Here is a 55,613-nt window from a genome sequence, read left to right as displayed (position 1 = left end):
TATATGTAAATAGATTTTTCATTATGATAAACTGGTGTGTTTAGACTAAGTAGATGATTTGAGAGAGGGGATTTGGTAAAAAAGTGTGAAGAAAATGAGATTGTTTGGATTTGAGTATATTATAATAGATTTGTGGAGAAAGTTTAATGAAATTTGTGAATGATGTGATAGTTGTGAAAAAAAAATTAATTTTTTTAAAAAGTATAAAATATAAATTTACAAATTTATCTAAATATTTAAAAATATTTGAATATAATAATCAAACAAAATTAATTAATTAATTAATATCTTTTTTATAATTAATATTATTATTATATAAAATTATTTTCTATGTAAAAAATTATATTTATTTTTATTAATAATATTATTAAATATTTGATTCAAATAAAATTATTTAATTATTTTAACAAAAGGAAAAGGTAATTACATAATTTGTTATATAAAGTTGAGTTTCTGGTGCTTTTCTTTGCAATTCTGAGCTAAAGAGCGAAGAAGATTTTTTTTCATGTTTTTTTTCCTCTCAACAAATGAAGTTACATCTATTTATAGTATAATATGTATTTTTTAATGTTTTTTTTGTATTCTTTAATTATTATTTTTTTGAGTGCTTATTGAATTGAATAAATAATTCGATTAAACAATTCAATCTAAATTGATTCTTTTACCACTTCGGTCAAATTTTATAATTGAATTAAATTCAATCTAATACAAACAGATAAAATCTCCTACTTATTATCCGTGTTAAATTTAATTTAGTTCAACCTGATTAATTTAATCTTGTTATAAAAAAATGCTCATTTGAAAATTTAGTTACTTATTATTTTTAATTTGTTTTAGTATTTATAATAATTATATAATATTTTAAAAAAAGTTTGAAAATTATAAATTTTAGTAAAAAATATTTCCAAAAATCATAACTTAATTAATTCAATCAAATAAATAGTGAATTGGATTGGAATAGATTAAAAATATAACTTTATCTTAATTAAGTGAAGTTATGATACATCTCATAATTTAATGAGTTAATTTTGATGCAATCTTAAAAAATTGAGCTCGGCCTACAAGTTTCCACGTAAAAGTTATGTTTCTACTTTTTTCAACGCTTAAAAAGTGTTTTATGAACGAAAATAGAAGGTACTTTAATAAAGATATATAACCGTGTTTGGCTTAACATATAATTCCTCTTAACCATCCTATTATGCTCGTAACTGCAATCTTTATGATGTTTAGTAAAAGGTCACTTTATTTATTATTTATCATTATTACTATTAGTTATTATTAATTATTAATATTATTGATAAATTTACTCAAAAAGAGAAAATGGAATTCAGGTCCATAAGGAAGTGAAAAAAAAACACATTATTATTAAGAATACTATCTTAACCATTTTTTCTGAAAGGAACAAACTATTAGGACTGATATAAAATTCAATAATTTATCAGAGATTCAAATATTTAAGCTAATCAGAATTGTGATTATTTTAAAATTCGTGAACTAAAATTGTGTAAGAAAATAACAACACTAAGTTTCACTGATAAAAATAGTTAAAAGTGTAAATTATTCAAATACATTTTCCATTTGTGTAAATACAGTTTCAAATTGTTTTTCTCTCCAAAGTTTTAGTCATTTAAATTTATATTTAAAAAAATCACCACCTTCAAATAATTGCGCAATTTTCATTTTCATTTCAACTAAAGTTTATAATTAGCTAGGGATACTAATTTTCAATTTAATAATAAAATTTGTAAATTATTAATAATTACAATAAATTTTAGTTATTAATAAACATGATATAAAAATATTTTTGAAATTAATAATAAAAAGTTCAATTAATAGTAATATATTAAGATTTAAATTATTTTAATATTAAGTATAATAAATCTACTATTGTTAAATTAGATATATTGCATTCAAATAGTTATTATCAATTTATATTATTTAAAAAGGTTGTTTAAAATTGGACTCCTAAAAACTGAGTTGCGAACTAAAAGAAACAAATGAAAAAATGAACTCAAACTTTAAATCTTTGAACATGGAACTTAGTTTCGTCTTTCTTCTTTTATTTTTTGGTCAACAATAGATAAAGATTTCACATTGCATCCTTTGACTATATACCATCGTTATATTCAAAATATTCATTTATCAGACAAGTCATTAATCTTAAAATTATTTTTATTTTGTAGAAAATTAAAGCATAAGTAAAATATAAATGTTAGCTTTTATAAAACGTTAAAAATTGTAAGAATATAGCGAGGAAAATGCTCTTATAAGATGTGTTTTAAAAAAATCATTTTCTTAATATGAAAGAGTAAGACCATAAAAAGAAGGTATTTTTTCTTTTAAGAAAGGTAAAAAAGTGAAAGTGAAAAAAAATGATAGGTTTTGAATAGGATTGTTTCCTCTATTATTATTTGTGGCATGCACTATACCATTTTTTTAAATGTCATAATTATCCAGTTTTATTTAAAAGGAGAGAGTAAAAATATACATGTGTTGGTTGGTGGTGGAGACAAAATTTAGGTGCAAGAAGGTGTGGTGAAGGTGTGATGTTTAGAAGCTTGGATTAGCTAATTCATGTAAAAAAAAGTGATTAAATAAGTTTTGGGATTAAATGGTGAGAGATAGACTTTTGAAAATCATTTTGGAATTTTTTTTCTAAAATAAACAATTCAAAAGGCATTTTAGTCCATTATGAAATTGAAAATCCATAATTAAATTGCGAAATGGAAAATACATTTCAAAAGGTAATTTTGAAATAGAAATAATGACTTTTGAAAAAAAAATCTAGAAAACAACTTTCACATTCTAAAATTCCAAGTTATTATTTTCATTCCATAATTGTCTTTTTAGAATAAAATTCCTCACAATTGTCTTTTTAGAATAAAATTCCTCACATACACCCTAAATTCCATTATGGAAACTAAATTATAGAATTGAAAATAAATCATAAACTCATAGTTTTATTTTTTTAATAAAACAACCATCAAAGAATGAAGAAGTAGGCAACAATTACAAATAAACATAATGATTACTAATCACAATCAAACCTCCCAAGAAACATTCAAAATTTTAAAAAAATATATAAAAAAGGTAAATTCCTATTTTTTTTAATAAGAATTTGATGTTAGATATCATTATACAACTTGACAACAATTACAAATGAACTTAATAATTACTAACCACAATTACACCTCCCAAGAAACATTCAAAACTGTAAAAAAAATATATAGAAAGAGACAAATCCATATTTTTTTTATAAAAATTTTACGTTAAATATCATTATACAACTTTATATTTTAATTAGGTTGATATTTTAAATAACAACAATTATATGATATAGAAAAAATTTATTAAAATAAAAAATAAAAAAATGGAAAGATTATAAAAAAAAATAACATATTCTTGTTAGAGACGAGATGATATATTTTTTTATGTTCTTTTTGTATGGATGCAAATTTAGGTGTTGAAATATGAAGTGGAATATTATGAACAATTAATACTATATATTATGACATTATACTTATAAAATTTAAATATATTTATATAGTTCTGATTGACTTTTTATCTAAAAGAATCTGGATTAACATGGTTTGCATATCTTAATAACCAAATTATTTTGATTTCTTAATTTACTACTTCAAACACTAAATAATAAATTTATTTTAAAATAATAAAATATTGAATTGATTTCAGTATGATAGGAGTTAGCTGGAAGTGGTTGACAGTTCCAGAACATTTGAAAGTTGGACATATTCTTCAACTCATGAGACAACCTTTGTTTATGGAGAGAGGGACCCACTTTTTCATTTTCATTTAACCCTAATCTAATATTTGATGCCTTCCACATGCATCTAAATTTCTAAATAATAATAACAATATTAAAAAATACAATTTTACGAGTAGGAGTTGAATGAATTATTAGTATTGACCGATGACCAAATAAATTTAATATATTAATGTAAAATAAAGAGATATATAAGAAATTAGATAATATCTTATAAATTCAATAACACAATAAATTAAATAATATTATTTATGCGAGATAAACTCAACTTAACATTTTTGTTCAAACAAAATAAGCCGGCACTATAAAGAAATGGCATAATTAATAATTTTATTAAAAAAAAAAATACCACACACCATATAATAATGATGTTTTGAGAAACTGTTATCTTTTGGAGCCCATCTAAACTATATATTATATTTGTTTTAAATTATTATTATATAGTTTATTTAACCCAAGTCAAAAACCAAAAGAAATTATTGTTTCATCAAGATGTAAAACATCACGTGCCCTTACGTATGGAAAACAAATGCGGAAAGAGAGCGCGGTTTCCAAATAAACTACGTTGTTTTTCTTTTTGGTGAATCGAAACCGTGTTTGTTTGATTCGCCCTAAACATCATCGGTCTCAGATCCCACGAACCTCATCATCATACCACTCTTTGCAGTTTGTGCAACCAAAGCTTTTTTTTTTTTTTTTCTGTTTCTGCTTGATGAATTCAACGAAGTTGTCGTGATCAAGGAGAACATAGCTTTTTGAATCAGAGAGATTGGAGAGAAAGAGAGATATTGGAGACAGTACTTTCTGCATTTAAACCAATCACTCCTCCGGTAACTAAAACATCCTCTCTCTTTATCTCTCTCTGCCTTTTTCTTTTTTAATTTTCATCATTGTTATTTTCTTACTTTAGATTATATGTTTTTTTTAAGAACCCCATTATCCACAGTGTAAAGTGCCCAAGTATGCATCTGATGTAGATTATAAAAATCCAACCTTTCATGCCCACATCTGACTATGATAGATATGCATATAGGAGGGGAGATGAAATTATGTTTTCTGATTTAATCATGAGTATAAGATGGGTTAAACTATGTTGGGGAGGGGAAATTTTCCCAGTTATCGATTGATCTCCTTGTTTTTTGTTTTTTCCTTTCCTTCTCTAATCTCTTTCTCCTGGCTGGGTTCTCTGTTTTTAGTCTGAGTTTAGATTTTGACTTGGTTGGAGGTTTTTTTTTTCGATTTATTTTGATCTTTTGTCGGGGTTGACTGAATGAGATTCCTCACCCTTTGAGATGTGGACTTGTGTGAAGAGGTGATTTTTTTTATCCCTTGTAAATGTAAACTTAAAATTGACTCTGAAAACCAGACTTTTCGACTGAATCAATAGAAGCACTGAACAGGAGTTGCTTCTATTTTAATCCAAAAAAAAAAAAGCCCTGAACGAGAACTGCACTTAGTCCACAACTCTTGGATTTGCTAGTTTTTCTGGTAAATTCAAGGTCATGGAGTAGAAGGTGGCCTTGCTGGATCCTGTTGTAAAAGAAAAGCTTTTAAAATATTAAAGTTGTAGTAAAAATAATAAACAATTTAAATTTTGAAGCACATCATATAGAAGAGAGAAGGAAACTGAAAAGCATTTATTATATATATATATATATAAATTTAAGAAAATACTATTAAAAAAGGCTGCTATTCGATGTTTGAAAACTGATGGTGGCATTATTGTTAACAGGAATGATTGGTTAGCTCATAAAGAGGGAATTCTTGGGTGATAATCTACCTAATTTATTTGCTCCAGCTAAGGAATCATTCAAGGCCAAGCTGATTAAATACTAGGGAGATTGTATTTTGGAGAAGTAAAAGTTAATCACCAGCATGGGATCTTTCAAGGGTCATGCTTTGCCAGGGACACTGTTTCTTCTAGTTGGGTTGTGGCACATATGGGCCTCTGTGGTGAGATATGTTCGTAATCCTAAGACATTTCAAGTCAGGGTTTGGAATCCTGTGCCAGGGTTTGATGGGAGGCTCAAGCACCTGGAGCTGTATGTTATTACAATTGGTGCTTTCATTGACATGTGCATCGAGCTCTTGTATTCAACCCACCTCAAGTTTTTTGTTGATGGGGTCCTTAATCCTTCTCATATGAATGACTTTGAGCACTCAGGGATGCTTCTCATGTTTTTCATCTTTGGTGTCGTTGCCTTACTTTCTCAAAACACCAGGTTAGTTCCCCTATCGCTCTCTCTTCAATACCTGTTGGAATGTTATTTTTATTGAAGAATTAATCAATAGTGTAGACAATCCAAAGCAACATTTTTTTCTGCCGTTTCTAATGTGTAGAAAAAGTATAAAGATTATGAGTTTTTTTTCAACACAAAAGTAGAGTAGTACAAAATGAAGATTTAGTAGTTTACTTGCTATTCAAACAGTCAAACTTGGTGAGATAGATGTCAATCACAGCAATGGGAAGCAACAAATGGTGCATTAGTGCTTTCTCATAATTAACTTGCCTTTTTCTTTAATTATTCTTCTCATTAAGGAGTGTAGACAATTGTGTAATGCATTCCTTTTGTGTACATAATACATTATTTACTCCTTTCTTCGTTTCTACTTTTTATAGACAGCAGTATAGGACGATCTTATCTGAGTTTGTTACTGGTTTAGTGAGTCATAATCTGTTGGAAGGTGTGTGAAAATTCAAAGAAATTCTGTTGCGAAGGAACTAATATTTATGGGTTTACCTTAATTTATTTTAGGTGAAATTAAATATTTGGTTTCTACATTTCACAATATTTAAGTTTAATCCTAACTGAACAAATTTCTACTTGTCCATATTCTAATCTTATATGTTACACCATCATCAAATAAACAGAATCATTAGTTTGGCTAAGGAACATTTAGATAAGATGTAAAAAAGCTAACAACCAATTTAATTACCATGAGGAATTTGATGAACAAGAAGGCAAACTTCTTCTCATGTTGTGAATGATGTGACACATCTTCATACACACTCCGCCATTTGGTTTTCAATTACTTCAACTGCCATAGATATTTTCTTTTCCCAATCATAATGATTCATCGTAGCCATCTATCTTTAACTACATATTCATATTTTCCTACCTTCTCTTCAATCTGTCATTGATTATAATTTTATGTCATGATCTGTAGTTTACTACTAAATTGAAACAGCTAACCAATTCCCCTTTCAAGCATCTTATTTTATATCTTTTTAATCATCTTTCTTTGTGACTTTTTCTTCAGATTTCTTCCCTTGCCAGAAGGTGCTCTTTGTTTGATTGCTGCCTCTGCATTCTCTGCAGAGTATCTTCTATTCTACTTCCACTCGACAACACACAAGGGCCTTGAGGGCTATTATCACACTCTCCTTGTCTTCCTGGTGGGACTCTGCATTTTATCTTCAATTGCTGGAGCCTTTTTGCCAACAAGCTTTCCAGTGGATTTATGCAATGGCATTGCTATAGCACTACAAGGTTTATGGTTCTATCAGACTGCATTTGTTCTGTATGGTCCTATGATGCCAAGTGGTTGTAAGCTTGGGGATAATAGTGTCACATGTCATTCCGCTGATAGTGAGGTTCGGGGTGAATTGCTTGCTAATCTTCAGCTTTTTGTCGCGGTTCTTGTGGTCCTTGTGGGAACTGTGGTATCATATGGCTTTGCTGCTTCAAGATACGGGAGTTATGAAGTTAAGAGTTTGCATGCAATTCAGGTTGAGATGTGATGAGGAATGAGCAGTGTTGCTACTTTTTCTAGTGATAGTGGAAATGTATTTGGAGCGTAGTTTGTAATAGAGCACGGCTGTACACTCAACTGAATGAATGTATGATTATAGAAAATTGAAAAGTACCCTCAAGAAAGAAAAAAATGATAGATTTTTCTAGGAATATGATGACAAAGTAATTTTTTGCTCTCAGACATATGATTACAAAATGATTTTGGCTTACTTGGATCATATTTTCATTCGTCCTCTTTCTTTATGATGATGATGATGATGCATTGGACTTGACAGGATCATTTTTTTCAGACAAAATGATGAACTAAAGCTACTTGAGATGCTGGTGGCTAGGTTTCTTTTTATCATGCTTTGATTATCTTATATGTATTATAATCTATTTTGATAAATTTACATGTAACTGATTTAATACCAATAGATAGATAATTGTATAAAATAAGAATACTGTAAACATTTTTCTTCTAAATATGGTTGATTTTCCAATAGTCTCACTTTATGGGTTTGTGAAGCAAAGGCTGGTTGGTTTTTTTGTTATTAACTTTTGTCATGAAGAGAAAAGATAATTTCATATTGACTAACATATCATGGGAATGAGACAACAGAAAAGCTTATAAAACCAGCTCCTATGACGCTTGTGCCGACTTTATATATGCAATTTAGAGTTTGCTTTTTCTATGAAGAATAATTCATCAACTTAATCTAAAAAAAGCATATCTCATCACTATCAATCTTTAAAACTGAAATATATAAAAAAAATCCCTAAATATATTCATATATTATCCGTTAAATCTACGTCCAAGAGACCACAAAGTAAAGATTGATTTTTAAAACAAGAAAAAATTTAGGATTCATTTAAATTTTTCTTGGTTTCAGAAACTAATACAATGAGATACAATTTCAGAGACTGAATTAATAATATCGTCTTCAATATTTAAACAAATTATATTCAATTCATATCTAATCTTGTTTAAAAATTACAGCAGTCTCTCCCTTTTCAATTTCCACATGTTTATACTCATAAGAAACTTCAAACCAGAGAGCAATTTACCCAATAAAAATGAAGGAGGAATCCCATAGAAATATGCATAGTTCATGTGTTACTAAATTATTAATCAACATTGTTTTGGCAACAACCTTCCAACTTCATACTTCTGTTTAAGTATACGGTCTTCATTTGGCATATATGAACCATTACAATTAACTTCTTTTTTAAATCTATGATGCCTCACTGCATATAAAAGATGCTTTGGTAAGCTTTGAAGAAGGATAACTTAGATCCTGTTCCCAAGCCCATATAACACACAAATTTAAGGAGGCACTGTGAAGTCAAATACTAAAATGCAGTTTCTATTTAGAGTAATACATTAGTTATGCTTTCTAGGATAAGATTTTTCACAGAAGGTAGGTCCCAATTCACTTGTCTAGTATGGGACGATAATGGTCTCTATAAGCTCTTGAAGGGGTGCCAGCTCCTTTTTGTCAATCAGCCCAAACTCCTGCATAACAAAAACTAGTTAGCTTCAAACAAAATCTACATTGTTTTTCAACAAAATAAACAAGTAAAGGAAAATATGAGGCTTACACAAGTGAAGAGTATAAAATGCTTGAAGCAAGTGTTTAAGTGGGCCTCTTCTTTGAGGCTCACAATTTTCTGAAAGTGAGAATGATATATGTGAGCATATACACGGAACAAACGCTTGAATATTGTCTTCACAACTTCTTTAAAGTTGGCAGGAAATGGTGAACCTGAAAGATTTCATAGTTTAAGAAACCAAAATGAAAAGGATGATAATAGAATCTAAGAAATTTACGGAAAAAATATTAAAAATCTTCACCAAGCTTCTGAGGGAATATGGATTCATCGTCAAGCTGTGCCTCAATCCAGTCCATCAGATATTCTACATATTTTGGAGCAGAAACCTCAATAGGTTTCTTAATTTGTACACCATCTGCCCATCTATATTCATACCTAAAGTATTCCAAACAGAGCACAACATTAGAGCTATGAATGCATAAATATCTAGTACAGATGGATCTAGACTTCTCATTATCATTATAGGTATGTGTACATAAAACACACATGCAAGTGGAGTTCCCACCAAAAGGGCAGAGTACAAAACTCACTCATTGCTAAATATTGTCTAGATTCTACAAAATGAACTGACTCGTGCATCCAAATTACAATGATTTTGCAAAAACATAGAACTGAAAGGCAAAACAACAAAAGAGCCAAAAATGTATAAATATATAGCGCAGATGGATCTAGAATTTTCATAAACATTAATGGAAGGTTTATAACACCTGCAATTGGAGTATTTTTTAGGTACTTTCAGAAAGGAAGTGCAAAACTTACTCACTGCTAAGTAACTAAATATAGGCTAGATTCTAGAAAATGAACAATTGGCAAGAATAGCCAATCATTTTGCAGAAACAGAGAACCTTAGAATAAATTAACATAAATAACGAAGAAATGGCAACTTTAACAGTACTATGCAAAAACAATATTTTTCTTTACCAACACAGTGTGTTAATACATAGTGGATAGATTTTAAACAACCACAAATTTTAAAAAATATATATAGAAAGAAATAGAGACATAATTAATTATTACAAAGTTTTAAGCACCTAGGTTCCCATTTATCAACAGTTACCAAAAGCATGCGGCAAGGAATAAATAGCAACCATCATAACAGCAAAAAAGCTGTATTCAAGTTCTTAAAAGGGGATACTCACAAGGAGTTAACAATTTATGCCAAAGTGTAATAATAAGCTTTAACAACACAAACCATTGTTTCAAGCTTCATAGCTATTTAGTTACCAGTTAACTCAAGACTCTAGATACACAACCCACATGTTTCAAGGAGCTGAGAGATTTTCTCGTCCAACAGCAAAGATAATTGAAAGAAAGTCATCTGACTGAATTGCTAAAAGAATAAAAATGCTTCCCCCCTCAAAAGGAAAGGTAAACAAAGAGATTATTCAGTTAAATATGCCATACTTGGGTCCTGCAGACATTGTCCGACAATTCTCAGGAGTACAGAACTCTGTAAGGGTACCATAAAGCAGATTCACCTGGTTGAAGAAATCAACAGCTGTAATGTAGGCATAAAAAAAATGTCAGATTACTGCATTTCAGAACTCTACGAATACATAGAGGAGGAAACTCAAGAATAAAAGGCAAAAGAAAACATCATGTAGAATATAAACTGCTCTTAACAGGGCATTAGAGAGAGAAAAATAGTTACTGTTGACAGCTAGCCACTCATTCAAATCCTCCCCAGGAGGTAGCTTTACTGCTTCCCTCAAATTTCCACTACCCAATGTGGCATCAATATGTTTTCTAAGCTGAGCTCCCTGCAATAATAACAATAATAATAATTAGCAGAAGAATTCCATTCATCTTCCACTAGATCTAGGTAAATCTAGAAAAAACCAAGACAGACCATCCGATTACTCTCTTCTCTCCCTCACTGCCTCACGTTTATCACAAAATACCAGTTGAAAACTGAACCCAGATTATATTTATATATGTAAGGACAATGTATAAACTCAACCATTCACGATGCAAGATTAACAAAATTTTGCCATTAATCCTTCCTTCCCCTTCTCCTCAAAACCAGAAACAAAAGAAGACAACTTTTGAGCAGCTGCCAAAAAACAAAACTCAAACATGCCGAAAATGCGTAAATTTTGTCACACGCATGACCGTTACATATTCATTATCAATTTTGGAGTGTGTGCAATACACAAAGTAATATTGTAAAATATAATTTTATAGCTTCAAAATGACTCCATTAAATGTAACTTTACTTTTAAGATAACATAATTAAAGATTACATTTGTCGAATGTACCATGTAAATCCATTTCCCGCATCTTCTCTTCACTGACAAAAAATAGCCTCATTTGGGAGGATCAAACTATTTTACTTCGAAATGTGTTCCTTCTTCTCAAATTCTTATCCTTTTAACATCACATTTCTAAATTCTAAGATAAATAAAATACAATTATATTGCAGGGATTTTCCCAGTTGTTTTTGAACAGGGTCCTTTAACAAAAGGACATTTAGTGCTTCAAGCAATCTAATTTTTTGGTTAATCATTAGGTCGCCTTTCGTGAGTTGTGTGTAAGGTTAAAGCAATTCACCATCAATTCCTTCCCATTCCATGCACGTGTGAAATAACGAATGAAATAAAAACTGAATTGGTCATAACATCAAGACTCTAGGATGAAGAAAAAAATCTTAAAATCATCAAGAACAAATAATATCTAAAAAAGGATCCCAGAAAAATAAAAGGAACCCACCTTACTTCCAGATGGAGTACTTTTTTTTGGGCGGAATGTTCTCTGGTTTCTGTTGCAGAACAATATCAGGTAAGATACTAACGAAGGATGGAAGAGAATCAAACCAAACTGAATTACTACAAATATTTCATCAACATTTTTTGTATTTGTGACATGCATAATAGTATCATCCGAAGTTGACTATTAGCATGATAATTATTTTATTCCTCTAAGGATGATCAGTCATTATTTTAAGAACGAGCATTTCACACATTTGTAACTCTTTAGTGAGAGGGGGGAAATTATAAAAACATCTGCGTCAACTATTTGTCCAATAATCAGAACATATTTACATTTAAAAAGTGCAGGCCAAATATGAGTAGTGATCATCTGTGTCACCAGAATAAACCAATTTAGTTTGATATAGAGAAAGAAAACAAGGAAAAGTAAGACCAACATAAAAGGGTCTAAATAGTTTTGAAATGCTAAAGAAGTATGGATTACTGATCACATAATGGGACATAGAGGTGATGAAGAAATTCTGTAGACAATAAATTGAAGTGGCAACTGAAACATTTTCGTCTTCATATTAAACTACGGATGAATTTAAAAATTCAAGTATTTGTTTTCATAGAAGTACCAACAGTTATGACAGTGACTAAATGATAAAGAGTCAACAATATTTATTAATATTTAATACTTCCGAAATTAAATTTGTTTCACACTAACTAGGAGAACAGAAAAAAGTGGCATATCACTGATGCAAAAGAAAAAAAGATCCCCTATAACATTTTCAGAAGAGATCATAGAGTAGTTTGTCTGAGGAATAACTGCTCTTCACTTGGTCAAAAGGATCTGATCCAATATCAGATTAATGAGCAAATTTTGAAAGTGTCACATGATCTCAGACATCGACAAGTTTGCTCATTAATAATTACGATATGTTGAAAATCTCCAGAGTTAAAGAGCTGCAATTAGTGCATAGAAATGTTGTTCCAAACAAAAATGGAAGTAGATAAAAAGGATCAGTATAGTACGAATTTGTCTAAAAAGCTTATTGGTAGCCAGAAGCAAATGAATAGGGAGGGAAGAACAGTTCTGTAAAATGACTGTGCCATAGTTGTGAAATGGCACTGCCAATTTTTTGCCAACTGCCACAGACAACTTTTGAAGGGAGGTCCGTTATGGTGGAGCCACAATGGTGCGTTTTTTTCCTTCTACCATTTTCCATTGACAACATTGGTGGCATGTAAGCTCCTTAGACTCAGAATCTCAGATAGATTAATTAGAAATCATGCTTAGCAGAGAGGCCAATGAAAAAAAATTAAACCAGACAAACAAGGTTCTTTCACCAAATCTCATACACTTGCTCAAATGTGAAATTAAGAGAAGTGTAGTGAGATACGTTAAGAAATATCAATCTTAATAAACTATGAGAAAAATCCTATGGAATAAAGAGGGGGATTTGCATTACTTTGTTCATCCACTGAAATAATTTTGAATATGCTTGGATGGTGAATGGTGAATGGTGAACTTTCTCTCTAATAATTATTGAAATTTAAAAGAAGGACTTGTTTGATTTCCTTTTCATTATTTGTTTGTTTAGTAACTGTTTTCTAAAACAAATTTGCTCTACCTATCAATCAATCTTTCATCTAAACTCTATTAAGTTTACCATGAGCATGTAAAACCAGCTTAATAACCTATTCTCTTCAAAGAACAAGAAAATCCCCAAATAACCTATTCCCAAACATGGAAGACACAAAATCCACTCTAATTCTACGTCAACAAAATTACTGAGGGTGTTTAAAGAGTATGATGATTAACAATAGATCACTGATAAACATAGTAGTAGTCCCCACTAAATTTTCCCAAATACACATACTTGAATTTAAAAAACATGATCCAGATTAAAAGTTGTTCAATTGAAAAATAAACTACCCATTTAAATATTGAACAAAGATCAGTGATGGGATCACAGAACATAACAAACTGTGAAAGAAGAATCCATTAAATGCAAAAAACAAAATCAAAGTTAAACTCAGAAATTGAAAGTTGAGAAGTATGAATCGTAGTAAAAATTGAAACTTTCGCACTTACCTCCCTATACCGAAGAGGCTCATGGCTGGGTTGAGAGAGAGACAGAGAGGAAAACTTTTCGTCTGTCTATGGCGTCTTTTCCACTCACAAGGTTCCAACTTTAGAATTCGAATATTTTATTTTTCAATTCTTATTTTTATGTTAATTACAGAATCACCCTTCTTTCTACTTTTAATCACTCCTCAGTTCCTTCTGCTTGACGTGTGCCCGGTGTAATAATTTAGTAATTATATATTTCCATAATTAAAATAAGATTACCATTTATTTATGATTTAAATGTTTCTGATGTAAATCTATTTAATGTAAATATATTTTTATAAAAAATTGAAATTAATGAATACTTAATAGCTTAAAAATTGGATTGATGATTAAGCAAATTAAGGATGATTTATAGTTTAATAATTGAATCATATTTAAATCACAATCGAACTACTTATATTACTAAACTAAATAAATAATTAAAAATTAATATTTTAATTTATAAAAGTTATATAATAAAATATTGATAAACAATTTAATATAAGTGGAAGTTAAAGTTAAACATATCATGGTATTTAAATTTAAATTTTAATAAAATATAGTCATCTTAGATAATAACAATGAATTTACTAAAATGAAAAATAAAAAATAAATATACGGGAAATTATAAAAAAAGTATAAAAAAATTGAAAAACTAATATAAATGATTAATTGATATTTTTTATCAAATTATAATATTTGATACAATAATTTATACATATTTGTGATATTTATTTAATACATTGTTTTAGTTATTTTTAAAATACTTTAAGTTTTAAAAAAATATATAGTTGAATTACTATTTTGGTCCACCTTGTAATTAACGGTACTTTATTTCATTGAAAATGAAAATTATGTATTAAATGTACATTTTAATTTAAATAAAATCAATTTATTTATAAAAATGTATTGAACCTATAAATTATTAGATGATATTATCACGAAGATCATTAATAAATATTTATATAATTATAATATTATTAACTAATCAGGTTTAAATACGATGATTAGAGTCTTTGGCAGATTAAGTTACTTTTCTTTCACTAAATTTTACAATTATTTCCTTAATTTCTTTAGTTCATAATTCCACTAGTCCTATAATAATTGTTTTTCTTAGGTTAATTGACCAATTATTAGAAAGATTTATTTTCAGTATCTATAAATGAGAGGGTTTAAACCATATAAAGAATAACAAAATTATTTTAAAAATAATAAGTTATATATATATTATAAAAATTAATTTATTATTTACACTGTAAGAAAATTATTGATTAAAAATCAATTTCAGAAACTAAAAATAATTAGTTGTTATAGTGACAAAAATAGAGACTATTTTGTAAATTAAAAAAACTTTAAATTTTTTATATTATTGTTAAATGGTTTCCAAATTAATATCTAATTAACTACCAAGTTTTTTTTTACCAAATTTAAAATAATTAAAACATTGATAGTTAATTGGATACAAAATTAGAAATCATTTAACAATAATATAAACTAATTTATAAAGCAAAATATTTTCTAATTTCTAAAATAATCTCTAATTTAGTAACAACTAATTATTTTTTTTTTCTAAAATTAATTTTTATTTAATAATTTTACTTATTTATTCATAAAATTTACCTCTTATAAACTTCCAACTCTAACATTTTTAAAAGTGTTAAGAGTGTTTTATCCTTATTTTACTATTGAAAAGAGTTACTTAGAAGACACCAAATAATAGATTAAATGTATGATACAAACTTTCATCAAAGTATGTTTTATTTTTTTATCAGTTTTTTCTGAAAAAGATAAATCTCTATTAATATAAAATTATAATAATATGTTTTACTTTATAATCAATTTTTTTAAGAATAAGTTAGAACTTCTTTAACTCTTCTTTGTTTTTTTTTTCTTTTACAATTATATTAAGAAACACACTTTTTTAAAAGTAAGTTTTTAAAAGTAAGGAAAATTATTTCAAACCATTTAGTTTGATTTTAGGAGGAAATATTAAAAAAAGGTAAACTAAACTCTAAGGTGGATACCTAAATATATGTAAAGAAAATTAAAATATAATTGATTGAATTAATGTAAACTATACTTTTTCGTTATGTTTAATTAATGTATTAGTTAAAGCGTAGTGTACAAACTATCATTTATTGTTCTCAATATCTTAAAATTTAATGTTAAAATAATAAAATAAACTTTACAAATAATGTAAAGACTAACCCAGAAGAAGGTAGGAAATAAATAATTAAGAAAATTATTATTATTTATAAATAATAAATTTTACTTATAATGAATAAATTTCTAGTTTGTGTGTATGTTTTTCTCTAATACGTTGATTATTGATGTTAAATTTCTTGTTAAATTTCGTCTATAACTCTAGAACAATAAAAAACAACACCTAAGAATTTCAAATTATTTTATTAGAATCGAAAAAGAGTAGTTTTCATTTTTAATCTTCAAATTTTTTTCATGATCCCTTAAATATTTAAATATTTTTTTTATCTTTATTGTACAATTTTGTTAATAAAAAAAAATACGTGACTTTTCTTAGAATTGTAGCGTAAATACTATTTGTAGTGTGAAACTGCTTTTTTAGAAAACATTATACTTTCACTTCTATATTTTTGTACCATAAAGATAAAAATGAAAGTTTAAAATATTACAAAGATTATAAATATTTACAACGATGATAGAAATAAAGATTCAATATAGGTATTGGAATTGAAAAAAAAAACATTATTCAATTTTAAGCAATATTTGATACCTCAAATTTTATACACGTTTTATAGTTGGGCTGTCTCAACTCTAATTTCAAAGAAAATAAAAGTTCCATTTAAGTGTATTTGAGTAAAATACTAAGTTTAAACTAGTTTTTTATACATTAAATTTAAACAAGTCTAATAAAAAAATGCTGTGGTCTTCTTTATATATTTAGGTGTCAAATTTTTATCAATTAATCAGTAAATAAATGAAATTATTCTGATTTAAATGCAGCAAAATCCTGTGCTGCAGTTATTTAATTAGAGCAATTAATAAACTGATATTTCCCATGTTTAAAATAAAAATAGAATCTCTAATTTATCTAGGCTTTTGTTCCATAATTTCTTAAATATAGTATGACTTCATAGTTAAAGAAAATAGAAGTAGTTTTTTCACTACATAGTTACAAACATAGATAAAAACTAATTCTGGCTTGTGTTAGGAATAATAGTTGACTGAATGATTAGAAAAATACTTTGATAAATGATTGTTATTATATTTCAAAGAATTGAAAAACACTTATTTTGTAAGACACTTCGAACCATGAGAGGTAATTTAGGAACAATGAAATTTTTAGGTAAAATAATAAGCTGCACATTTTTGTCAAGTAGCAAACTCTTACAGCTAATAATACACTGTTTAAATACAAGTGGATTTGTGCAAGCATTAAATGACTTTGGCAAGATGTATTCAAATTACAAGGTATGAATAATAAAGATGTTTGAAGTTATGTAAAAAATATAGGTAAAAATTTAAATTGTATTTAACTAAAATAATAATTGAAATTATATATCTAAGTTGAAATTACATGAACTAAAATAAATTCTTATATGTTATAGTAGGAAGATTTGAAATAATATATTTAAAGAAAATAAAAGAGGAGGAGATAGGAACAAAATAAAAAAGCAATTAAGATTAAAAAAACAATAAATAAAGGTGGAAGGTTCCTTGTTGAGTAGTAGTTAATATGGAGCAATAGCATTTTCAATCCCTACATTTCATTTTTACCTATCCAAACCAAATCATGTCTCAACTCTCACAGGTAACCGCCCCTCCCCTTCTCTAATGCTCTTCTCCCCACCACCCAGATTCGCCCTTTTCCCCTCTTTTTTTCACAACCATGAGTGTTCCTCCGCCGTCTACGGCGGCGATGTGGACGCCCTTCACGGCGGCCCAATGGCACGAGCTGGAGCACCAGGCCCTCATCTTCAAGTACCTCAAGGCGGGGCTCTCCGTTCCCCCTGACCTCCTTCTCCCCATTCGCAAGAGCCTCCAATTCATGGCACACCCATCTCGTGAGTAATCGCAGACAGTGACCTATTTTGCGTTTTGTGTCTCTTCTTTATGTGAAGTTTGAGTTTTTATGTTTTTTCTGCAGTTGGGGGGTACTACGGGAAGAAGATAGACCCTGAACCGGGTCGGTGCCGGAGAACCGATGGGAAGAAGTGGAGGTGTTCGAGGGATGCTCACCCTGACTCCAAGTACTGCGACCGCCATATGATACGACGTCGTTACCGTTCAAGAAAGCCTGTGGAATCTCAACCTCACTCTTCTTCTGCTTCTTCAAACCCTGTTGCTGCTTCTGCTTCATCTGCAACTGGTTCTGCTGCTTCCTCTGGAACTGCTTCTGCTGCTGCATCTGCTACAACACTCAACACCCTTCCCTTGCATACCAATGGAGCTCGGGAGGGTTTCACATTCACCCTTGGGAACAGCGCCACCTCTGCCACCCCCACCCTCCCGCACCTTCACATGGACCCCCTCACTCTTTCAGGTGACAATACCAAGAAAACTTACAGGTATGTATGCCCATTCGTCTCTCTCTGATTGAGCCCTTTGTGCGAGTTTTTGAATTGGTTACCTTTCTTTCTTCCTTTACCTTATTTAATTGTGTGTGAATGGCATCCAAAGGAGAGCGCCGTGTAATCCATGTACTCGACCGCATCAGGAGAAACAAGACTGTTGCTGATGTTGTAGTGTGAATAGGGTAGGGTATTGTGTGTGCGATGCTTGCTACATTTGTCTTTAGGGGCGTTTGACTTTCGGGATTGGCGTTTTACTTCATGGTAACAAGCAGTGTATTATTATGTTTTAGTTTTATACAGCAAACATGGTAGCGGTGATGTTAATGTGGTGGACCATTATGATCTGTGGGGTGAGATTCTGAGAGTGAGGTGTAAGTTATCTTTCTAGAGTTTTAGTTAGACTTGCATTCTATTGATCTTGATTTGTCTCTACTTTGAAAAGAACAGCGATGAGCTATCTTCATAAATTCATTTTGGCATTTTTCCCCAAATTTTTTGGCATGTTCAGTGAACACTTTGAAGCAAATTTCAACTTTGCCCCTTAGTTCTGATAAGCTATCAACTTTGTGATTTTTCCCCCCAAAGTTTCCGGCTGTGATCAGTGAATTTTCAACACTGATCCTTTGAAACCGCATGCAAGTTCTGATTAGCTATCTTCATTAATTCAACTGCGTTTTTTCTCCTAAATTTGGTTGTTTTGGGTAATTTTCCCCTTACCCCTCAGAAACAGCATATAAGTCTGCAGTGAATTTTGGGTTTGCATTTAATCAAGTGTTCCTGTTTATTTTTTAAAATTTGTGAAGTTCTTGATTTTCATGTGACCTTGATTGTCTTTTTTCTAGTTTTGTCTAGATGCTGAGATGGGGTTCGAGGTTTAGACATTCAAGTGTTTTGTTGAAATGTTTTCATACTTGAAACATATTGTAAGAAATGTAGGCCATTGTTTGTTTATCTTGCCTTGTCAGAATGAATGAAGTAGTATCAGGTTGTAATTTGATAAAATTGGAAATCAAGGATTTACCAATGATTGCATGTTAGCAAACTGAATTTGTAACTGTGCATTGATGTTTATGTTTGAAGCAGTTAATGCTATCGATAAATAAAAGGTAACTTTGTTTTGGTGGACCATGCATCCAAACAGAGATGGATAGTTGTCCCGTGACTTGGGATAGGGATTTTTTAAGGGAATATTGAATATTGCTATTTTCTCTAATTGTTTGGTGATGTGATTTTTCAACATCGGTGAGCGCTACTCGAATCTTCCATTTCCTTCTATGTCTTCTCCATCTTCTTCTGCTCCATGCATTCTTGTTTTCCTTCCCTACTACTTTGAGATACATTTCTAATAAAGCCTTGTGATAATTTACTATTTTGTGTGTGAATAGAAACTGATACTGATATTTGATACTGTTAATGACTAAGTCGTGCATGCTTTGAAGGTGACTTTTTTTATTTGTAAAGTAAAAAAGAAGAAAGTGTTATGAAAATTAGAGGGAAGATAACCATCAACCTCATCAAAGTACTTTTAGTCAATCATAAGGAACTGGTGTAACTTGGGGTCATTTGGATATTAACTTATTTTTATGACGATGGAATAAGGGAGCATCTAAATTGCATTATGAAGAGTGTGTAAGAACAGTTTTCTTATGGACAGTACCTAAATTATTCATCTCTATACTTCCATGTGCTGATGGTTGTTTTTGCATTTCACGGCTTCAGTGACCCCTGCCTGAGTTTCAGATCCATTTGTATAGATTTTGATAATTTTTTCTTCAATATTTCTAAATCTTTTGGTAATTTCCTGTTATGCGAACTTGAAATAAATGGAGCATCATGATGTTTACTAAACACTCCACAGGTTTGGACTGAACTCAGAAGCTGATGAGCACGTCTTACAGAAAGATCTGGGAAGTGTGAGGTATCAAGGTTATGACTTCACCTCAGACAGCATGTGGTCTCATATGTCTCCAATTCCATCAAATACTGTTTCGGAATCAAGAAGTGGTTCTACCATGCTGGGCAACTGCTTCCAACAGCAAACAATGCGAGATGCCGATCTGTTGAACCTGGAAACTGCAAGGACCAAAGACCTTATGTTTAGTAGCCAGTTAAGTTCAGCAGGGAGTTTGAAACAGGAATATCAGTCTCCTCAGTCTCTCTTCAGTGACTGGGACTGGAAGAAGGATTTAAGTTCCTCTGCGATTGAGTATAGACCCAACAAGGATTTCAACTGCAATCCAGATGTCAATGTTGATTAAAATGGTTCTTTACAAGGCTTGGAAGGAGTGTTTTTGTGTCTTGATGTGTCAGCATCCACCGAAGGAAACATTTGAATCAGGAACTGGTCCCCACCCTTTGTTTTTCCCTCAATCAATGAAAAATACAAGTCCTCAGGCAGTGATAAATTTTCATTCATAGCATTCAGACACCCGAGGAATCATGTTTTAATTTCTGTGCTGTTCTCTAATATATCTTAAATACTTAATACTTGAAGGAGTTATGCGTTCTTTACATGTAAACTTGTAATATTTGTGTTTTGGTTTCTCATTGACTCGTGTTTCCTAGCCCTATGTATGACTGTAGTCCAGCGATTGACAGATTATGCTATTTTCAGGCAAAAGAAAGCTTCCAATGATGTTTAATTATTGTATGAATGATTTTTAATGACCAACATTCTTCAGCATGAGATTTGGGAGGTGTGATGAATCATTTACATGGTTTAAAAGCAAGGTGGTATGGTATAAATGGGGACATTGGAATGAGTGTAGAGCTTTGGAAGTGATGAGCAACAGTGAAGAAGAGAGGGGCAAATAGTGCTTTGCATCGGAATTTAGATGCTAAAATAGCAGTGAAGTGGTGCTTTCATAGCTAAAGCCAACAGGGGTTTTAAATGAGATGTGCAGTGGTTGTTGGCATATTAATGTTTCATTTTGGAGTAGCAAATCGAGGTAGAGTTGGCCTTTCATAATGGCTTTTAACCCCATTCTCCTCAAAATTATTTTTTTGTACTTTTTTTTAATTCCATTTAATTGTGTTTCTCCTCTGGAAGCCAAACCAAACCACCTTGGTTGCCATTTCATTGTCAGCCATAAGAAAAAATATCCCTTTTTAGTTCAACAGCAAAATCCACATAAGTGCAGTGTTCTTCTATATATTAACCTCATTTCAAGAACTTCTATGTGCATTAATAGATTTTGCTAATCCACCTTTGGATCAGGTGTTTTCCACACTAAGTTTATTAGTGAAAAAGATACAGCCTCTATCAACATAAAGTTTTCAAATCAAGTTTATCAGTGTAAGAAATTTTGGTTCCACCTTAATCAGAGATTAAATTTGAAATAATATACAAGTGGATAACATTTAAGTGACATTAGAGCTTATCTTGTACTCAATCCAACTTGTAAGACTTACGAGACTCACAATTCATATCTGATTTAGATTTATGGTTTTTAAAATACTCTTTTGGAAATAGTTTTCAAAATTGAATAGATTTTGGATGATAAATTGTTTTTCCCCCCTCAAAATAGACCTATTTTTTTTTAAAAAGAATTACACAACTAAACCTTCTTAGACTTTATTTACACAATAGACCTCTTTTTAAAACAATTATCCACACTAATAATCAAAGATAAATTAGCCTTTTAGTATAAAACACCATCATATCTCTTCTCATTCTATAAGTTTTTTCTCTCTATTGTGTGTCTCACTCCCAAATGATTTTTTGATTTATTGGTTTGAATTTAAAAATTAACTTTTAAAAAAAATAAAATAGTAAATTTTAAATTAAAATTGTGAAACTAAAAATTGATTTTATTGTTTTGAAACTTCTCAACTTTAAACCGATAATTATTCCAAATAAGGTCTAATTTATCTTGTTAGCCTTTGTAACTTGATAATAAACTAATTCTTTTTAACCTACTCTGACAAGATCTGAAGCCCAAACCATGACAATCGATCTCAAATAAAAATAATGTATTTTTTTAAAAGTGACTTATTTCAAAATTAGAGTAGTTTAGGAAAAAAATAACTGAAAGAAATAGGTTGGAAATGCAGGATATAAATATAATTTCTAAAAAAAATTTCATTAAGCAATGAAGATTTAAATTTATATCATAAAACTTGATTGACTTGGATGTGTTTTTAATTCTGAAAAGGTTGACATTTTTTTGTTATAGTTTTTAATTAACTACTGTTTCTTTAGTCTTTAAAAATTGATGTAAATCCTGTGTTACAGTCTTTGTCAAAGTGTGTTTGCAACAAATGAAAATTTCACATTTGAAGTGTTTTTTTTCTTTTCAGAAAAAGTTTTTCTACCAGAATAAAAGAACAAAATTCTGAGAATCAAAGAACTATACAGAATTGCAAAGTCTCTTTCTCCAGGCAAAACCAAAAGACAAGATTAATAACCACATTGCATATGTTTAACAAAGTGTAAGCTGTGCCTATAACTGATATAATAGTTTCATTGGCATCAAAACTAAGATCACAATCATATTTTTCTTCAGAGGAGCCATTGTGCCAACACAATTCTCTCACAAACATGTTCGCAAGAAACGCACGTGCGCCAGGTCACTGTTCTTTTCCCCATTTTTCTTCAATCATGCACTTATCACATCCACAGGTGAAACCATAATCCTCCTTCCAATCCTGAAATAGCTGATGCAAATCTCTTTCCCATCAGAAACATCCTCAATCAACCTAACAGCCATGTCAGTGCTGTGTTCATCATCACCAGTGTCCACATAATCAAACCTGCAGACGTTGGAAAGACAGTCATGTTGAAGAACGTGACTTTGGGAAGACAGACATGCTTTCAAGGACTGTGCTGCAAGAAGACCTCATTATTTTTCAAGTATCTGTTCCATCCTCAAGAGGGAAATTGAAGAAGCCATGAAAATGATTCAAAGAAAGTAATGAAAAAAACACAGAAACCTACATTGATGATGATGATGATAAAGTTGCAGTTATCAGCAAACTTAACCTGAACTGAAAGAATAATTATACATTCACAGAACAATTAAATTTGAAATATAAATTAAAATATATTCATACATGTTGGATGAATTTGGGATGATTTGGATTTAATTTTCTAAAACATGAAAACTCTTAAGAGGTACTTTAAAAAAAGGATGAATATTAATTATCTTAAAAACTATTTAATTAATTATATAAAATGTACTTCTATATTAATTTTTGACAATTATTTTCATTCACACATATTAAAAATATTATTATTTTTCTTTTTTTTGGTTATTTTTCTTTAAACACTCGTGCACAAAACCCCAAGTACAATAATTGCATGTTGGTGAAGCTCTGCACTCATACATGCAAGACGATATATGTTCACGTGGTGAATCACACACTTCGAGATGATCATAAGGAGACTTTGTAAGATATGGTTATGTTCAAGTTTTTTTTTTTTAATTTTGGTACTTCCATCATAGTTTAATCCTTAAGATTAAGAATTGATAAAAACATCTAATTCATTACTCACTGAAAAAGAAAAATCCAATTATGGAAAAATTAAAAAAATGTTGACTAATGTTCCAAAATTCTTATTAATTAACATATGATAAAGTTTATTAGGAAGCCTTTAAATTGAATTTCTCTCTCTCACCAAATCGGCAATCAATTACATGGTTCTATTTAGGTCAACTCATCCTCCACTTTTATAATTTCAACATGTACTGTAAATTTTAAATTTCCAAATTTATTCTTTGGTTCGGAGGTTCATTTTAATTGTGTGATACGTATATGTTTTTAATTATATAATCTCAAAAAACATCCATATTTTTTTATTCTGAAATATATAATTAAAAAAACATAAATTATATTTTAGATTGTACTAAAGCAAATACAAATTTGCGTGTAATTTGAAAAAAAATATTATGAAATGTATAATTTAGAAAACAATTTTATATTTTAAATATAGTATGAAATATTTCAGTTGTATATTTTTGAATAAAAAATATATTTTAGATTATGTATTGTTAAATATACTGTATTTTAAATTATAAATTATGAAATATAAAATAGATATACAATCTAGACTGTATAATTGGTCATGTATTATTAAATTTTAAATGTGTTTCATAATGTATAATAAAATATATATTAATATATTTTAATTATATAATATCGAATATATTAATATATTAATATATTTTGAATTGTAGAATTTAAAATATTTAAAATATTTCAGATTTTATAAATACAAAATGTAGAATCCATAATATATTCTATAAATCTAAAAGAGTTTTTGTCTTTTCATTACTACATGGGGTTGCACCTTCAAACTATGGTGGTGCATAATACAATCCTTCCTTCCATTTGTTAAAGCCATGTGTTTCCTCGGTTTACCTTTGCTGGGAAATTTATTTTTGCACCCCTATAATTTCTTTCTACACTTTGTAAATATGAAAACTTTCACTTTGTCTTTGGTTTATGAAAAAATATTTCTAAATTATACAATATAAAACTTATTTTTTCATCAAAATATATTTCAAATTGTATAATTTAAAATTCACCGTTCATATTCTATAAATTTAGAATCTTCCAAAAATACACAATTTGAAATTTTTTTTTATAATTTTTTTTTTATGAATTACACAAGTAAATTCATAATTGCATAAATAAGGATGACACAATGATGACAAGGGGAGGGGGAGGTGGTGTCAAGAGACAGTTTGATATTTTAATCACCTTATTGGGGCTGTACATGGAGACTATAGGGTGCAAAAAGAAATAACGGTTGATTTAATGAAGTCCCATATTGGAAAAGACTTTTTTTTTTCTTTCATATGACCAACATTTATAAACTACCTACTTGAAAACTACTGAAGTATTTCCTTAGCCTCCATGAGATATGTAAAAGTTCTTCTTTGTTTCCTGGAGGTCAACATATCACATTACATTGTAATGAAAATTCTTTTTATTCTTAATAATAATTTTCATGATTATGCAAAAAAAATTGATTTTTGAATTGTCTAATTTGGAAGACACTCTCAAATAACACAATATGAATTTTTTCATATGCAAAATTCATATAAAAAATGATTTTTGAATGGAGCAATCCAAAAAAACATTTTCATAAAAAAAGATACTTTTAGATTAAGCAATCTAAAAAAAATTATGAAAAAAAAATCACTTCAAAAAATTGTGTAATTCAAAAATAAAAAGTACATGTGAAATTACACCATATAAAAACTTCTTTTTATATAAAAATGTCTTTGAGATTATACAATCTCAAAGATACTCTAACTCTCTAAAATTACAAAATCTTAAAAAAGAATTTAAAAGACAAAAGTATAAATTTGATGTGTTGAGAAAAAAATCCCAAACTACTATCTTGGCCCTGGACTGTCCCAGATGGAGTAAGGCCCAATTCCACGGCTGAAGACAAGAAGATGCAGATTGCTGCATATCCAAAACCAAAAGGAAGCAAATGTTGGAAGTGTGAGATTTCCTACACAACAAAACCTTATCCTTAAGAAACTCTCCTCAATTATCACTCCTATGATGTCTTCACCCTTCAAATAAAATCCTAATTCACTCATTTTTCTGTGTTCCCATCTTCTACTCAAAACATGTTTCACACCCCACCCTAGTTACTAATCTGGAGTCAATTTTCCCCTCAGACACAGCATAATGGTTGCAACTGCTGCAACATTCTTCAATTCACAATTTCTTCACACGGTTCTAAACTCTTCTCCACTTTTATTTATTTATTCTATAAGACAATTATGATCTGATGAACTCTACAAAACATTCAATCCACTCTTCACATTCATCCATTTGAAAAAAAATTGCTTCCAGTTTTTATTTTTGCCAATTTAACCTAGTTTTTTGCAATTGGGTTTTCTTCCTGCTTAACTTTCAATATAGGAGTAACAAAATATTAATCCTGACTTAGAATACTACTGCACAAGACATTAGGATTGAAATTCTGCTTCATGTGATTCTGGTCGCTTGAGAATTAATTAATTAGCTTAGTGTAGTGTTCAAATTTTCTGTTGGTAACATTAGAATTAACTATAATGTTGTGTAGTCTTGTGTCTGTGATTCTGATTGCTAAATTGTGTAATGTAGCATGGTAGGATTAATACATGGAGACTCAACAGGAATAGCTATTTCAGTGGAAATGTGAAGTTTGAGTTCCCTATTCACAGATCAGAATTTCCTCATCAGGTTCATTTGTCACACATTGCCCCTATATGTGCAACTTTTAAGGAGCCCAAGGGGTTTGGACCTTCAAAAAAGAAAAAGAAGAAGAGCAAGAAGATCAAAAGGGACTATGTAGAAGATGGTGATGATGATGAAGAAGAAGAAGAAGAAGAAGAAGAAGAACCAGACAGGGGAGTTATTCCTGAGGTAGTGACCAACAGGATGATGAACAGGGTGGCAGTGTCAGTGGGGATTCCACTAAGTATTGGGCTTTTGTTTTTCCCATTTTTCTACTATCTTAAGGTTGGGTTGAAGATTGATGTGCCCACTTGGGTGCCCTTCATTGTGTCCTTCTTTTTCTTTGGGTCTGCATTGTTGGGAGTGAGTTATGGGATTGTGTCCTCCAGTTGGGACCCACTAAGGGATGGTTCCTTTTGGGGTTGGACTGAGGCTCAAAAGAATTGGCCTGTTTTTTGGCAGTCCCTTAGAGGTGGATCTAGGAAGAATTAGCCCATTCTTTTGCTCTTGAATGTTTTTCATTTTTGTTGGTGCTTCAATGTAGTTTGATGTGGATTATAAAAAATATCTATAATCCTCTTCTCTATTGTTTGGTGATAATAGTGAAAATTAGAATATAATCTTAGGTTATTTATATAATAAAAGAAAAAGGTTTTTATATTAAATAATGTTAAAATACAATAAATAATGTTAATCTCCCTTTATATGTAAGTTATTGAAGAAAAATTGTTTCTTTTGGGAGATCAAAACCCAATTCAAAATTAATTACTTTAAAAAATAATTTTAACTTAAAACATCTAATTAAACATAAAATTTATTTTATATAAATTAATTATTCAAAATGATTTTTTTCACAACCAATTCAAACTCAATGTCATCCATATGCGGAAAAGAATGAGCTTATTTTCACTCCCTCTCATTTTTTTAGACATTACATTGGCTTGATATGTAGTGTAATTTTTTTCCTCTTAAATTGAGTTTATAAATTTTGTTCATAGTAATTTCTTGAGAAAAATGCTAATTGACCTTCATACCGTGCAAGTCTCCACCTCGTATTGGCGTAAGAGTTGAAGTATTACCATATTGAGTTAAATGCATTTTTAATCTCTGAATTTGAGTATATGTGTGATTTTGATTCCCTACCAAGTGATTGCTCTCATGTTTAGTACTGATAGTTTCTCCATGATTAAAATTGTGAGTATTACTTTAAGTTCTATATAAAACTTCTCAGAAATGTAGCATGTGTAATCTATCACTGATTTGTATAGATTAGAGAATGAAAGCACATACACTAATTGGTTGGTTTGAAATTGTTTCAGTTTAACAGAGTTTGAATTTTGAATATACAATTATTTTAAATATTTGAAGAAATTCTACTCAGTTTAAACAGATAGGGGTGATCATAGTCAAACAATGTGCTTACAGATTATTAACTATAATTGAAAACCTAAAACAGAACAATAACAGTAACCATACTCTTTTCTCTGTCTCAAACACGTAAAAGTGATATTATAAATCAATCGTGAGATGCAGGTGAAATTCCCAGAAGGGTCCAAATTTCAAGAGAGGCTGCATAGTGTCACACCTTGCAAGATCTGACAGTGTACATTGCCACAACTAAAATCGTGCCTTATTCTATCAGTTATAAGATATGTTGCACAATTTATATATGAGATTTATACACGAACAAGCAATAACTAAGTTGATCCGTTGAGCTATTACTGTACATAGTCAAAGCCATATCTTTTAGTCAATTGTTTCTAAAAACTTTGGGGTATCTGTAGTGAAGCATGTTCAGTATTTTAATCAATGAAATGGAAATAAAAGTTTGCTTTACTGTATCATCAGTTGGAACTTATTCAAGTGATTGATGACCAATCAGTGCATGGTGTAGTGGAAAACACGTGCAATTCTACACCTGAACTTACATTGACTCATCATGTCTTTATGTTGCACAGGCAGGTGAAGTAATGTGTCCTTTTCCTCCACAGTAAAGTAGGCCACACAAGAGTGCAAATACAAAATAAATATTCAGAACTCAGCACTTCCCTTTGGCAAATCAATCAAATTGCTGTAACTTATGAATTTGCTGCAACTCCGTTTCTTTTCTATAAAGGGTTTGGGGTACATGGACAGTTTTAAATCTTGTCTCTGTAAAGAGGACCAAAATGAAAAAAGAAAGTGGTTTATTGAACGTTTTCCTCTTTGTTCAGAAGAGAATAGTTTGGGTTCATATTTTTATCTTTTTCTGTAATCCTTTTTTTTTCTTTTCTAATTTTTCAGCCTTTACAGATAATCTTATCCTCTCATTATGCAGAATCAAAACAAGCTGAATATTCAGATTACTCTTATTTAATTTAATTTCCTTCCCTCCCCCACCAAACAAATCAACAAATGTAGTTGTGCTCTCCATCTAATCAAACCTTTTTTTCCTTTCTTTCCCTCTCAAATCATCAAAAATCGAATCATGCAATAGGCCAATATCTTATTCTCCTTTTATAAATCAATCTACATACTTCTAATGATATTAAAACCTATCACATCTTAATTGGACTCTTTATTCCTTAATCATTACAAGGTTCCTTTAAGAATAAGCAAATCCTTACAATTTGGCCCTTGCATGCTTTCGATGTACTTTGTAAGAGGCCATATAGATAAGACTACACATAAGACCTAGGAATCCACATTTTGGCAAAACCCCAAGATTCCTTGGTTTGAATTTGCAACATGCATGAAATTGAGTTAGAAACAAGTTGCATACTCAAGCTACTTGAGCATGTACATGTATAAGTATGACGTACGGATAGGTTTAAAGTTTCAATAAACAGTATATTTGCACGAGACAGCGCACTCGTGTCTCTTCTTTTAACAGATGGTAAGTAATGTTTTTAATCTGAAACAAGAAATCAAAAGAATCATATAAAAACCAAAGTAATCAGAACCAAACTTTGGAAATGGGGAAAGAAAGACTTGGGGATTGAGATTATGTATGGATTTTGCTTTGAGGGAGGGACTGCCGAATGAAGAGCTTTATGATCGCTTTTTATAGTACAACAATATATATCTACTACTACCTGTTCTTGCTCACTAGAAAAAACAGAACATTCCTAACGTTAAAAAGTGGCATAATCTACACCATGTTTTCATGTCTTCTCAACCTTTCATGGGATTTTTGAACATGACTTTTGACAAGCTTGATGAAACGTATAGATTCTAAGGCTTTCAACATTACAGAATTTGGATCCATACATTAGACTTGTATTTCTCCAATGCACACACGGAGTTTGTAATAGCAAGTGCAAGATGTGACAGTTTTGATATATAAAGCTAGTTTATCATGGATTTGATCCTCAAATTTGTTTGTACCTATATAAAATATATGATGTAAGTTCCTTAAATGACTAGAGAATTACCAATCCTTGACGTTAGAAACAAAAGGGTATATCATATTAAAAATAAAGACCCTCCTCAAAGTGACAGAAAACAAAAAAAAAAGATAAAACTAAGATTTGGTTTGTTCTGCCTGCAAATAAGTAACAGAAAACAATTGTATTTTGTAAGTTAACAATTGTGTTTTCTCTTTAAACATACAAGATAAAGAGAGGTGAACAAAATAACAAAGAGGTAATTAAAGTGTCGGATATATTTGAATTGAATTCTGTTGAAAATCAGAGCAATGTATGTATATGAATGAGGGAGGGAGGGAAGGAATGGCTTTGAAGCTTGACTATGCTTTCTTCACTAACAAGATCCGGTAAAAACTTCTTTAGCAAAAGCATGGCCCCGCAGATGGTGACACATGGAATAACCTCTCTCAGGCTCAGAAAGAGAAGACACTAAGCAACAAAAGAAATATTGTGGCATGCTGACACATGCAGAGAAATACAAAAAGAGAATGTGTAGTAGTTTTATATTGTGCTGTAGTTTGGTTCTCCATCAATTCCAACCATCCTTTGCTTAAAGAGAGAGTTAGCCCTAGGAATAAAGCAAAGGACAAAAACAAAATAAGTGATGGGTTAAGTCAAGGGTAAAGCACATTATCACTTGCCTATAGTGCAAACTTTGCAGCCATGCTCACAACCTATAATGGCCAGTTGCACACTCTCCTGGCCAAGGCCAAAAAGTCACATTAGTCACTGGTATAGCCGGTAGCAAGTGCTGTTCTTTCTGGTTGCCGTACAAATCACTCTATGCTCTGGGGAGAAGTGGTTTGGGTTGCACACTCTCTGACTATGCCCTGCTAGTTAGTCATGGAAAGGAGGCAAAATAGCAAAAGCAAAACAGCACAGTTGATGATGGACCAAGTAAAATAAAGATTCTTAATAAATAAGTATTATAACATATTTTATTTTTTATAGCTCTTTTTTTTTTACTTTTAGATACACATAAATATAAAATATCATCTTTGAAAAGGGGTTTGTGTGATCATTGAAATATCATTAAAAAATTATTTTTTTATGATGTTAAAATCGTGTAAGAGAAAACTAGAACCTTTTTAATCATAAGTCTATGACAGTCATTCCCTCCAACTTCTTCTAAGGCTGATACTGATATGACTATAAGATGGACATACCAGAGAGACTAAACATCTATCTGGTTTAGTTGAAAATAAAAGGAAAAAATTTGGAAGAAAATAAAAGTAAAAAACTTATATGAATCCCACGTTAAAAGTGTTTCTTTCTGAACTGAAAAGAAAAGTGAAGAATAAAGCTTGTAAAAATATGGAAGACACATATACTTTTGCTTATATTACGATCTTGAGTATTTATGCAGTTTCATATTCATATATAGTTTTTTATATCAGCAATCCAATAAGAGAAAAAATCATTTTCTTTTCTAACCAAACATTTCACAAGCAATTAAGGGACTTCGGTTTCAATCTTTGTGTTGTGTGTTGTGGAAGCATATTGAAAATCTTGCTTCAATAGCAATTCCAATTTTGATTTTGATTCTCTCACTGAGACATGTTGAATTGGAGCAGTGGCACTTAAACTCTTGCAAACTGATTGGACCAAACGATTCTGTAACCTACCCCTCTCTCCATCATCAATCTCATCTTAACCTTTTCTTTTTAGTTTATAAGGTGAGAATTCCTTTTATCATTGTTTGTTTCTACACACACTTTTGAGTTTAGTGTGTTTCTAACATGTTAAACAACCCTTTTAAAAGATTTATAATATGCACTGATATAATCACTTTACAAAAGTAATTTATAGCCAATTAAAGTTAAGTTGAGTTTTAGCCATATTCATGATCTCCATTAGTTTAGTTGTAGAATCGGAAGTGACATTCAGTGGCAAAAAAAAGCAGAGTTAGGTACGATTCTAGTTCAGTATATGAGCAGACAGAATAGGGAAATGTCGTATTTGGAGCAGAGAGTATTTTCCAACAGTGCTCCAACTTTTGTCCCTTTTAAGATGCCTTTTTTTTTTTCTTTCTTTTTCTATCTGTTTTAAGTTTTATGTCAAATTTTATTCACCATGTTTTTTTATTAGTCCCCTATTTGAATGTAATTAGATTTATGTTAAAACATGTATGCTTCTTAAAGCACAATAATTATTTTAATACCAAAACAAATTAGAGTTAACTTTTATGTTAAAAGCACCCACTTTTGTTGGTTCCAATAAAGAAAAAATTTATAAAATGCATATGCTTAGTTATCTAAAAATTATTATTAGTTATTGCTTGATGGTAGCCGTTTTAAGAAAAAATAATTTAAATTTTGAAACCATTTTAATAATTTGATTTCTATGTATAATTATTGTAAATTTTTCAGTAAAAGTTGTTAATAATTGTTAACTACTATTTCAAAATCCCATGCGTGTGTTTTGATGTTGATGGTTTTTAATTTACTTTAGTAGCTTTAAAAATACTGTAAACGTTACTCAAAACTACACTTGTGTGCATAGCTTATAACATTATTAACTAATTTTGGTTGCCATAACTTCACTTCATTAAAATTCATAAGATCTTATTCAGACTAGAAATGAAAAATTAAATAATTTTTATTATTAGAAAATTATTAAATAAAAACTAATTTTAAAAATAAAAAATAATTAGTCATTATATTAACTAAATTATATTAAAAATCAAAAAATTATTAATATATAAAATAGTTGTATTATTAATAAATTAATAAATAATTTTAAATTAATATCTAATTAATTCTCAAAGTTTTATCTACCAATTTTATTCTCTTAAATATTAATAATTTTTTTTAGTCTTTAAAATAGTATTTAATTTAATTAATATAATGATTAATTATTATTATTTCTATAAAATTACTTTCTATTTAATATTTTTCGTAGTATTTTAAAAATACATATTCTTTATTTTTAAATGATTTTAAAATAAATTTAGCCTAGTGTTATATAACCTTGCATGTAAAGTGGTAATTTGTATGATTTTATTTTTGATCTATAATGGGTTGAGTAAACCAACTTTACATAAAAATTAATTATGATTAATTTTGGTTTGATTGTCCTATCAAACTTATTAAAGGATATGATGCATGGATAAGTTCAGCTCTCAGAATTGAGTAGTTGTTATGATAGAGTCTAAAAATGTAGAATCATAGATTCATATATTCTAAGTTGAGAAGTATGAATTGGAAAATCACCATTACCATAATGTCTTTTGATAGAATAAGCTTCATGCATGTGAAAGAAACTTGAGGTATTGATGAAGACAGTGATGAACTTTTTATGAAAAGGATCGATGATCACAAAAAGCATCAAGTTTAGAATAAACCGATCTCTAGTAATCTATAGCTAGGGTTTGAAGTTTAGCATGACAAATAAATTGTTGCACATGCAACCCTTTAAAGTTCAAACGTACACTTAACATGGAAGGAAACATTATTCTTACTCTCTTGATTCTCTTTTTCAAAAATGCAACTTATATTTTTACTTTTAAACAAAATTAACAACCTATATTGGTTAAGTTTTCACTTGTTCAACTCTCACATCAATTATTCTAGTTATGTGTTTTATCAAGTTGGTATTTTAGAATGTTTCATTTTCAGAAAATTGTAAAAAAAAAATTGATTAAAGCAAGTGGTCTCATTATTAGGATGTAGTGAATGAATATTTAATACTAGAGAACATGATCATCAATTTGTTTTTTTTTTTCTTTTGAAAGGGGTGTTTCACAAGTTATGTATGTGGCTTGTAAGAGGATGATGTTATTGATAAATCTATAACATTATTTAATTAGAGTTTGAACTTCATCTCTAAATTAAAGAAAATTATATTACTCTATCTAAAATTTGTACTACAAAATAAATAATGACCATGTTAAGTGAAAAATGTGATGTTATTATGTTTTTCTATTGTTTCCGATTTAATTTCTAATAGTGTTTGATTACCTTTCATAATTATTTAATACACATTTTATCATGTTGAATAATGCGAGTTAGCACCATCACTCTAAAATTAGACTCATGTCATGTGTATATTAAATAATAAGTTATGGTACATATGTCACGAATTTTCCCTTTTTAATAATACATGGTTTTATCTAACCTTTATATAACTTCTAATTATTAACTTAGTTTTCCAAATTTTTTTTATATTAAAATTACATGGATTTTCTTATAGGGAATAACAATACTTAATGGAGTAGCACGATGAACAAAAATAATCTCATTTCAGAATTTATCAAAATAAATAGTGAAAATTATCATTAGTTTATACAAATTAATGTGAAGTCACATAACACGCTGGTTGATTGTTATGTCCACTTTATTTGTATTTATTTTTAATCATTTTAATTAAAAAAATGATAAATTAAACGTTAGTAAACAAAAGCAAGTAATTTCAAAAAGGATAAAATTAGATGTAAATTTAAATATGAAAAATAAATGATAATAAAATCTACATTTAAAAACATAGAAGCTGGATGGGAAAGTTCCAAAATTTTGAAACCTGTCAACCCAATCTCCTGAGCAAATCTCAGCCATCCATTCCCCTGAAAAACACATCAAATGATCAAAGCCAACGAAAAGACGACACGTAGCCTCATCTTAAAAAAAAGTTACAAATTTCACCATTGGATCAACCTGGACCAGACATGTAGGTCCCAATGTTCATTCTCTCTCTCTCTAAAACATTTTCCTTCAAAAAAACTTAACGCCCAAACCTGATGCCGTCACCCCACACCCTCAAATATAAATACGACAACCTCAAACACTGTCTTCCTCTCTTCAAAATATCGGCACCTCGAATTCTCGTCTCAGTTCGTCTCGTAACTCCTTCACATACTCACACACACACATACACTCTCTTCCTCTGTTAAATTTCCCAGCTCAGTACTGCATTTTCTCTCCGTGGAGTTTTTGTTCTTATCTCCAAATTCTCGCGTGTCAGTGTTTTTGTATGGCATTGTAGTGCTTCATTGTAAGTGACAGAGCATGTGTGAGCTGTGCGTTGCGCAATCTTTGTTGTTTAGTTGCATTGACATAGAACTCGACAATTAGGTTTCGGATCCCAAGCAATTTGGCATGTGGACCGATTTCATCATTTTCATGGCCATGCGAAAAACGACAACGTAGCAAGCACGGTTTTCGTGGTGGTGGGGGTGGAGTGCGCCTCCGAAAGCGAAACAAAACGTGTGCTTGTGGTGCAGACGAACCGTCCATCGATGAGGCCGAGGGAAGAGAAGGAACGAGTATAAAGAGGACCAAAACCTGAAGCTTAGAACAAGATCGTAGAAGATTCCTTAGTGTGTGTGTGTGTGAGAGAGAGAGAGTGTGTGTACAGAGAGACAAAGCACAAGAAGAAGCAGTTGAGGTTTCCTTGGTAAGTCGTTTTCGAATAGTTATTTATACCGATGACATCACTTTTATAATACAACAATTCTCTTCTTCTGCTTATTCATCTTCTTCTCATGTCTCTTTGCCTGCATCACACACACCTTTCATCCTCCGACAAACAATTTTTCACGTTCAACCCATGTTGTTTTTTGTTTAGCGTGTGACAATAACCTTGTTTTTTGTTCGTATTATTATTTTCTTTGGAACGAGTAATAATAATTGCAGTACTGCTGAAGGGTAGTGGTTTCTCTCTCTAAAAGGTAGTGAGTGAGTCGGACTCGGACTTGGACTCGGTGGTGCTTAGCTTTTTGGTTTTGGAGTGTTATCTCGGAGAGCGGGGATTGATTGCGATTTACAGAAAAGATAAAGAGAGAAGAAGAAGAGAATCACAAGAGTAGACGGGTGCGTGAGGGACGTGTCAGAAAACTTCGGCTTCGACACGCTTTGCTTCTTTTATTTTCGATTTCTGTACGATAAAGCACCACCCCACATTATTACTTATTACCTTCTATCACTGCAACTGCTTGCAGCAGTAAGTATGTGGCATTGTGGAATTATTCTTGATCATTCTTCTAACGAGGATGATCAATGACCCTTCACTCTTTCTTTGCATTTATTCGCACTTGCCTCCGTTTTGTTTCTTTCTGCTTTCAATTATTCCTTCTTTTCGGTTTTGGGGTGTCTATAGCTTTTGCTCTTGCTCTGATCCCGAGCCTTGTGCTGCTCAAGATTGCTTTGCTTTTCCCTTTTGTATTTTTAGCTAAGGACCATTTTGTTACCTCACCAGTTTTCTTTTCAATTCTTTCATTGTTATTATTATTAATATTATTTCATTAGTTGCATTCTAACTCGGTTGCTTCTTCTGGTTCTTCTTTATTTCGGTGCCTTCTTTATCTCTAACCATTGCTTTTACTTACCGGAAATGGTCATTCCCTGTCACTGTTTTATTCAATGAAAGTGATTCCCTCCACCTATATATTCTCATATCTCGACTTTATCCCCAACCGTTTCGTTTTTCATTTTTTATTCATTGCTCTTTTATGTTTTTCTTTCTTCTTTCAAATCAAAGCCAACGGCGTGCGTATTAACTCATATGGGTTTAAACTTTCGGCACTTTTTTGCTCATAAACGCTTTTGTTTCTTTGTCGTTGGTGTGCAGGAGAAAAACAAAAAAAGGTGAGCATCAGTGAGAAGTGGTGGAAATGTTTACATGCATAGCGTGTACGAAGCAAACGGCGGAGGAGGGGGAAGAAGGTGGTGAGAGTGGCACGTCGAGTACAAAAGAAGTTGTCAAAAGCCTGAGTGCGCAGGTTCTTAGTCCCATCTCACTCTTCACATCTACAAACTTTTCTTTTGCAGCTTAGCTTCTTTTCCCCATCCTAGTGAAAACCAACAAAATCAAACCAATATTGGGTCCTCATACTACGGTGGGGACCACCCCTTTTGAATCTTTTACCTCCACGTATACCTATATACGGCCTACATACACATTCACACTCTTGTGATATTTATATTATAAGCATCATAGGTGAGGATTGTGCTGGTTTACGATGACGTAAGTGTGGTGCGTTTTGGGCACTTTTGCTGTTGACGGATGGTCCACTTCCTTCCACGATTTGGTCCAGTGCTTGGTTTTATTTCCATGCATGTGGTGGTGCCGTGACGTTACCATATAGCATTTTCAACCAGTCAAGTCTGTTCTAGTGCTTACTATTCTCTCTAGAGTAAGAAATTACGGAACCAACTTGCCAAGTAGGTTACCAGTACCTTTTTGGCTACTTAGAATGCCACATGAGAGGAGCAAGTTGGTTTCTTCGAATCAGACTTTATAATAGGGACAGCATTATGTTTCCAATGTATAGCTAGTAGAATTTTACCATATAACGTGCCGGGTTTTCATTATCATTTGACTAGTGCTGGTATAGCCTAGAGTTAGTACTTTGAGATTATTCACTTATCATTGACTTACAACAACTACCTTAAGTTGCCCATTTTTCAAAGAACTAAAAGCTAATGTGCTGTGAAAGTAAAAATCTTCTTTGATTTGGGACGTGAAGAGCAGCAGTGGCAATGTGGCAACATGTTCCACATTCCGCGGTTTAGGTAATAATGTTTAGAAAAGATGCCTAGCACAGAAGGGAATGCTATATTCGTATCTTGGTGTCTGGCCCATCCTTGAATTCTTGTCGTCCCAAAAGTTTTCTATTATGTCCATATGCAACATGTATAGATACTTATTATGGGAGAAAATATATCATTTGCGGAGTGTTTTTGTCAGAAAAGTTTATTTGCATTTCTTAAGGTTCTCAATAGAATATCGGTAGTAGGTCCTCCGGAAGTAGAAAACCAATGTCTTTGGGTCAGTGGTTTGGTTTTTCATTGCGTCCTTTAGGTCTATTTAATAGTTAGGCTTAGTAGCCGTATAACGGCCATTGTTGATTGATGAGTCATTATGATGTTGTAATGGTAATCATTGGTTAATTAACACTCATTAGGAAGAGAACGGTTATATGAGTGAAAGTAGGTTGACTGTTACCCTATCAATTGTTTTTCTCTTGTATATTTGCACACTAGTTGCCCACATCTTCATGTTTAATATTAAACTAGGCACTAACCTTTTTTAAGAGATGGGGAACCTTGATTGAAATATCATATTAGAGACTTGTATTTGAGGCATGTTATGACGCCCCTCCTAACTATTTTGAACCATATGTTTCTGATTTGTGTGAAAATGTTGACAAATAATATTTGGATAGATATTGTTGGAGATTTGTACAAACAGGAAATGCTTTCCATTGGGGGTACATAGTTGATAGTAGGATATATATAAGGTTCCTATAATGGACTTTCATGTTCACTGCTGTTGTTGTCATCCACTTGTATCCTATACCCAAGTACATTCTCCACCATACCAGCTGTAAAGCTATAGCACGATGCTTCGAAAATGACACAAATCTGAAACCTTAGGCTCCATCTAGTTTCATCCAAACATATTTTTTAGTTTTTGTTTCTGAACATCCAGACTTAGTTTCCCTACTCTTCCCATGTAAGCCATTTGACAAACACTTCTGCTGCATGCTCTGTTTGGATGTCTCTAAATTACTTAACTTATTTTAGTTATATTTTTTTATTTGGGGTTTGGGGGGGAGGGTCCAATATCACTAAACTAAAAGGCTTTTTAGAGTGGGGAATTTGAATTGTATTTTCTACTTCTGGCAAGTTGAGAAACCCTAAACCCTATATATAATTATTTGTCCATCAAATGTATCACTGGAAATTACATTGGATTTTAAAAGGGAATATGTAAAGGAGGGATCTACATTGTTAGCTGTAGGGGAAAGTACAGCACTCAGGTGTTTCGAAAGCTTTAACACATTTTTAAGTACTAAAAATATTTTTTAAACGCTTCCCCATCAGATGCTTCCCAATTTAAGTGTCATTGGTCAAATCCATAGATGCAGAATGTGTAACTATTCAAGAATCTCAATTTTTCTAAAAGTTTGAGATATTCTGATAAAGTAGCATGATCTGTAAAAGTAAGTTTACATGAAGGTGTAGTGTTGACCAAGTACATGTATGTATTATGCAACTTTTGAAAAATATACGATACAGTTATATTCGTCTTGAAATAATTTTAATGCACTTTTATGTAACAGTATTCTGATGGCACGTTTCACGTCTAAATTTATCTTTTGGTGGCGTGTTATGGTAAACCAGTTTATAATCAATCTTAAAATAATTGCTCAATTGAAAGTAACTTCTCTCGCCATTTGAGAATGTCCATTAGCAGCTTGATAGATATGTGTTGTTCTTTTTTAATTTTCATCCAAGAAGGACTTATTTGTTTATCAAATGTCACTTGTCATAAATTTTGTATGTTTCTCAGAAAATAGATATCTTTGGTACGTAATTAAATTAAAACTTTTAATGCATTGATGTTAATTTGATTTTTTTTTTTCCTTTTCTGCATACGCAGTTAAAGGATATGGTACTGAAGTTTTCAGGTTCATACAAGCAGTGCAGACCTTGCACAGGGTCCAGTACCTACAAGAAAGGACAGAGGCCATATCCTGACTTTGACACCATTTCAGAAGGGGTTCCATACCCCTATATTGGAGGAGCAAGCTCAACTTCAACCCCTGCTTGGGACTTCACAAGCTCCTATTTCCCTGGTGGTAGATCAGACCAAAGATTTATGGGGGGGTTCAGTGGTGATAGGACCTCTAGAGGACCTGATTCAGCACCAGCATGTGATGTACTTGTTGAGGAAGAGGATGAAACCAAGGAGTGGATGGCACAGGTGGAACCAGGGGTTCACATTACCTTTGTGTCTCTTCCCAGAGGGGGAAATGATCTCAAAAGAATTCGCTTCAGGTATGTTAAGAAATCGAAAGCCTTGATAGTGTTACCTTCAACTTAAACCTTAAAAGGTACCGAGGTTTTACTAATGTTAGATCTATGATTCTTTATTCAGACCATTAAATAATAAATAAACCAAGTCAAACTAAATTAGTTATTAATTATTGGCGTAACTCTTCATTGTTGCCACTGCCCTTGACACGATTCCATTTGTAAAGATAGATTTAGATTGAAAGTGGGAGCTAAAAGATTTAGTCGCAATATGTCCTAATAAGTTACCTATTATGAGAACTTATTGTTATACAGAGAATATTATTAATTGTTTTACTAAAGTTAGACCTTTGATTCTTTATTCAGACCATTAAATAATAAACCCGTTCAAACTAAATTGTTCAATAATTTGTTGGGCTAACTCTGCATTGTTGCCACTTCCCTTGACATAGATTCCATTTGTAGAGATAGATTTGAATTGAAAATGGGAACCAAAAGATGTAGTTGCATGTTCTAAGTTGTGGTAGAAAATGTACCATCGAGGCCTTAATAGTTAATATCATACAAAGTATATGAAATTTTTAGTTGTTGCAAAAGTTAAGTATCCACTAGGAGTGAAGACTGAAAGCACTTACCATTTAAATTTGAAGCCGAGAGATTTTTGACAAGTGGCAAGCTCAAAAATGGTGGGGTGAGAATTATGACAGAATCATGGAACTTTACAATGTCCAGAGATTCAATCGACAAGCTCTTAACACTCCTTCCAGATCTGAGGATGAGGTAATCTACAACTTCTGCACCTGTATGATGTTAAGCTGTTAACAGTTTATTTCATCGACCTTGTTATTTTTTATGAAAAAGGCTGCAACAACAACACTTACCATTAAGTTAATCACTGTCATGAGAAGGCATTGCCATAAGAGAAATACTATATTGAGTTCAACATTTGTCAATATACATTGTTTCCTTTGAGCAGCAAAGAGATTCTTCTTACTCAAGACTGACATCTGGACAAGAAAGCCCGGGGTCGATGTCGTTGAAGGAATGGACACCAAGGAATCACTATAAGCCCTCATTGAATAACCACTCTGAAGCTATGGATCACGGTGGTGGTCAAAACTTCCCTGCAGGGTCATCTGTGGAAGCATCAAGGACAACCACTTCTTCTAGAGATGAGCCTTCAATGAGCAATGCTAGTGACCTGGAGGCAGAATGGATAGAGCAAGATGAACCTGGAGTGTACATTACGATCAGGCAATTAGCTGATGGAACTAAGGAGCTTCGTCGTGTTAGATTCAGGTAATATTACATTATCATGCATGTCAGCATTTTTCTAGTTTCTAGTGGTTCCTCCTCCTCAATAAAACATGTGACATGTTCCTTCCCAAAAACATCATCCAAGGAAACATGTACTAATTGGTGAAGTGAGATGATGAAATGGTCCAATAGACTGCATGTTGACATGTTGCCAAATTTCATTGAAAAATAAAAATTTTCTAGACATATACATACTCTCTCTCACACACACATGAATATATATATATATATATATATATATATATATATATATATATATATATATATATATTAGTAAGGATAACTTTATCTTCTAGAAGATTCGTAGGTTTTGATTTTACAGTTTATCAACTCTATCTGCAGCCGGGAGAAATTTGGGGAGGGGCATGCAAAGAAATGGTGGGAAGACAACAGAGAAAGAATACAAGCTCAATACCTTTGACGTGTCTTGGCCTTGAAAGAGAAATGTCCCAAGCGGGTGGAATCCTCAATTTTGTTTCCTAGAGTTTGTAGTGTAGTTTACTCCAGTTTACAAGTGGAGTTCTATTGTTGATACTCTCAAACAATGCAAGCCCCGCATTTAAGGGTCAGCCGTCATAGTATTGGAAACTATAGGCTACCTGGACAACCTGTGTAGAAGGAAGTTTACAGAACAAAAGAGTTGTTTTCACATTTGAATCAGAGGTGAGGTGAGGCGAGTCATGATGTTTTTAATTCCAGATTTAAGCTGCTTGTTAGTGCTTTATTTTCCCATCCTATGGGTGGATAGGTCTATCTTGACTCCAGCAACCTGGTAACTGTTCTAGATCATGAAAAGTTAGCATTTGTACAAAAAGAAAAACATTTGGAAATTGAATCTGATTTGTGAGCACACTTGCAATATGGTCTACTAATCCTGCAGATTGGATCTGGTTTTTCTTATGTATATTGAAATTTCAACGAAGAGTTCCAGCTATATTTTACCATGATTTTTCTTTGTATAACTTGTTTTAGGACTGTGGTTCATGCAAAGGAATTGAGCCTAAGTCTCCCCCCTAACCTCTCCTAATTAACATGCATGTTCCTTTCTACCTTTAATTCTTTATATTTTATCTCTTAATGTAGTTGCTAATTATTCAGAGAGAAATTCCACTCTAATGAGATTTCCTTACTGTACAAGTTATATTAAAATATACTTGTAGGTGAGGTAATAAGAAGTGATGAATACTTAATATATTTGTAGTTTGAAAGAACTTGCTTTATGAAAACTGGTAACTTTGTTCGCACCAATATTGGTTTTTTCTGCAAAATTACCACTCCCGTGTCAGGCAAACATTTTCTGCAAAACTTTATCACTGAGAAAAATAAAATGCTTTTGGTGGGATACTCAGGAGGAGGAGCACTGGATTTTATAAACACTCAATTACAGTTTTCATTTCTGTTTATGTAACAAAATAAACGAGTTCTTGTGGTATTGAAGATTTACACCACAAATATCTGGTCCTCGTGAGAATCTAATCCATGTTTATTCCGTTAAAATTACATTTATAAAGAGTGAAAAATTAAAAGTTTAATTTTTGTTTCTTTGTACGCGTCAACTCACCTCTCCAAGAAGTGGGTACAAGCTTACTCAATGGAACAATGTAAACAAAGCAAATTAATATATGTTAATTTGTAAATAAAAATGGTCAAATATTAATTTCATTCTTGTGTTATTTCTTATGCTTAGTTTCATACTCTATCTTCTAAATAATTGAGTTCAATCTTGTTGATTTTAAAGTTATTCAAAACATTCCTTATGCTAGGTCTTCCATCAGCTTAGTTTAACTTCTTTAATATTTAAGATATTAACAATTAAGAACGGTTAGAAAACAATAATTTAACATAGGATGAGTTTTTAATTGTTACTATGGTATTTAACAATTTGAAGATTAAAAGAATGCAGAAGACATTTTTGCACATGAGTACCATATGCAATGACTGAATGTTGGAGAAGTCTGTGCAATGCAACCAACATGGTTTGAAACAAAGAGGCATTTCAAACTTACTGCAAGTTTGCATGCAAAAGGTAATCTCTTAATACTTTATAGTCTGTATCTACAAGCACAACTACCAATATTAACAGTGTGAACAAGTTTATACTTCATGAAATATTGAGCTCTGTTTTTGCAGACAGAAATACCTTAAAAGTACAAATGAAAATGTTTAAAAGAATCTCTATATTGAAATAGATCTCATGGAGTCAATGATGCATAAGCTAGGGAGGTGTTAGGCCTGCATAATCTCTATCATTCAAAATGTATTTTCTTAAGAACAAAATGATCGTTTGAGCCATGGAGGTATTAGGAAAAACTAAAGTCTATTCTCAAACATGAAATAAAGAATGTGTAAACCACAATTTTCATTATGGCTTTATTCTAACATGAAAACAAACATTTAACTAAAGTGAAGATTGCACCTTCTATCACCGTATTAGGAACTAGCATATAACATTACGATGAATACTTAAATGAATCAATGATATAGGAAGTTGATTCAATGAATGAATGTGTTCCTGAAAAAAGTGCAGGGTTTTTTAAGGAGACCTAGTAGAAAGGAGGAAATGAGTTTGGAATTATACATCTCTTTTAGATAAATTACTATGCAACAACTGTTTTGCTAGTAATAATGAGATTTGACCTTATTGTACAAAAACTTGTAACGGTCAAACATAAAGGTGATAATAGACTGTTAGATGAAAGGCTATTCCAAGAGTTATGTAATTTGTGCTAGGATGCTTGATCTTGTTTCAAGCCATTGAGAATAAAAAAATTGGCCAAAATGCAAATTAATATCCTTTCTTCAAAATTTTAATTTCATACACATTATACCATTTCACTAATCGTTACATTAATACTAATTTTCATAGATATGAACATCTATCTGCATTACACTTTAAAAAAATTAAAACAAATTTATCTTTTCAAATTATAATATACATATAGAAAGAAAATATATATATAATATATCCGTGTGTGTAACATTAAGTTCTAACTTCAAGTTCTATGACTCAAAGTTTAGTAGGTTGTGCTATGTTATAGTTAAGTTCTAACTTCAAGTTTTCAAGATTTAGTCTGGTGAGTTGTGTAACGTTAAGAATGCATATAAGGATATTTTTGATAAGTGACTTGATTTAAAAAAAATACTTATATTTATATAAATAAATTTTGTTAAAATATCATAAATATTAAAAGTAATTTAAGGTAAAAATAAAACATTATAAAGACTTTTTTTTTTCAGCAATAAAGACTTAAAGATAGAACTAGAAACAAGGTTGAAGGTGATGAAAAAAACGTAAAAGGAACACATTAAGTCGAAAAGAATAAAAAATAAAAAATCCCTATTTTTTATTATTTTGAATACTATAGTTAAAAGTCGTCCTTCTTTATTAAGATTTAAAGTTTATTTTGATCTATGTTTCTTATAATATCACATATTAGCATGATCATCACAATTTAAAAATAAAACACACAAATATATAAAATAAAATCAATACATTAAAATATATTTTTATAATTTATATAAATTATTCAAATCTCATAATTTTTGCAAATTTATTAATTATTAAACATATATTAGAATCAAAACTAAAACCAATTAACTATCTCTCATATCATAAATCTCACATTCATCAATATCACAACATCTTATATCATAAATCTCACATACATCAGTAGCACATCTGTTTCCACTTTTAAAAAAATTTACATCTATTATTTATTGCTACCACGATAAAACTACATAACAAAAAAATCACCTACCAAATATAGTTCTTTGCACCACATATTATGAGAACTTCAATAATTTAATTTTCTATGCTAATTTCATATTCCTAAATTCAATCATTTTAACTCAATACATTTTTTCTCACCCTTTTTAACGTGCTTAGATTAAATTTAAGCTCTCAACTTTACCGCCAAAAATAACAAACAAACACTAAGAACAAGACATATAATCAATTCTAAAAATTAACTAAAAAGAAGACCAAAGAAACTTACTGAAAAACAATTTCTAGTATTCTACCAAGATTACTAAGCTACTTTTGATATAAAAAAGCTCTCCGAAATTTTAAAGAGAACATAGAAAAAAATCATTTTAAAAAGATAGTTTTTATAAAATAAAATAAAATTTGAGCATTCAACCTTAACTTGAATAAAATCCATGATTATATAGGTTAACATTATATGATAACTTATCAATTTATCTAGTACGTATACATGTTAATGAATAAACACACCTTTTTTACATTTAGAAATCAGTGATAGTAAAGTATTACGCTAACAAGGAAAGAAAATGGTTATTATTAGCTTATATACAGAAGATAAGAAGACGTGTTGTAGCATGTCAGAGGTGTATGCCAAACTTTATTTATATAAAACTTTGATTTTATAGTTTAAAGTATGAGCTTAGCTCTGCATGTCCCACATGTACGAGACGATTGCCAACAAGTCACAACACAGGCACAGGCAATACAAACTAGTTTTGTAGTTTAGGGTTGGCCAAAGCCATAAAATATTGTAAAACACACATAATTATAGTTTAGGACATTCACACAAACAACATTGAGCATGCACATTAGGGTCTTCCACATTTACTCATCCGGCAACTTTTCTGGTGAAAGTTCTTCCAGCCTGAATCTGCTGCTGGGCGGACCCAAGGATGAAGTTTCCAGATTCAGAAATCCAATTCACTCCAGCTTTCATTGGTGGAGGACGGGTTTGCCCCATTGATTGTCTTCTACCACTAACAGACAAATTGCCCAATTTCTCAGCTGTTTCTGAAATCCCACGTGCAGACCTCCCCTTGTTCATAGAAGCTGCCAACAACCAAACACAGTTTTCCATAAACAATAATTACGACAATCCAGAAAAACAAATCTCTCAAAGATATACTAAAGAATGGCAATCAATTGAAAGTGACCCATAAAAGAAAACACTTGATACCAGGGATAAAAGAAAACACTTGATACCAGGGAGGGAAGTTAAACGGTGTAAGAAAACAAAGGGAGCTGTTTCGGAAAACTAGTTCTTGAACCACAAATGCAAACTGTTTTAGAAAAATAGTTCTAAACCGAATAACCTTTTCTCAAACTATTAAAAACTCGTTAAAACCTAGCAATACAACAGTATAATCCTAGTCTCAACTAAGATATCCATATAGCCCTGCAATTGCGGATTCCATGCGTTATGGGAACCTTGCCGTTCTTATCATTGTAAGCAAATTAAAGTGGAATTTTTATTATTTCTTGACCACTAGTCAGCGAATTGTAAACTATATAGCTTTGTAACTTGGTAATTTAATTTCAATTGCTTCTTTAATTATTAATTTACTGCATAGATGTGTAAACCAGTTGGATTTCAAAACAATTCAGTTGGAGCCTGTGACATGGTACACCCCTACTTGATACAAAAATTAAAATACCAGAGACTCAAAGGCTTACTTGGGCTGTCCCTTCCTGGCTGTCGATACTTTGGTTTAGTACTCCTCATAGGTTTTTCATTCCTAATTCCATCCTACAGAAGAAACAGAAAGAAATCGTTAGCATGACACATGGATTGAATAAGGAACCAGCTTAAGATTAACATATTAGTCCATCCAAGATGCCATACAAGAGCCCATCCATCAATATACGAAAAAGGACTTTCAAGTAAATTTGGTAATCATGTTTTTATATTCTTGGTATAAAAAGAAAGCATATAGTGCTAGTTAATGAGAGAGGGGTGGAAAGAACAAAAGCATGTTAAGAGAATAACTCACCTGATTTACCATATCCAGCTTCCGTTGCACACCTGTAACATTCTTAATTGGATGAGAACATCGGTCTTCACATTAACAAATATACAGAGTATTTCACTAACCAAACAACAACCTATTTATTACATACACGAATCCAACGGGGAAAACCTTTTATGTCGATAAGAAATTTCCTGTTTAAACAAACAGATATTTTAAACCTAATGATAACATAATTGAATTCTCTTCAAAGTAAACAAGGTGCATCCAGAGTGCAGAAGCCAGTCGCCCAAGGAACCTTCTGGTTTAGAAGAGGCAAGCTTCTATCTACTTATTGATGAGTAAAACTAAATCTATTAGTAGAAAACACCCATTAACTTGATAACCGCGAGGCAAAATAGTCAAAAGGTTCAAAATATTTCTGTATTGAACATCATAATCTCATTTACTAAGAATTATAAGCATGGGTAGTTAATTATAAAAATCAACGAAGAATAGTAAAATATTTTAATTACAAGGTTTTTCTATTCATCGACCGGTGTACATTTGGGGTCGTGTTGCTCCATATACAAAAATTAATGGAAAGAACACATACATTGATCTAATCAATAAAAATGTAATAGGTCACCTGAAGCTAAAGGAGGATGTAATTTCTGGGAAGAAAAATGATTGGTGATCTTTGAATAAGATAAAGCACCGGGATATCTCTTGACCCCTTGCTGATCCAGTGCTCCTCTGGTTCCAGCTGGAAAGAAAGGACAATAAAGATCACCACTCGCACAATAAACACGTCCCTAGCTAATAAATAAATAATACAAACCGGATGGTGGAGTTCTCGCTACTGCTCTGCTTCGAAGGGATGGAGGAATATAGAAGCAACTCTACAACAAATAAAAAGTCCGAATAAGACAGCTTCTAAAGTAAAAAATGATACGTTCCTGACGAAAAGAAAAACAATAAAACATTAACTAGTTAGAAGATCACCTGAAAGAAAGGATGCTGAAGGGCCTCAGAAGCTGTTGGCCTCTTGCAGGGATCCCAGGAGCAAAGTGACTGCATTAACAGAAAAGAATAAAACAGGAAAGAAAATGCATTACACACTATTTGTTGATCAGTGGCTCACAGGCCTAAGCAACTAACAAATAATACCAAAAACTACATACTGTGATAAGACTGATTGCATCCTCGCTTGCAGACGGGATCAGTGCAGAAAGATGCACACCGGCAAGCTATAGAAAGTATAAAAGGCATATAAAGTGATTAGAAGAATGCCATTATACGTAGTAAAGTAAGTACGCAACTAGCATCCCAGATGCTAACTACTAAACATAGCAAGATCGGGTTAAATCTAACCTGCGGGAATTGGTAGTTGATATCCCTTGCAAGTTTGAGTCCATCATCCCAAGATTCATAGGTTGGACTGCCAATCACACCACATATTTTGTATATCTCATCTGCTTCACTGCATGCCACAAGGAAACATGTTATTTACAACATCCAGTTGCTAATCAGGACTGCTTTAGAATATGATACCACTTTTAAGCAAATAAACATCGTAACATTAGATTTTATAAATTGCATGAGTTCCAGGTGCTAAAATTAATGAAGATGTATTTGCTCTTTTCTCAGTCAAAAATTCAATATTAGGTGTATGGTGGGGGAAGGGGGCAGAAAGTGAAAAGAAGCTAATACCTGACACCTGGGAAAAGGGGACGAAGAGAGAAAAGCTCAGCCATTATAGCACCCATTGCCCACATGTCTAGAAGGGAAAAAAATGTTAATAAAATGCTACTCATCATCATCATTAGAAAAAACATATAAGTGACAAAAGTAAATGACACAATTGTTGCCAAATCAGACACTCACCAACTTTAGAGGAATACATATAAGACTGAAGCAGCACTTCAGGTGCACGGTACCTAAACAGGAAGGCCATCACGCATGTTATTACATACCTAAAACACAGAATGTGAAGCATCTATTGAAAGTCGATTACACATACCATCGTGTGGAGACATATTCAGTGTAAGGTGGTTGTGAAGTGATCTCTCGGGCTAGGCCAAAATCAGCAATTTTGATTATATCCTTGGTAACCAGCAAGTTTTCTGCACCATATCAGCATTCCTTGGGTCAAAACAGAAGCATTTTGCGATAGAGTAATATAAACAGTAGACCGTGCTCTCAGTTTATTTATTTTAAGTCTGTCTAACAATAGAGTTCTGTTCATCTAATTAGCATTTAACAGTCAAAATAGAAAACGTATATAACCAGTTAGCCAGAGAAAACTAGAGTACAAGAGAACAAAATTCTGGCAAAATATAACACACGTAATATAAACTAGCGAAAACACATACATCTTATTTTACTGAGTTTAAATTTAATATATATTTTAATACTAGAGAAATAACAAATGGGATGAGAGGGTAGAGAACTTTGAAATTATAAAACACAGATGGAACCTGAATACGAAAGAATCATTTTTTACGGTTAGTATGAAGGCGATAAGGCACAGAAGAAAATAAATGAAGTTGTTTTACCTTAGATTAAAAGGGTATATTGTGTAAACAAAAAACGTCTTTATATATAGTTTACAACCTAACGAAAACACCATATGCTCATTAGCACCTAAGTATCTGTAAACAAGAAACGTCTTTATATATAGTTTACAACCTACCGAAAACACCATATGCTCATTAGCACCTATGTATCTGCATTTTTATCACACTATTATTTTAATAGTCAAAATTTAATTGTTGTAATAATTTTTATTATTCTACATATTGTTGTGTATATTAATTTTAAATTTAATATATTGTTAATACATATTTATTTTATCTTGTTTAAATTTCAAATATTATTTAAGATATTTAAATTTAAGATAAAAAAAAATTGAAGTCATCCGTTGGGATGCGAGAGTAGAAAATTTGGAACTTGTAAAAATCAAATGGAACCCGAATAGTAAGAGAACAAGTCGGGATGGCTATTTTAAAAGGGATAAAGACAAGAAAATAAACAAAGCAGTTTTACATAGATTAAAGGATATATTGGAAAATAAAACATGTACAAAAAAATCACCTTTACATTTAATATATTATGGAAGTAATAGATTAACTCTCACATTCAATAAAAAAGCATAATATAACAGATTTTAGAGGAAATAGTGCATAAGTACCAGGCTTCAGGTCACGATGGAAGTATCCACGCTGGTGCATGTAAGCAAGACCTTGGAAAACTTGAAAACACCAATTTCTAACTTCACCTTCAGAAAACAGTTTTTCCCTATCTTTCATAAGCTGGTATAGGTTGCATTCCTACAACACACCAAATTGACACTAAAATTAGTCTATCAGATCTTGCATTATCCAACCAAGTCTTTCTCTACCAGAACTTTAACTTTAATCGCGCACCATGTATTCAAAAACAAAGTACAAAATGTCACTTTCTCGAATAACTTCCTTCAGCTTGACAATATTTGGGTGGTTCATTTTTCGTAATGACTGCCAACAAGGGAAATGAGAGAGTAATTATAAATATTCAACAATGCATGACAAAAAAAGACTTAAGAAAGATAAGCAAGATTGAAACCTTGACTTCTCTTAGGTTTACACACTCCTCCCAAGAGTAATACTTCTTCTTCATCTTCTTGATAGCAACCTGCAGTTTTACTACTTATTAGGACACCACCCGACTTCAAATAGAGCAACTCCATCATGTCAGTTAAAGAATACTTACAACTTCACCAGTTTGTTTGTTTATAGCTCTCCAGACACTCCCAAACGTCCCATCACCAACTTCCTTAATTAAGTTGTACCTGTATTTGCAGAGAAAGGTACTAAGAAATTTAATACAAAACACGGGAGGAAGGAAATAGGAATTCCTGCAAAAACGGGAAAAAGTAATCACCTCTCCATTGTTCCCAGGTAACAATAAGCAGCGCTTTCTTTATTCTTCAACAAATGTAAACAAAAACACAAAGGATAAATGGCATTTATCTCGTGTAGATGATGCTCAGAGCTATATAAAATATTAAGAGGTTCCTGCTGGTCCAGCAAAATCCACCATCAATTTTCTGTCGTAGCAAAAGGGGGCATAGAAGCAGAAACTTTCAGATGGAGGGGCTGCACAGCTTTATTCATTAATAGACCCACGGCTTTGAAATGGTTGCAGAGTAAAGGTGGTGGAAATGAACAAGAACCAGAGATCATACTGACACTTCTCAGGTCCCACTAAAATGGCTGGTCAAAGCAGTAGCATTATCCTCTCTCAAGCTAAAATCACCTTGACCCAAGACTTCAGAACTACAATAAGATCTACTTCATCTAACCAAAGTAGGATTTGTTTCAGAAACTTAGGGTAACTGATGTATTATAAGCAACAATACCCATCAAGAGCAACACGGAGGCTATTTCAATAACTACAGTTCGAACTGATTCAATGCAAAAGCTTCACTCAAAAGATGCAGGCAGAATCCAATATTCAGTCACCGCTCTATATGTTTCAGCCCTGTAGAAGCAAAAATAGGCTAAGACAATTTTTTAATAGTTTGAACAGAAGACGTTCTGGAGGTTCTTCACGGTAGAAATCTTACCCAAGAGGATTTACCGGAAGTTTTAACTGAATGATGGGTCAGCAATGCACTGCCAAAGGAACATTCATCAAGAAACTTCTTTTTGGATTGGTGTTTTGGAAAGAAGAATAAGAATAAGCGCTTACTTGCACAAGTGCACTAAAGATGCAGCACCTGTATCAGAAGAAAGTAGCATCACGTACCCTGTGCTGATCATCAAACGGGAGCAGAACACTAAGTGCAATTAACAAAGGAAACCCGAAGAAAATCTCCAAGGATGAAAAATCGCCAATCAAGCACTTCTTGGAATGCAAAAAACCGATACTGGTAGCAATTTGTCCAGAAACAAACTCCCTCCATGTCTCAAAATATAAATCACGATCCTTTCTATTCAAACCCAGACCAACCTATAATTAAAGAACACGGAAAAGGCTTGAGGGTTAGATTTAAAAAAATCCATATTCAATTCTCTTCCCCATTACATGACCAATATAATAAAAAAAATCTCAACAAAAAACATGAATGAAGTATGAAATCAGGTAACTACTAGTTTCACATCATACAACAAAACAGCGATGAAGACTTCGAGTCTCTGACCAAGAAAAACTAATTGCATTTACACTTACCTCAAACAATTAAAATTCGAAAATCCTGTGCAGACATTGAAAGTTTTCCAGGCAAAAAAAAAAAGAGCAAATTATCAGTCAAGGAACAAAATTCCGGAATTGAAATTACAACGCGTAAAATAGCCTATTAGCAGCTCTAGGAATTGATTGATTTTGTCATCAAATAAAACTTCAAATTCCAAAAACCAAAAGCATAAATAATTTAATAACACCGAGAATTATCACCGAAGCCGGAACACAAGCATCATCAACAATCCATACGAATCTCGAGAAGCATAAAACTACCCCGCCCCAATCAGCAAAGCAGAATCGTATCTCCAAACCCTAACTAAGACCAAAGCACACAAAGAAAAGAAAAACCTAGAAAAACAAAGGCGGAAAATCCATCACGAAAGTCAAATTGAAGGAAGGCGTAATCCTCCAACATCGAGAATGAATTGAAGAAAGAAATTGAATTGGTGGATTGTGAAAAGGCTAATGAAATAGAAAAGGAAGAGAAAATAAAGCGAAAATGTAATCGGAAGGATCCGACAAAGGATCGGATCGGATCGGATCTGAAAGAAGAGAAAGAGACCTGAAAAGCACGCAGCATAACAACCGTCTCGAAGGACGGGAAGAGGCGGAATCCAGAGCTTCTTGTTGTTCTTCCTAAGCGAAGCTTTTTCTTGTTTTTCTCTTTCTCGGGTTTGGATTGGTGCGAAGGATGAAATATAGGGAATTATAAAATAAAGGGTGAGACCTAATTTATGCGTTTTGGGTGGGCCTTTCTCACCGCCTTCATTCCTTCTTTTTCTTCTCTTCCACTCCAACTCCTCTTTTTCCTATTTTTATTTTCTCTTCTCCGCGTCATCCCTCCTCTCCCCTCTATTCCCTCCACGTCACACCTACATTTATTATTCCACATCTAATATACTTATATTTACATAATATTTTCATACAATTATACATAAACAAATAAATTTAATCCATCATATTTTTATGTTTTGCCACTCATGAAAGTGTAATCAAATCATCCCTCTATCATGCTACACCTGTGTATAATCATGTTCGCATGACACCTAATCATCATATACATAATTATGAAATGTCAAAAAGGGCTATATATATTTTTTGAATGATAAATATGCAATTCATCTTGTAACCTGTAACAGTATAAGAGACAACTCAAGCTTACAATGTATCTTGATTCAAGGCTAAAATTAGTCAAAATTAGCATATCTTTTTTCAATGTTAGAAAACAGTTACAAATCTGTTTTTAAGTTAAATGTTATAAATTAGTTAAACATATACAAAAATTTGTGAAATATTTTTTTTTTTAAACCATGATTTTGAAAATAATTAAACTATTCATATAAATAGTTTTTGCATAAAATAAAAGTATAGATGTTGAGATTAAAAAAAAAGTGTAAAAGTGATTGATAATGATAAAAGACCATGATGAACTTTAAAAAGTGTGACGATCTTTAAAAATAGTAAGCAAATTTTTTAAATAGGTATGAGGAGGGAAAACATGATGAAGCTGTGAAAGAAAGAAATGTACAATAATTTTGTGATGACAACAAATTTGTAAGGAAATTAAAACGTTGTACTTTATAAAAATAGAAAAAAAGTATAATAAAAAAATATAAAAAGTACTAAAGTTAAAAATGATTGATGAAAATAAAAGTTAAAAGTCGTAAAAGAAAACTAAAAGGAAAAGAAAGCAAACTTGAAACGTGTACGTATAATTAACAAGTAAATGAAGTTGGAAACAGATTAAAACTTATAAACTAAAGAAAAATTTATGATCTTTTAAAAGTTAGTAAATGAATAAGATTTATATGGAAAAAAATACCTCAATAGAGTCAAAAGGACTATTGAAAGAGTTCAGCAAAAACATTATATGATATTAATTTATTGCAAAAATCTTTAAGAACTACCATGTGTTTGAATTATTTTTTCGATAAATATATGTTACTAGAAGAAAATAGGAAACAAAATAAATAGTTGCACAAATTAATTAATTTATATATAACTTAATTTAAAAAATAATTTATTCACAGTTCAGATTTTTTTATTGACGGATGTTTTTGAGGAAAACTTATTTTCATTTTCATTATAGGTTAAGAAATAAATATTTTTATGCTCTTTTATCTCTTCTTTGTAAAAGTAATATACAACTTGATAAATAGCTTTGGTGGTTTTTATTTGTATATATATGTCACCATATGTGTGACTATTTTGGAATTGAATGTATAAGCTGTTTTATCTTCTATCTATTATTTAATTTATTTTTAATGTTTACATTTGTGTGATTAAAATCATAATTTTTAATGTTAACGTAAAATCTTTAACATAATTCTTTATATTTGTAAAATAATATATATATATATTAAAATTGTAATTTAATCTTATTTTTAGTTAATATTGAATCTTCAACGTACATAAAGATATTGTTACGCTTTTAGAGTTTAATATTTAAAAATAACATATTAGAAAGATTAATTATCAAATACAAAATTTAATTAATTCTTTAATTTTAAACATATAATCAGGGATAAAGTCATAAAACATTTTTATATTATAACATATTTTATAAAGTATTGTAAACTTTAAAATGAGTTAAAATACAAAAAGTTAAGAAAAATATGGTGATAATTTAAAATAATAAAATATGAATAATTTGTGTAAAGTAGAAAACTTGTAAAACAAAAAGTCACAAAAGACGTGTAAAAGTTTTAAGATATAGTATTTTTTGGTACACATTGAGAAATAATGAAAATATGAAGATTTAGAAAAATGTTGTTTTTTCTCTGAAAGGGTTTGGTGAGGATAGTGGCCACTGGCTATTTAATTGGTTGATTGGCTCTAATGTTAGGTTCTAATTCACAATCACTTGTAAAAATCATGTTGAATTTGATGTTTAAATATGTTAATGACAGTTAATAATAACATGCATTGCATGTATAAAATATTATCGCTCAAAAGTCTATCTAATTATTATACTAATACCTAATAAAAAAGTATGTTCATATAAAATTTAAAATAAATTATTAATATATGTTATTGTGTTTCAAATAATTTGTACAGTTTCGATGGGATTTATAAGGTAAGAAATTCGAAATTTTCGAAATCAATTAATTAAAATCTCTTTTCAATAAATTGATCAAACAAAACTTAATTATGATTATAATCGGGTATAACAAATAAATAAATAATTATATATATATATATATATATATATATATATATATATATATATATATATATAATCAACTACAAAATTAATCCTAAATTTGTCGGTGAACACTGTAGCATGACAATTATTACATTTGAAGCTGTCAAACAAAAGTCAGTTTATTTATTTCCCACCACTCTGTCAATTATTTTGCATATCCAACACCACTTAATCACAGAAAATTAAATGAGTTTCAAATCAGTGCAACAAACATTTCTAAAGAAATTCTTCATCACTCTTATCTACCTCTCTTCTCCAACCTTTCCTTTATTCCACTCTCCTTTCTTCCTATGGCCGAGGTTTTACTGGGAATCGTCATTGA

General features: G+C 31.1%; 7 protein-coding genes across 16 annotated transcripts in view; 5 read left to right on the top strand and 2 right to left on the bottom strand.

The window, feature by feature from the left end:
* The first annotated feature begins 4,252 nt into the window (after positions 1-4,252).
* On the top strand, positions 4,253-7,757 carry LOC137811180 (uncharacterized). Its single transcript, XM_068612815.1, has 3 exons — positions 4,253-4,614; positions 5,517-6,006; positions 7,046-7,757. Exons 2-3 carry the CDS (start codon positions 5,660-5,662, stop codon positions 7,524-7,526), a joined length of 828 nt encoding a protein of 275 aa, XP_068468916.1. The 5' UTR covers positions 4,253-4,614; positions 5,517-5,659; the 3' UTR covers positions 7,527-7,757.
* Positions 7,758-8,612: 855 nt separating this feature from the next.
* Positions 8,613-14,056, bottom strand: LOC137811179 (MOB kinase activator-like 1A). Of its 2 annotated transcripts, XM_068612812.1 has the most exons (7): positions 13,921-14,056; positions 11,842-11,890; positions 10,784-10,892; positions 10,537-10,630; positions 9,374-9,507; positions 9,121-9,284; positions 8,613-9,034 (listed from the first exon to the last, which is right to left on the bottom strand). In XM_068612812.1, the coding sequence occupies exons 1-7, from the start codon at positions 13,941-13,943 to the stop codon at positions 8,960-8,962; spliced, it is 648 nt and encodes a 215-aa protein (XP_068468913.1). In that variant the 5' UTR covers positions 13,944-14,056; the 3' UTR covers positions 8,613-8,959. The 2 variants fall into 2 exon arrangements, with proteins under 2 accessions (XP_068468913.1, XP_068468915.1); XM_068612814.1 differs by lacking the exon at positions 11,842-11,890 and having other exon boundaries at positions 13,921-13,994.
* Positions 14,057-17,636: 3,580 nt separating this feature from the next.
* Positions 17,637-21,133, top strand: LOC137811178 (growth-regulating factor 4-like). The gene is made up of 3 exons (XM_068612811.1): positions 17,637-17,981; positions 18,065-18,485; positions 20,350-21,133. The coding sequence occupies exons 1-3, from the start codon at positions 17,807-17,809 to the stop codon at positions 20,747-20,749; spliced, it is 996 nt and encodes a 331-aa protein (XP_068468912.1). The 5' UTR covers positions 17,637-17,806; the 3' UTR covers positions 20,750-21,133.
* A 4,771-nt stretch (positions 21,134-25,904) lies between these two features.
* LOC137811174 (protein PAM68, chloroplastic) lies at positions 25,905-27,258 on the top strand. The gene is made up of 2 exons (XM_068612801.1): positions 25,905-26,186; positions 26,580-27,258. Exons 1-2 carry the CDS (start codon positions 26,139-26,141, stop codon positions 27,162-27,164), a joined length of 633 nt encoding a protein of 210 aa, XP_068468902.1. The 5' UTR covers positions 25,905-26,138; the 3' UTR covers positions 27,165-27,258.
* A 7,569-nt stretch (positions 27,259-34,827) lies between these two features.
* On the top strand, positions 34,828-42,010 carry LOC137811176 (protein BREVIS RADIX-like). Of its 4 annotated transcripts, none has more exons than XM_068612807.1 (6): positions 34,828-35,470; positions 36,644-36,794; positions 39,461-39,858; positions 40,485-40,614; positions 40,811-41,133; positions 41,494-42,010. In XM_068612807.1, exons 2-6 carry the CDS (start codon positions 36,687-36,689, stop codon positions 41,570-41,572), a joined length of 1,038 nt encoding a protein of 345 aa, XP_068468908.1. In that variant the 5' UTR covers positions 34,828-35,470; positions 36,644-36,686; the 3' UTR covers positions 41,573-42,010. The 4 variants fall into 4 exon arrangements, with proteins under 4 accessions (XP_068468908.1, XP_068468911.1, XP_068468910.1 ...); XM_068612809.1 differs by lacking the exon at positions 34,828-35,470 and adding an exon at positions 35,566-36,016; XM_068612808.1 differs by lacking the exon at positions 34,828-35,470 and adding an exon at positions 35,567-35,886.
* A 3,472-nt stretch (positions 42,011-45,482) lies between these two features.
* On the bottom strand, positions 45,483-52,956 carry LOC137811175 (cyclin-dependent kinase F-4-like). Of its 5 annotated transcripts, none has more exons than XM_068612806.1 (20): positions 52,649-52,956; positions 52,075-52,099; positions 51,652-51,855; positions 51,470-51,518; positions 50,785-51,384; positions 50,614-50,692; positions 50,467-50,535; positions 50,289-50,378; positions 50,054-50,192; positions 48,884-48,986; positions 48,748-48,800; positions 48,574-48,640; positions 48,235-48,343; positions 48,045-48,110; positions 47,866-47,934; positions 47,702-47,762; positions 47,510-47,626; positions 46,906-46,937; positions 46,589-46,661; positions 45,483-45,964 (listed from the first exon to the last, which is right to left on the bottom strand). In XM_068612806.1, exons 5-20 carry the CDS (start codon positions 50,790-50,792, stop codon positions 45,744-45,746), a joined length of 1,356 nt encoding a protein of 451 aa, XP_068468907.1. In that variant the 5' UTR covers positions 50,793-51,384; positions 51,470-51,518; positions 51,652-51,855; positions 52,075-52,099; positions 52,649-52,956; the 3' UTR covers positions 45,483-45,743. The 5 variants fall into 5 exon arrangements, with proteins under 5 accessions (XP_068468907.1, XP_068468904.1, XP_068468905.1 ...); XM_068612803.1 differs by having other exon boundaries at positions 51,595-51,855; positions 52,649-52,884; XM_068612804.1 differs by lacking the exon at positions 52,649-52,956 and adding an exon at positions 52,300-52,624 and having other exon boundaries at positions 51,595-51,855.
* Positions 52,957-55,400: 2,444 nt separating this feature from the next.
* The window catches only part of LOC137811171 (putative disease resistance protein RGA4), a 5,971-nt gene continuing 5,758 nt past the window's right edge, over positions 55,401-55,613 (top strand). For both annotated transcript variants that reach the window (XM_068612798.1, XM_068612797.1), the window contains exon 1: positions 55,401-55,613. This exon is cut by the window's right edge and continues 3,239 nt beyond it. In XM_068612798.1, coding sequence (XP_068468899.1) covers positions 55,582-55,613 — 32 coding nt within the window. In that variant the 5' untranslated portion in view covers positions 55,401-55,581.

This window comes from Phaseolus vulgaris, chromosome 2 (genome assembly GCF_000499845.2).
Source record: "Phaseolus vulgaris cultivar G19833 chromosome 2, P. vulgaris v2.0, whole genome shotgun sequence".
NCBI classification, from domain to species: Eukaryota; Viridiplantae; Streptophyta; class Magnoliopsida; order Fabales; family Fabaceae; genus Phaseolus; species Phaseolus vulgaris.
Note: the sequence above shows the minus strand (reverse complement) of the source record. Positions and strands in the feature narration are given on the sequence as shown.

What these genes read in the sequence shown, in the direction of transcription:
- LOC137811179 (XM_068612812.1), bottom strand. Translation starts at nt 13,943, where the DNA reads ATGAGCCTCTTCGGTATAGGGAG. An exon ending in AGCCTCTTCGGTATAGGGAG is followed by an intron (nt 11,891 to 13,920) that starts GTAAGTGCGAAA and finishes GTTCTGCAACAG; the next exon opens with AAACCAGAGAACATTCCGCC. An exon ending in ATTTTATACTCTTCACTTGT is followed by an intron (nt 9,035 to 9,120) that starts GTAAGCCTCATA and finishes TTTGTTATGCAG; the next exon opens with GAGTTTGGGCTGATTGACAA.
- LOC137811175 (XM_068612806.1), bottom strand. An exon ending in TAAACCTAAGAGAAGTCAAG is followed by an intron (nt 50,379 to 50,466) that starts GTTTCAATCTTG and finishes CCTTGTTGGCAG; the next exon opens with TCATTACGAAAAATGAACCA. An exon ending in TCAACTACCAATTCCCGCAG is followed by an intron (nt 48,111 to 48,234) that starts GTTAGATTTAAC and finishes TACTTTCTATAG; the next exon opens with CTTGCCGGTGTGCATCTTTC.
- LOC137811174 (XM_068612801.1), top strand. Translation starts at nt 26,139, where the DNA reads ATGGTTGCAACTGCTGCAACATTCTTCAATTCACAATTTCTTCACACG. An exon ending in ATTCACAATTTCTTCACACG is followed by an intron (nt 26,187 to 26,579) that starts GTTCTAAACTCT and finishes TGTGTAATGTAG; the next exon opens with CATGGTAGGATTAATACATG.
- LOC137811180 (XM_068612815.1), top strand. Translation starts at nt 5,660, where the DNA reads ATGGGATCTTTCAAGGGTCATGCTTTGCCAGGGACACTGTTTCTTCTA. An exon ending in TTACTTTCTCAAAACACCAG is followed by an intron (nt 6,007 to 7,045) that starts GTTAGTTCCCCT and finishes CTTTTTCTTCAG; the next exon opens with ATTTCTTCCCTTGCCAGAAG.
- LOC137811178 (XM_068612811.1), top strand. Translation starts at nt 17,807, where the DNA reads ATGAGTGTTCCTCCGCCGTCTACGGCGGCGATGTGGACGCCCTTCACG. An exon ending in ATTCATGGCACACCCATCTC is followed by an intron (nt 17,982 to 18,064) that starts GTGAGTAATCGC and finishes TTTTTTCTGCAG; the next exon opens with TTGGGGGGTACTACGGGAAG. An exon ending in AATACCAAGAAAACTTACAG is followed by an intron (nt 18,486 to 20,349) that starts GTATGTATGCCC and finishes AACACTCCACAG; the next exon opens with GTTTGGACTGAACTCAGAAG.
- LOC137811176 (XM_068612807.1), top strand. Translation starts at nt 36,687, where the DNA reads ATGTTTACATGCATAGCGTGTACGAAGCAAACGGCGGAGGAGGGGGAA. An exon ending in CTTCCAGATCTGAGGATGAG is followed by an intron (nt 40,615 to 40,810) that starts GTAATCTACAAC and finishes TCCTTTGAGCAG; the next exon opens with CAAAGAGATTCTTCTTACTC. An exon ending in CTTCGTCGTGTTAGATTCAG is followed by an intron (nt 41,134 to 41,493) that starts GTAATATTACAT and finishes CTCTATCTGCAG; the next exon opens with CCGGGAGAAATTTGGGGAGG.